The following is a 72089-nucleotide window of genomic DNA, read 5'->3' as shown; positions in this document are numbered from 1 at the left end:
CAAGAAGGGTTTAGGTCTTTACTTTCCTCCAGAGAATCTCATAAAGATAAGTGTATTGTGACAAAGGAGCTGGCATTGAGAAATAATGACGTTGTCGGACGTCATGAAAATAAACGGCGACAGCGCCGGGTTATTATATAATGCCGTTTTTATTTAATGTTAATTTGGCTAATTATCAACATAGCAAGCTGAAATTTTCAACACTTGTTAAACTTTTGTTGTTTTATGTTCCCTACAAATTTTTTAATCAACAACTACATAGTATTAATTTTATCGCATCAGTCCACGAACTTATTGATAACCCCTTGTATATCCTGTTCATTTTTTTCCCCAATCTCCCTCTCTAATTCATCAACTTTGTAATCTTGACACTTAATTATGTAGATTCATTGTTTTAACAAAAATCATTGCTCATGTGTAACCTTTCAATATTGTTAACGTACCTTTGCTATCATTATATTTTGCAAGTTATGTGGGCAAGAAAATCTGTACTTTTCATCTTCATGTCAATTAAAGCAATATGATCTGCATTTTTTGAGAATTTTATTTTGCTATTAAAATGTGCTACTCTGATTAATTTGCATGTAATTTAAACCCTTTTGATCAATAACACAGAACTAAAGTATCAAATTGTTTCAGAATAAAGGATTCTGTACAATGAAATATATTGTATTATATAAAAAGTCAATATTGTACAGGACAACAATAATGTAATTTTGCTTCAGTCAAAGCTTATAAATAGTTCTTCCATCGCAAATATGAACAACAGAAGTTTATAAACGTTCTTTTTTCTGTCATTGAAATAGTTAATTACAATTTTACAACAAAAATTTCTGACATCAAAGTTGCAGCTCATATTTCTTTCAGAAAATTGAAAATGTTCACGTATCAAGAACACGTGCATGGGGTTGAATTCACTTCAAGTTTGTCCTGTAGTCCAAAATATACATGTAATTGACAAGCACGGATGTCTGGAGAAGATCCAAGATCGACTTTAAAAAATTCCAAAAGAGCCCCAACTCCTTTTTAAAGGGTATTGCGCGCTTTCAGATGCCACATTGAGTATATCCGGAACCCGTGTAAATAACGTGACAAGACTATTACGCTTCCATAAATAGAAAAACAATTTATTAGATACAATGTAAATTGTCACACAAGTTTGGTTCATTCAGCTTGATGTATAATATGCGCTCAATCCTTTTTGAAAGTATTATTGTAAATCTTTATTTTTCGTAAAATGATGATAATAGACACAAATTCATTTGTATTCCTCTTGCATGTATATCATTTAGTCGCTGCCGATGTAGCGTAAAAGTCATTAAAATACTTATAAACATTTAAACAAAAACTTCATGTTATGTTCTTTGTTGTCCTGAAAAAGGATATATAAAAAGGAAAAACACAAATAGAGAAAAAGCGAAAGGAACAAAATTATCAAATATGATTAATACATGCATATCAAATTAATGTCTCCAATCCTTGCATCTTGTATTATAGTCATGAAAGAAATCAAAAATTTTAGGAAGATCAAGCCATGGTCGTCAATGTTTGATCTTTGTACCATCGGGAGCTTATTCACCTTACGATTAGGTAAATTAAGGGTCTAGGACCGTTTTGTGAATTACGTTAACTGTCGATCGTGCTTATTTTAAAATCATAATTCAAAGAATTCAGTTCGTGGGTTCACATGACCGGATTTGACATCGATTCCCATTCCGTCCATTTTATTTTCAGCTTTGATCTACGTAAAATAATATATTGCTTTAATTGTCTTGTATGTACTCTAATTTGAACATTATACATGTGGTCTAAGCATGGTCTGGTAATTTGGCATGCTACAGCTGTTGACTTTAAGTAAATTGTGACATGACTCAGCGAATTTTCATTTGAAGTCAACCGTATGATGCCATAAAGAACACTTTTTGTGGGCGTTTCTTACGCTAGTGAGCAGAAACTGTACATTCTGCAAAATATCAACGATACAGTACGGTTTAACTTTAGCGATGACGGAAAACTGAATCCGTATTTTAAATGATACAGACCTAAGAATCATTCAAATCGCATGATAGCGCTATTAGTATTTATTTAAAATTTGAGGTGAATTAAGTCTTTAAGAATAGAATTTTACAACGTAAAGTAACTAGTGGCGGATTCAGAAATTTTTCAAAGGAGGGAGTGGGCGCAGTATACAAATGTTGTTTTTTTTTCGAGAAAAAAATGCCCAAGCTGGAAAAAATCATCGTTTTTTATGTGTTGTACATATATATTGTGGGGGATAATAAGACAGTGGCACATTGACCGTTTTATGTTCACACCTAACAGTTAATTTCAATGAAGTGAGGGATATTTTATGACATCATGCCCTATTAATGGAGTCTACGTTAATGGTGATGCAAGTCAGGTGCGAGTATATGGTTTAAGGAATCAGACAATGTGCGGTAAGTGATTATACTTTAGAACCATCCAGTACAATATCTTTCGCCGGAAATGAAAGATTTAGAATTGTGTATTGATCGTGTTGATCACCATAATCAGTTGGGGATGCTTCGTCGCAGCATTTGCAATCCGGATGAATTCATGACCTGGTAGGATGTGCAAGAATAATGAATTTAAAAAGTCTCTTTTATACTGTATAAATGTTTACTGATGTAATTTTATATATATTTTTTGTGAAATAAAGGTGACGTTCTTTTGGTAAAAAATAATATCGTTTAATGCAAACACAAATTAAACTCATCAAATTGATCATCTGAAGCCATTTCAAGGGTTGATCACAATTAAGCGATGGATTTTGTTTGGGTGCACATTTTGACCTATGCTCGGCATTCAGGGCCATTTAGCAGTGAGGGATCTTTTTTGTGCGAACACCTACTGCGACACGGGACCTCGGCTTATACAGTCTAATCCGAAGGACTGATCACCACGTCCCGCAATGGATTCGAACCCGCGATGTAAGGATCAACTCCTTACTCTGCGCCTCTATAGCAGACGCTCTAACCACTGCGTCACGCGGGCGACAATTTAGCGATAGAAAAAATAAACCAGAGAACACTTGTTGAACAGACCAGAGACATTGAAACCGGCCAGAGCAGTAAGCAACTGATAGAGACAGAACATCCTCTGGTGGACAAGGCAGCATCACCAGTTATCACAAGAACAGGACAAATCGTGAAACCACGAGACATTTTAGATTTTTAATATGAGTTCTTTCCACTAAATTACCAGTAATAAAGAAAACTTAAGATTCCGTAAAATCGGGAATCTATAGATTGCTGCCCTGTTTACTTGTACATAATGTTTATACATGTATATTGAAATAATAACCTTTTTAACATGCATACTTGGAGCATGCAGTCATGCACCCCTTATTAATCATAACCACTGACATTAACTTATCTGTAGAAATGATGCTAACGATTTTTATTTACCTTGTAAATGTTTTTTGCATCTAGTTATAATCAGTAATTTGATTAAAAGAAAGGATAAAATGACAATATTGTCCTTTGAAACGCGTGTATTGTTTTAAAAAAAAATAAAAATGAATAAATTTTAAAAAATGTATTTTTTTAAGGACTTTTTTATCAACGAATGGAGTTCAACTATAATGAGTACCAGGAGGAGCCTACAGATTTTGAGAAGGGTCAACGACCTGTATTCCCTATTTCCGGGATAGCCTGTCTAGTGACATATTGTGCAAGGTAAAGTTTATACTCAGTATGGCCAGTTACTAGATCACTGAATTGATAAACACAAAGACAAAATACGTCTATTCAAGTGTAAATCATGTAAAAGATGCTTTAAAACAAAACCACAGGCAAGGCGTCACATCTTTATTACCCATCGGCCAGACCATCTAGAGGGCCTGCTGGTTGAGATTCACGTGAATAACCACAAGTTCCTGGACCCAAAAGATAAAGCTCTTCCATGACGAATGACCGTTGCAGAGGAGAGGGCATGCCAAAGCGAAGAGAAAAAGAAAAAAAAAGACTGGAACTGCGGGAACAATGCAAGCGACATCCTTTTCGATCCGAAACGTTTGATGCGGACAAATGCATCGGTCAATAGGGATGAGGTCATAACCTTTCATGGGCAAAGCAATGCGATCAGGATGCGACTCTCCTTGAAGAGAAAGAATACAGATTTTAAAAAAAAAAGGGGACATTGTGTTCAATTATTATTTTGTTATTAAGTAAAATTGTATGTTGTTATTATTGTCATTGTTACTTTTTGAATGAGCTTCACTTTTTGAATACTTTAAACCTATCAGATAACGTTTAAGATATAATGTTACCGAATTAAAGGCAGTATGGATGACAAGTGTAGACAAAATGTGCTGAAAAGCATGGGGCAGGTAAACAGGGTCACGGTCCACTGGTCCGAAGGTTCTCTGGTCCGACGGTCCACTAGTCCGAAGGTTCTCTAGTCCGACGGTCCAATAGTCCGAAGGTTCACTAGTCCGAAGGCCCACTAGTCCGAATGTCCACTTGTCAGAAAGCCCAATATAGTTCGTAGCTTAAAAGAGTTAAAAGTATCCAGCTCTGTGCAATTGTTTTATATTGTACATTAAGGTGTCCCTGTCTTTTGGGGTTGAAATTCGGACCACAAAATACTAAGACTGAAAATTATTAATAGAAATTTGAAACCTCCTTCCTATATTCACATTCCCGCATCTCAACCCTTTAGTCTCCACTGCTGGCGCTCGCTCCGTGATCGGGAGGTCGCGAGTTCGAATCTCGGCCGCGACAGACCTAAGTCGATAAAAAATAGGTAGCAACTGTTCCTTCGCCATGCGCTCGGCACTTTGGAGTGAAAGTTGCGGGTCTTTCGGATGAGACCTTAAAAACCGAGGCCCCGTGTCACGGCAGGCGTTGGCACGATAAAGATCCCTCACTGCTCAATGGCCCTGAGTGCCGAGTAAAGGTCAAAATTTGAAGCCCTTCACCGGTATATGGTGACGTCTCTATATGAGTGAAAAATTCTCGAATGGGACGTAAAACAATATACAATCAATCAATCAATCTCCACTGCTGGCCGGTCAAATTGGCCTTGTGGTAGGGTGCTCGCTTTCTGATCGGGAGGCCCGGGTTTGATTCTCGTGATGCGTCAATTCTAAGTCGTTAAAGTAGAGGAATTCGTTAACATAGATAGTGACTTTTTCCTAAGCAAAGTGGCTGGTATTAGAAGTCTTTCGAATGAGACCTTGAAAACCGAGGTACCGTGTCTCAGAAGGAAAAAAAACAAATGGTCATATCCAAAACCATCTGCGCATGCCTCGTAATTTATTCTAAATAAGCTGTTCTAATACATGTTAAACAATTAAAACATTTTTTAGTTAAAGCTACGCCGCGACGCACAAAGGGGAAAATTGACAAACGGAGAATTTTTGCTTGAACCGTGCAAATTCTGTTCAATTTCCAGAAAATTACAGGTTTCGAAACCTTAAAAATCTACTTTTAGGGAGGAGATAATAATTTTTCTATGACCCAAGATGAAAGTTTTGCTTTACTTCTTCCTTATTGTAGGCGTGCGCAGAAACGTTGAAAAAGTTAAATTGTTAGTGCCAAAAATGAATGTCGGTAGACCCAAGAATTTTGAAACAATCTTCAAAAAAGGTTATTATTACATATTTCTCACCTTTGCATCCCCAATTAAATCTTGTTTACAAGTTTATGATAGAAATAAAAGTAGCATGACCTTGACATACACGATAACAAAGAATCGGTAGATACCTTTGTTTTTGCAGCACTTATATTGTGCATTCTTTTCTTGCTTTACAGTGCTGTTTAGTTGGCATATCTTCGCTATACTCACACTTTTCAGATATCTTTCGCTTTACGATACAGATATCTTAAAAAAAAACTCAATTTTGACTCATTATGTAACTTAAAGGATGCATGTGCCACTAACAAAAATTTGATGCACGTAATTATATATTTTTTGACCAATATTGAATTGAATTGACTTTTCAAACCATACACAGAGACGTAAACGTAGTCATGGGCATCGCTATTACAATAAACCTTTAATACACGATATCTCTTTTGATTCGTTACTACCTTTTGTAAATCAGCAGTTAGGTCTTCATCACATTCGCACCAAACTTTACCCTGTCCCTTTGAATTTTTGAATAGTCTTCTTGTAAAGATCAAGGAAAGTCCATTTTTTGATTCCTCGACACCAGAATACATGCTCGGATCTGTGATTATGGATATTGCAAAAATCATAGGCGTTTTAAACAGCCACGTTTTACAGAAGAAAATGTAGCTAAGACAACCCGTTTTTTCCCTTAAACTTCAATATGCCAACAAAGGAATTGACGCGGTTAATATAAGTAATATTCTTAATTACAAAAGGGCCAGTATTGTTTTCCACCATATTTCAAGTTGAAGAGTACACTTTGTATTTCCTACATATATACATTGACTATTGCTTCCAAACTTTTTAATTACAAGAAAAATTTACAGGGCCTGGATATCGAATATCTGAAACATACATGTAATCCGCTTTCGTGTTCATGTTCTTCTTCTCCCTATAACTATAGTCCTGCTGGACACGTTATTACTGGTGACGTAAATATAGTTAATAATGACGACCTTAAATCACTAATTTTAAAAGGTCCTAAATGTAGGGAACCCTGATCCTTTAACTCGTAATTACATATATATTATAGATTCTGTAGAGGATTACGCCAGGCATTGTGTCAGATATGAAAAAGACCTTGACACTTTGTCAGAATGGATTAAATGTATCAGATACAGGGTGAGTTAACCATGCATCGGGCACATACCTTGCTTCGGACAACATTAAGCAATAAACTTTCATTGAACTTGAGTGTCCCCGTGTTTTTACTAGTTTCTGTCTTAAAGGTGAAGATTTAAACTTTTTAATGATGCCGATTTTTAGTTTCATGCTGTGATAAAAATACCATAAGAATGACCTTGAAATTACGTCATATTTTGCATCATCAAAGGAGATTAACCAGAATTTTACGATTTTGCAATTTTTAGAGTTGTCGTTCTTTTAAATAGACTTCAACGGAACGAGTCGGACCTAGGTAAAATTTATCAAAGATTGATAATTAATTGTAAAGATTTTTTTCTTTTAATTTAACTTCAATGTTTGTAGAATATATTTTAGAGTTGTTTTTCACTAGTATGTTTATTTCACCGTACATCGGACACAAATTAACCATGCATCGGACACTTTCCGATGCATGGGTAATCATTTCCATTTTCATATAAAACCCAAATGACAGCTATTTTTTGCGGAAATGGAAAATAAAAGCTCTAAATTTTCAGTGAAAATACAAGTTATCGATATATGACTACTAGAAGTGGACTCAATTTATTTTTTTTTAAACTGAATGGTGATAACCCACGAGAAAAAGGCGCGAAATGGCATATTACTAGCATTGTAACGCCTGTCTAAGGCGATGTGATGCACCTAAAATCTCTTCACGTTTGTGGATCGAAATAGTCATTCAAATTTAACTACAGGTAACTCTTGATGGCTGGAACTTCGATCTCTCGAAGTTCTTGATCGCTCGAAGTGAGTCTCCGGTCCCGAATTTTTCCCCTATATAACTAAGCGAATTTACTTTTTGATTTCTCGAACTCTTGATCTCTCGAAACCCTTGATCCCTCGAAGACAAAATGCAATCCCGCTATGCATATTCTATTAGAATTTACCCTCGATACGTATAAGGTTAATTTTTAAATAAAAGTTAAAAATGTTTCTACATTACTAATTTTAAAGCACTGAGATCAAGGTATGATATTTTTTTCGGTTCAATATACCGTATGTCCGATGCATGGTGAATATTGTCCGAACCATGGTGAATTTTGACTTATTTCGAAAAAATCGTTTTTAGTGATATTTTCTTAATAAATAACACACGTTTGTGTCAAAAATTTATATTTTAACCACATGCTACATGTTAAGCTCCATTTTGATAATATTCGGTGGATAGTGATATCGCTAGATCTTGTTGAAGTGCGAGGGTGTCCGATGCATGGTGAATTCACCCTATGTTAAAATCTCGCATTAAACGATTGAGGGGCAGTATGAAAACCGTCTATCCCTCTGTATTCAATAATTCAGAAGTGAAAAAAGAATTAGATTACAGGACCAGTACGTACTGGTCCCTGCTGACAAAACAGGTAACAACATTTTCTTTGTTAGTCAGTTCATTATATAAATTGTATTTTAGAGGAATTAGGATTTAATTCTAGAAGTGGTAATCCAACTTTTACACATAGCTCCCTTTCTAAGGAGGAAATTCTTCAAAATCATGTCAGTTTTGAATATTTTTAATATTCCCGACAACCAAAATGAATTTGAATTACCATATCTATAATGGATTCCGAAACTTCATAAAAATCCTTACAAACATACATAGCGGGTTCATGTAAATGTTCTACAAAGCCTCTTTCTTTACTCCTCACTAAGATATCAACAGTAGTGAAGGAGAGACTTTAAGAGTACTGTGCAACAATATATTCGAGAAGGGATGTAAATCAGATGTGGATACTAAAAAAATTCCAAGAAATACTGTTCGTTATCTCCACATATTTCATGACATCAGTAATAAATCCCTTAAGTATTAAGAAGTTGTAAGTTTCTTTGGTGCTTAGATATGCGGTTTTTTGTCCTTTTCTATGAAATTCTATACAAAATTTTGCACACATTTTTAATATCGTGATAGAATCTTAATACATATTTCTGCCATTTTACCTGGATAAACATTTTTCAGGCTACCTATTTAAATATAAATGTATAAGAAATTTTGCTGATTTCTGAAAAAAAGTTTGTGTTATTTATCCTTAAACCTATTTAGTGGAAAATTGGGGGTGGGGTTGGGGGTTGGGGGTAGAATTTTTGGAGAAACATTTTAAATCAGTCCTTATACTAAGAGCCAGAACATTTTTTGAGGACTAAATTGAGAGCATATATAAAAGTTGAACAAACAAACGGAAAAAAAGTCTCTAACGGGGAAAGGAACTGAATCCTCCTCTGGAATAAGATCTTGCTAAGAGGGGGTGAAAAACTTTATATCGCAAAGTTAAATGCTGTAAATAACTAAGTCTTACGTGTACGATTTATCTCAATGACTTTTTAATAAAAGAGATACATGTTCAACTGGGATGAATGCCTTTCACTCCTCGAAAAAAAAATGTCAAAATGTAAAAGTTGATTTGTGTCCAAATTTAAGAAAAAAGTCCTGAACTTGTTTGCAATTCAAATTAGAGTTCTCTAGTTTGTAAAATTATCATTAAAGCAAAACTTTATATGAGTGAAAGGAGAATTCCAAATAAAAAATAATTCGGGATATTTAATGCTGCGGGAAAATGAAGAAATATGTTGCATAAAATGAAATAGAATAGAATTCAATAGATTCTATTTTAAATTTATGATAATCTGTGCATTCATTATGCAGTGGAGACTTTGTCTATTCCCCAAATATCCATGACGTGTTTTGACCAAAATCTAAAATATATGACTTACAATACCATGATCTGATTAGATGAGATTTATAAATTCTATAGTGATTAAGACTTTGAGGAATTCATTGCAGCATTCCTGCTCTCATGTGCACAACGCAAAAGTTAGGTTTTTTCCAACACAATTCTTGTTGGTATAGCGAAAAAGGCACAAGATTATGTAACTCCCGGTCACTTTTAGAAAGCTTTAGTCTTTTTTTCGCTAAAGCATACGCTTGAAGTGTAATAAAACGTGTGTGAAAATTATTCACTGTATATTCAAATCGGAGTTAACGACAACTGAAAACCTACAAAAAATAGTAGAAAATTAACATATCGATATATAACTGGGCGAACTTCACCTGTAATCATATTCTATATTGATAATTAACAAACGTATATATGTTCCATAAAAGGATATAATTTTAAAGCAATATATATCGCTCCTTGCTATGATATGTAAACAAAAAGTTCTTAACCTTTTTTTTAATCGGACTAGTGAACCTTCGGACTTGCGGGCTTTCGGACTAGTGAACCTTCGGACTAGTGGGCCGTCGGACTGATGAACCTTCGGACTAGTGGGTAGACCCCGGGGAGAACACGTGGAAGATATAAAGTCTATTCCGCAGACAACTCTGTAGAGGTTCCTAGAGTTTCCTTGTGGCGTATGCGTCAAGTATATGACACTGGTAGAAGCAGTCCAACCGAACAAACAATACCGCAATCGGATGAGACAGATGATGAAATGACTCGCTCCTCTTCGGAGATCGAAGACTTTCACAAGAGAGTTATGAACTCGGTATGCATAATTTTTCAAGAAATAAAGAAAAAAATTAAAGTGATAAGCCCAATTAAAACCATATTTGCGTAATAAGAAAGGAATATTAATGTTTACGCATGTAATACAAGTGTTGTATGGAGATATTTATATTTTTATGTAAAAGAACAAAGTTGCGATCATTTCTCAATGTTATGCGTAAATATCATGTTCCTATATTTTATCAAATAACAATTTACATCATAGGTGTGGCCAAACCACGTGGAGGACCCTACTTTGTCAGATCCACCTACCAATCACTTGGACATGGCGGATGCAGACTTTGAAGATGACGATGTTGATGAAAACCAGAATGCAGATAGCAATGAAGGTACATGAAACTCTTTTATTGAACATTGAAATATTCTTTCACAACATTCTTTGTTTCCAGTCACCTCTTTATAAACTGGCTGGTATTGCTGTATATACATATAAACTGATTCATACCCAGAAGTCGAGATGTATATAAACACGATAAACTGAAAAAAAATCAAACTTTTTTTTTCTTATTTGATAACGAATCCCGCACCACCAAAAGTCAATTTAGATTATGATCGATAATGACCTTGCCCATGTGTGTTTTACCTGTAATCTGATCCTGTTAAAATCTGATTAGTTTTTGTGGAGTCATCAACTGTAGAATCATTTTTAATGTGTGGGGGTCATCAATGTATGTTGAAAAGCGAAATATTATCAATTTGTAGTGACCTACTTTCATGGGTAAGTCGTATATACAGAAGATTCAAAGTATAATATGTTGACTCAGTAATTGTTTGTGGGGATGTAAATTTGTGGATAAGGGTGATTCACAAAATCAGTGAACATTGATCCCCACGAACATTGATGAACATATAGAACATGAAAACAGAGTGATTTTTCCAACTCTGCAGTTGAAATGGCTTAAATTTGTCCCTTTATATGACAGAGGAAATTTCTTATTTAAGAAAATTGTTAAATGTCTGATATGAGTGTAATGATTCAGGGGCTTCTATATAGATTTTTTTAGGCATGGTCAAAATTCACATTGCCCCACCTGAATTCTTGCTTGCCCCACCATAAACTAATTAATACTGTATTTATATATCACACCAAAGAAGAGGCCTTTCACTGGCTTGCATCTCTACTTAAAAAACAAAAACAAACAATTAAAACAACAATTTGATTACAGTTTTCAATTTGTTTATTTACCAATAACATATTTGCATTGCCTATAATGTTTAAAGATGGATTAAAACAAGTTTATTATGGTCCTGAGTTTTTACTAATTGTTAGAACTGAATAAAAGTGAGAAAAATAAGAAAATTATAAGCGAAAACTTAATAGATTCATGAATATTGGGTAGGATGGGACCACTAAGGGCAAAAAATGTTTTAAATGTATATAGGAGAAATGTTAAAAAATCTTCTTGTTAACAGCAAAGCCATGATCAGACATTTTTATATGGAAGCATTCCGAGATAAAAATTTAAGTGTAGATTCAAGTTTGTTCAAATTATGATCGCCACCCCCACCCCCAACTCCACCATCAATAGATGATGAAGTTTTACATAGGATTATATAGGAAAAGGACTCTGTTTGTGAAAAACAAGAATGGCCATAGTTTCTTAGATGAGCAGTTTGTAACCCATTGGCCTGTTCTTCCTTCTCCTCATATTTAGAAGAAAAAAACAAAGCAATTTACAGTAGATTTATTGTTACATTTTTAGGTTATTCATCTGGTGCTAACCAGCCTTTGTACCCTGGAGCAAAGATAACATTGGCTGCCAGTATGATTCTTCTCATTTCCTTTGCAATGAGACATGCCCTCACTGGAGAAGCATTAGCCGATCTTCTTGTACTGATTGAGGTTCATTGCCTTACACCCAACTTATGCGAGACAATCTTCAAGACTTTCAAAGACTTTTTCCGGAACCTGAAGTCACCACTCCAGTTTCATTTTTATTGTGAAAAATGTTTCACATACCACGGCGAGGTGCAGCAGAACTCCTGTCCCAACTGTCATCATCCCACTAAGAAGAATTCAAGTTCCTACTTCCTGGTCATTCCAATCATCTTGCAACTGTCATCATTATTTGCAGGTATAGTATGATTATAAAGCATCAACTTTATTTGTACACACAATACATCATTCTATCAATCAATATTTCATTTCATAAGTATATTTATCCTAATAAAAACAAAATTTGAAGATTTTTCTTATCACTTAATGAAATGTTTTTTCACTTTTTATCAAAATAGTGGAAGAAGTATTTATGTTGTTGCCTGATGAAATTTAAATTCTATGAATTTCTTGTTTTTTTAGATGGAACATTCCAAGCAATTTTAGAGCAGAAAAGAAAACATCAGCGAATAGATAGAGAAATAACAGACATCATGGATGGCCAGTTGTACAAAGAGGGGTTTGACATGATGGCTTTTTCCATGGCAGCACAAAGGATGAAGGAAAGCTCCACATTTCCTTGCAGATAAATACTGATGGCGTCTCCCTGTTTCACTCCTCATCATTCAGCATCTGTCCTGTGTACTTCATCATTAACGAGCTTCCACCACACCTAAGGTAGGTATTTGCTCTTTTTTTTATGGTTCATTTATGTAAATGAGTGGTAAAATAGTAACCAAGACAATATTTATTAGGTCACCTGAGTCACTCAGGTGACCTATTGCTATCTCTTTTCGTCCGTCGTCGTGCGTCGTTCGTCGGTCGTAAACTTTTGAACATTTTCAGCTTCTTCTCTGGAACCAGCAAACCAATTTCAACCATTTTTGGGATATAGCATCTATGGGTGATGGGGAACAAAAATTGTGAATTTCATGGTCCCTGACCCCCTGGGGCCTGAGGGGTGGGGCCAAAACCATAAAAATTAATGCAATCTTTAAAAATCTTCTTCTTTACTCCTGGATATCAAGCAGTCAAACTGTTGGCATGACTGTAATAAGCATTGAGCCCTCTACCAAAATTGTGAAATTCATGGCCCCAGGGTCAGGGGTTCTGGTGCTAGGGCTGGGCTATATAGATCATATAGTGAAAGTGCATTATTTCTTTGAAAATCTTCTTCTCTACTCCTGGGTATTATTGAAACAAATTGAATACATAGTTATGATAAGCAAGGGTGACTCTACCAAAATTGTGAAATTCATGACCCCAGGGTCAGGGGTTCTGGTGCTAGGGTGGGGCTATATAGATCATATAGTGAAAGTGCATTATTTCTTTGAAAATCTTCTTCTCTACTCCTGGGTATTATTGAAACAAATTGAATACATAGTTATGATAAGCAAGGGTGACTCTACCAAAATTGTGAAATCCATAGCCCCAGGGTCAGGGGTTCTGGTGCTAGGGCGGGGCTATATATAACATATAGTGAAAGTGCATTATTTCTTTGAAAGTCTTCTTCTCTTCTCCTGGGTATTATTGAAACAAATTGAATACATAGTTATGATAAGCAAGGGTGACTCTACCAAAATTGTGAAATTCATGACCCCAGGGTCAGGGGTTCTGGTGCTAGGGTGGGGCTATATAGATCATATAGTGAAAGTGCATTATTTCTTTAAAAATCTTCTTCTCTGCTCCTGGGTATTATTGAAACAAATTGAATACATAGTTATGATAAGCAAGGGTGACTTTACCAAAATTGTGAAATTCATGACCCCATGGTCAGGGGTTCTGGTGCTAGGGCGGGGCTATATAGATCATATAGTGAAAGTGCATTATTTCTTTGAAAATCTTCTTATCTTCTCCTGGGTATTATTTAAACAAATACATGGTTATGATAAGCAAGAATGCCTCTTCCAAAATTGTGAAATTCATGACCCCTGGATCAGAGGTTCTGATGTTAGAGGTTCTGATGTTATGCTCCTGAGCATACATTGTATCAGAGGCAAAAAGAGTAAAAGTTTTAATAAGGAAGGGTATTTTTACCAGATTTTGAGCATCAGGGCCATTTGGTCAAATGTTCTGGTCCAGGCCAGGGCTCTTAATTTGTATTCTACTGAGAGGAGTTATTCCCCTTTTCCATTTACTTCTCATAATTAATCACTGTAAATAATGTACTTGAAAGGTAAATAGAACTAGATGCGTTTCTTGTTGCTAGGGCAACAAGTGGTCTTCCGACCGAACTTTTCTCCAGAACGCTATGCTATCTCACTTCATTTAATACTTTATTGCAAGTATTTTTCGTTTGCGTTTATGTAACACAGTCTTCAACATAGATCATAATTATTAAAGGATTTCTGTAAAATCTCTGTTAACAAAGCTTTTAAAAATAAGCAAAAACTATCATACATGTCTTCACGGGGAAAAATATTATTTATAACTGAAAAAAAAGAGAAACAATCTCCCGCTCCAGCAGGATTCGAACCCGCAACATACGAGAAAGTTTGGATCGGTCATATCTTTGCAATAAATGCATCAATCAGAATGATGAAAACATACATAGAATTCTTAGAAGATTCTCTATTAAACTTGTAAATTTCAAAGAAAAATATTGAAAAACAAAAAAGTTGCAAATTTAACATTTTTGAATTCACTTCCGTTCGCGACCGGAAGTACAAACGACGAAAAATAAAGGTCAATCAGCATATCTATATGTGATGCTCTGTCATGTCCGTGAGTTTCACTTTCATATCTTTAGCCGTTCTCGAGAAAATTAGGGGACAAAATTCCATTTAAAAAATACAAATTTCCCCAAAAATCGCGAACGGAAGTGAATTTTAAAAAAGTGAGGGACACCCCTGGAGATATTCTCATGATGCATCTTCCCTGAAAAAATCTTAAGAATTGAACCACGCACAGCTGAGATATCGCCTGTACTATGAAAAGTGGAATAATAATAATAATAATAGAAAACAGATGGAAAACAATAAGGTCTTCCGAAGGAAGTCGGAAGACCTTAATAAGAGAATTATGCAAGAATTTTTACTGTATAATACAAAAAGGACTTTTATAGTTTTAATGATCACGTAGGCTTGAAAGTAATAGATAAAAAATGAGACCAAAAAAAAACTTGTCTTATTAAATGTTTATCAAAGACCAAGAGAGGCCAATGTAAGAGTTATCAACAAGGAGTTAAAAGAGTACAAAAGCACTGATAGGTTGTTTATATACTGTTTGGTGAGCGTGATAAATGGGGAACAGCCTAGAACCTAATGTATGAAGTGTTAATGAAAACTAGACTAATTATTTTGTTGATCCTGATCACCCTATTTTTCTTGCTTTCGGGCAACAAAGCTTCACCTTTCAGTTCATTTTATACTCTATGGATCCTCTAAATTGTTGTATGATACTCAGGTGACCGTTAAGGCCCTTGGGCCTCTTGTTTATATCATAATAAGGATTTGTGTTTATTAATTCATAAATATAAATGCTAGAATTTGTAATATTATAATTTCTTTTGTAATATTATAATTTCTTATGTAATGAATTCTTTTTTTTTATTTTCTGACCTTTACCAGGGACTTCACTTTTATTCACTTTATTCTTCCAGATTTTCCAGGACCAACCGAATATTTGCAGGTTATGGTTTGGTTATTCCAAACCTGATTTCTGCACATTTCTTAAACCTTTTGCTGAGAGTCTTCATGAAATTTACAGTTCAGGTATGCCAGTAATTTAACTTCATTACATTGTGGCTATTTGTCTGATTGTCTGTGTCCATATGATCCAGACAACAAGTTAAATTATAATTTATAAAGCATTTTTTGAATTAAATATTTGGTAATTATGAACCAGGATATGACTTGACTGTCTTCGCCAATTTTTGCTCGAAGTTGTGACGTTTGAGATAATCTCGGGCATTATTTTTCACAAAATCAAAAACTATAAAACATTATATAAAAATTAGTAGAAAATGTCAGTCTTTAAACTAAGATGTCCACAAGATATAGCAAATGAAACCAGTATACATTTTATTTTTGATTTATTTTAGGATTTGATGTGAATGGTCAGCTGATCAGAGGAATTCTATTGAATGGAGTGTTTGACTCGCCAGCAAGATGCCTGTTTCAGAACATGGTTCAATTCAATGGATTTTTTGGCTGTCCATATTGCTATGCTCCAGGAAAATCTGTCCAAACCAGTGAGAGAGGTCACACGCTGTCATACCCGTTTAATATGGATAGTCCAAGTGGTCACCATGATCTAAGAAGCAACAATACTCATGTGCGAAATGGAGAAGAAGCAGAACGAAGCAAAGGGACAATTCAAGGTGTTAAGGGACTTACATGGTTTTCATACCTACCGTTCTTTGACAATATTCGAGGAATTGCTATAGATTACATGCATTGTATTCTGCTTGGAGTGGTTTAAATGCTTGCAACATTGTGGTTCGACAAATCTCACAAACAAGACATTTACAGTATTTCATCAAGAGTCACAGAAGTGGACCAGCGCTTATTATCAATAAAACCACCAAGTTTTATAGCGAGATTACCAAGATCCTTGAATGAAATTTCTCACTTTAAGGCTGCAGAGCTAAAAACTTTCTCCTGTTCTACAGCTTGCCATGTCTTTTTGGTATTCTGCCCAAGGACCAGTTTCACCATTTCTCACTCCTGGTGTATGCCACATACATTCTTCTTCAGGAGAAAATCACCACTGATGACATTCTTCAGTCCAAAAGAAAAGAATGCTTTTGGAATTTGTTTTAAACATTCCAGCCCTGTATGGAGACAGATATTCAACCTCCAACATTCATCTTCTCCTCCATTTGACGGACAGAGTTCTTGACCTGGGTCCCCTCTGGTCTTCATCATGTTTTTATTTCGAGGACTTCAATGGACAACTAAGACGACTTTTTCATGGAACTCAGCGAATTGAACAACAAATTGCGTTTGCAGTGTGTGTTCACCAAAGTCTCCCAAAGATGGCCCAAGTTTTACCTTATGGAAGCTGCGAGCAGGAGTTATTCCAAAAAATGATGGACAGGAAGCATCAATCAACACGTGACAGAATATGTGATAAGGTGTTTGTTGTTGGGGCATACCATTCTCGGCCTTTGACAACAGAAGAGCAACATGCAATTTTTCTAGTGTGTGGAAATGTGCATTCAGTTATGTTTTTTAAACGACTCTATGCTCACCAGCAGATTGTACATTGTGTTGAGTACAAGTCCACTTTCAGAAGGGACAATTCTGTGATTCATTTTAATGGACATGGTTTTGGACGAGTGCATTGTTTTGTGAAACTTACAACACTCTGTTCATCAGACTGTAATGAGAAGTGTTGTGGACCGTCCTTCTACGCCTTGGTGAGGATAATGGAAAGATCAGCTGAAGTGCAAGACCATGTCCCTCGCAGCACTTTTCACAGACACATGGTTACATTGAAACCAAGCTCAGGACAGCTTACAGCAATTAATGTAAAAGACATAACCGATGTTTGTGTTTGCGTTACAGTTAGTGACAGACTGTGTTGTTTCGGTAATCCCAAATAAAGTGGAGAAAGAGTAACTGAATTCAGAAGGACTGCATCTACCAACCAGTAAGAAAGTGAAATTTGTCTTAGGATACAAGTGATTAGTACTGTATGATACATCAACTATGTTTGATACTGTTTGACCATGCTTTAACCATGTTTACATTGATAATGTGAATTTCTCAGCTTAATTTTCAATAACTAAATATTCAGTGATATCTTTGAGGGTAATATATTATTTTATTGTAATGTTACATCAATCAAAATACACTAATATATCTGTATGGAATCTATATTTGTTTTGTTTTTCTTTCATAATAAAAATACTGAAGTTTTGTATGTTTAAAACATAAATACTTTGTTGGGAAAATAATTTAAGAGCTATGTTCTTCAAATTTTTGTTTAATGTGAGAAAAAAATGAGTTGGTTTAGAAGAAATTTAAAGTTCCCAGAAAAATAATATTTAGTAGAGTGGAAAAAGACTAAGTCCATATTAGGTACAAAAAAAAGTACACCCTTATTTTAATTATTTCTCCAAAAAAAGTTTAAGTCCCGGAGAAGTACATTTTTAGTACAGTGAAAAAAGACTAAGTCCAAATTAGCTACAGACAAAGTACAGAGGAAAAAAACTAAGTCCTAAAAAGTACAAAAAAAGTACTATGGAAAAAAAACTAAGTCCAAATAAAGTACAAAAATATGTCATCAGGTTTTAGAGGCTATCTGGCCCTGTACAAAAAAAGTATACTTTTTCTGACCCTTTTCTAAAAAGCACAAATTTATATAGCATAAAAGTAGCATTAAAGTATACTTTTTTGTACTTTATTTTAGTATGGGAGTTTTAACCTGTCGAAGGAAATTTTTTTACATGCAGATACTTCTGAATACGGATATATAATTATCTATACTTTTGAATATGGATATATAATTATCTCACCAACATGTCATTGTGCAACAAAGTCTTCAGCATTTTATTTGTCCTCTGAACAGGTGAAACATTTTGAATGGCACTCCTATTGACAATTTTTACCCTAAACCAAGCTGTGATGCTGCTATACACCCTACAGATCTACTCAATTTACCCACCATATTTATCTTTAATCGGAAGTACGAGTTCGTAAATTTGAAATCTCAATCCCAACTCAAATTCAACATCGCAAAGAAAAAGAATCCCATTTTTGTCAATTTTATTTTTTTTTCTGCAAATTCAAAAACTTCAGCAGAGGGTTTGTAAACCTAAAAGTAAAAAAAAAATGTTGGCCTTCCAGACTTATCATTATAAAAAACTTAAACATTCTAATTTTAATCTAGTTTTAAAGAAGCTCTTAAAGGAATATATTTTGACAAAATTTCATAAGTATTATCATGCTACTTTAATGTTCATTCATAATTTCTTCAACTTTTCAGACAAAAGATCAACCCTGCAAAGAAATCGAAAATGGACTAAATTTTTCAGCCATATTGTATTTGGTCCAGCCTGTCTTCCATCCCTCAGTTTTCCTGACCTTTTTATCTCTTTATGAATTCAGCTCTATTTAAAAGAAAGATATCAATTTATTTCTTTCAAACCCCATTTCCCAACATGTATGGGTAAAAGCTTTCAAGTGCACAAAATTTCTTTGACCAACTTCTTTGATAACCTTGCTTTTCTTAAATTTCTGGTAAGTGCACTTTCAAAAACAAAACTATTTCATTTACTTGATATTAATGAACCCTGCGTGCAACATTCAAGTCCTATGGACTTGTATTTAGTTTTAACTGTGTCAGATACAACTGACTCGTCCAACTAAAAGATCTGATATTTCATAAACTGAGTAACTTGATTTGCAAAATATCATGCTCATACATAATGCTCAAGTCTAACATTAACATTGTACAATGTAGACGCAGTTCTCAAATGCATCCTGTTTGTGCAGTTATGTGTACACTCTTGTTCATGACAAAAATCAATATATTTAGTTACCTATAATTTCTTTTGCTCTTGCAGACTTTGAAACATTTTTGTAAATCTAATGTGAACATTTTTGGTAATCCTTTCACAGAATGTTTTTAAAGAATGTACCCAGTTCTTATTTTGTTGTTTTTACACAATTCTCTTTAGGGCTATCCAGGAAAAAATGTATGGGGGGAGGGGGGCTGGAAGGCACTTCATATATTTTTTTTATGGGTAGTGGGGCTGAAGCAATTAAATTTGCATGGGTGGTTGTCCTAACGCGATATAGTTTTAGATGGCCGGTTATATATACCCTCACAAATAATCAACTCCAAAGTACTCCTGTCCTTTTCATTTTGTATATTAAATTATTAATCAATTTTTTAAATCATTTCTTTATCAAACAATCCTAAACAGTCTTAAAGCGTGTTTACATTGAAAGTGAAAGTTAAAATCAAATAAACCAGAAACAAGGGCAGATAACTATAAAAGTATGTGTTACTGTGACTGCAATGATAGTGAATACAAATATTTTCAATGTAAGATAATGCCCTAGATAACTTTAGTGTTTTTACAACCCCCCCCCCCCCTCCCCAAAAAAAAATCGGAAATTAAATTCATTTTGTAAATTCGGTTCTGAACAAGCTCAACAAGATTACATGAAAGATCCATACAGAGAAACTATAAATTGTATTTATACACCGAATGATTGTAAATAAAAGAAGAGCACAATCTAATTTTAATCAAATGTAAATATTAAGATTGCATGAAAAATTTCATACAAAGAAACTGGAAAAAAAATTGTTAAGTTTGTTATATTAATAATTAAAATAAAAAAATGTTGACAAAAGTATGTTATTTTTATTTTTACAGATAACCCAACTTTGTTTCCTACGACCGACGCTTTCGTCAAAACACCATCTAAGCATTCGCCAAAAACATCTCCATTTTCATTTCCATCTACATCAACAGGACCTACAAAAACTTCATCGACGAATCCATTAACCTAGGACATCTTCACGTCACTTACATATACTCCATCTACAAATACGCCACATCAACATTCTGTAGATTCATCATTAATTGAAGGTAATTTCTTCCTTTCATTTCTAAATTGGTTTCTTTGTTAAGAGTTAGAGTTATCAACGGTAATATATTTCATTTTTTTAAATGAAATTAGAAGATAATTTTATTTTAAAATAAATGTGAATATTATCGTTGATTCAACAGGTAGCATTAAATAATTCTGACAATGATAGTTTAAAATCTGAAAGAAAAAAAAAATGAAAAGAAGCATGCATGATATTATATATGTTTATAGAGGGTGTCTATTTAATCCTCATTGATTTTTAAAAAATATATATATATTTTTTTACAGATTGGATTTTAATTGCCCTAATCTTTTTTATTGTTATAGATGCAGTATCTGTAAAAATAAATATATTCATCAGGGCACGAAGACGTTCACAGTATCACCCACCCGGCATCCCTCTCTCCCCTCTTTATAGTCCAGACACCACAACAATCGATCCAAGGCATTCTACCCCGACGTCATCATCATCAGAAGAAGAATTTTTAATAACACTACGCTTACAACTATATCACATGCAACACAGATAGTAGATATCCTGAGAGATTAACTGGTGGGATTAAATTCATTCCTTTCCCCAAACCTGCGACTAATCTTGAGAAATGTAAACGGTGGATACGCATGTGTGGCAGACCAGCCTATCAACTGAACGAGGAAGTTCTTCGAGATAGAAATAAATCAAAACACTTTTATGTGTGTACCAAGGTAATTCATTAAGATCAGCTTGGATTACCCAAACTTCATGATTTGTTTGAATATTACTATTCTGTTAGTACATTTATAGAGTTTATCACATTATAGGAGTAAATCAGTGAAGATGGTATAAAGCATTGGTTTATGTCTGTTAAAGAGCTAGAGCCACGAAGTGCCAAAATCGGCCTAGTCACCAAAATAAACAAAACGTTCTCATATAATAGTCAAGAATTTGTAGGTCTTAAAAGAGTTTATTTTTTAACAACACCTTTTCTAGTTTTCTTTTTACGGTCTTTTAAATTGGGTATTGTTTTTTTTTTTCCAAATGAATACTATAACGTCATGACGTTGACGTTATATACAGCACTACATAATGATATTACGACGGTTGACCCAAAAGTAATATCACAACTTCTACCAAATCTTTAATACTCAAAGGTTATCAACAACATTTGACATTGTATTACCCTAATTTATTTGGATTTTTTGCTTTTAAATTCATTGAATTTTATTTAGTAATTTCTCAAATGTTATCATAAACACGACATTAGTTTTTTTTCCTATAGTCACAGCAAGAATGTACCGGAGTCTTCATATGACGTTTCTTCATTTTCATTTCATCCGTGTATCTTTTTAACTTCTCACTTGCTTCTTTTTTTATATATATTTGCTGCTATTTTGTCATAAACAATCTTGTTCTGAGTTGTAGTAATAAAATTATTTGAACTTTATCCAAAAGTTTTCTAAATTCATTCCTTTTTGTGTAACTCTTATGCTTCATCAGATTGAAAAAGAGAGCATGCCGAGAAGAAACGTCATAACGACGTTATTACATTCTTACCGTGCAGAGATAGAGAAGACCCAACGTTGTGTTTATTGTAAAATAATTGTATGAAGTAATTAAGGACAAAAATCTAAATAGGTAGAGGTATTAGCATAGAAAGGTTTGTTGAAAACCCGATAATTAATGATTTTACAGCAGTTGTAACATTACTTAAGGACAAACCCTCGTTACATTATTATAAAAAGGTTTCATAAATGAAATGGACTTCATAAACATATGCCTACTTTATTAAATTGGGCAAATTCTTGCATTTTTCTTCGAAACTCTAAAACATGGGATGAAAAAAATTTCAATTTTCTAATTGAAGCTATTTTTATGATCAGTTGAAGTGCTTAACTTTTCTTATAAGCATATATTAACTATACTATGACGCCGATACACTGCAGATTTGTACGAGACATGTAATGCATTACTCCCTTATATACATGTGCACTAGTAGCTAGGAGGGTAAATATGTATTAACTTAAAATTTCTCGCATACCTACGTATAATTAATTTAATCCAATAACACTGCTGTTTCATTTTATTTAGCAATATTTTTTTTACCAATCATAAACTCTTTAAAACAGCTGCACGGTGAATAAAAATGAAGTGGAACGACTTACACTTACATAGGGTGTCATACTGGGCAATTAAAAAAAATAATGGGTTACCATTAATTTTTTGAGAAACTTGAATCAACACTTCGTCGGGAAAATTTCACATAGTTTTTATCTATTTCGTCCTATGGTTCTCGGGAAAAAGTCGACAATGTGATAATATTAGTAGACATTATTGCATGTATATGTTTATAAATATACTATATAGGCAGACGGATAGAAAGAAAAAAATAGATCAGAAACGCTCACCTGGAAGGAACAGGTGAAATATAAAATATTTCAGGGAAATATGACTTTGAAAATAAGTAAAAATGCAGAAGTGAAACTGTATATGCTTTTTATTCTTCGCAAATACTGTCATCGCTGTCGGAAGTGTCTATCGTCTCTGGAATGTTGGCTGCATCTTCAACATAGGCGGCCCAATCCCTTATACCGATGTTGTCCATGCCCTGCATGTGCCTGGCATATCCAAGATACCAGAGTATGGATGCAACGTGTGCACACACACCGACCACTCTTGCGCCTGTCTTGCAAAGACAATACCACGCTGTTACCTGAATATGAAATTAAATACTTTTGTTGACAAAATTTTAAAAAGATTGAACTGATTTTATAATTCAACAGTGCTTTCTAGTTGCTTGAACATTTAATTTTTTTTTTACATTTGCCATGCAAATAATACAATTATAAATACCTCTGCTGCATTGTAAGATATCCACAAGACATGAGACTTGGATGAAACATGGCGACTTTGCATTTTCACCTTTAGTAGGTGGGGGTCCTCTTTGTGGACAAGGATGTCCTGATTTCCCTCTAGGTGCTCCTGGATGTAGAATTTTGAAAGTTTGAGTTGGTAGGTCCCACATGTTATTTCACGAAGCTGTTCCTCTGATAGCTTTGGAAAATCTTGAACAGAAGATGCATCTGTCCACATTGTTGTTTTTCTGCTATGTAGATTTTCTTTCTCGACACGTTCTTTCAATGTGTTTACTTGACAGCTGAGGTATAACATTTTTGCTGCCACAGCAAAATCGTCATCATGAGCTGAAATCAACGAATGATATATTTGAAAAATAATCACCGAATGACAAAATATATTTCTTTACAGCAGTCAAAATGAAGTTGTATAGAATACGTATTACATATAAGCTATGTAAAGTACATATATATAATTATACCTGATGAAAGTGGAGGAAGGAACTTGTTTGAAATGGCACAAATGATTCTTATATAATCTCCGATATGAGGAACTTGATTTGTTGGGAGAACCTTATCTAAGTACTTCCACCTCTTTATTCGGGCGTTAGCCGATTCCACTACCCAGCGGACCTTTCAGAAGAAAAAAAAAATCTTTATTAAGTACTCCATTTGTAATCAATTTAGTATCCTTAACATTTTAAAAAGGCCAAGATGAATTAACTGAACACTTTATTTGAAAGTATTTTCTCCACAAAAGTAAACAATAGTGATTTCTACATGTTAAGCTCCATTTTGATAATATTCGGTGGATAGTGATATCGCTAGATCTTGTTGAAGTGCGAGGGTGTCCGATGCATGGTGAATTCACCTTATGTTAAAATCTCGCATTAAACGATTGAGGGGCAGTATGAAAACCGTCTATCCCTCTGTATTCAATAATTCAGAAGTGAAAAAATAATTAGATTACAGGACCAGTACGTACTGGTCCCTGCTGACAAAACAGGTAACAACATTTTCTTTGTTAGTCAGTTCATTATATAAATTGTATTTTAGAGGAATTAGGATTTAATTCTAGAAGTGGTAATCCAACTTTTACACATAGCTCCCTTTCTAAGGAGGAAATTCTTCAAAATCATGTCAGTTTTGAATATTTTTAATATTCCCGACAACCAAAATGAATTTGAATTACCATATCTATAATGGATTCCGAAACTTCATAAAAATCCTTACAAACATACATAGCGGGTTCATGTAAATGTTCTACAAAGCCTCTTTCTTTACTCCTCACTAAGATATTAACAGTAGTGAAGGAGAGACTTTAAGAGTACTGTGCAACAATATATTCGAGAAGGGGTGTAAATCAGATGTGGATACTAAAAAAATTCCAAGAAATACTGTTCGTTATCTCCACATATTTCATGACATCAGTAATAAATCCCTTAAGTATTAAGAAGTTGTAAGTTTCTTTGGTGCTTAGATATGCGGTTTTTTGTCCTTTTCTATGAAATTCTATACAAAATTTTGCACACATTTTTAATATCGTGATAGAATCTTAATACATATTTCTGCCATTTTACCTGGATAAACATTTTTCAGGCTACCTATTTAAATATAAATGTATATGAGAAATTTTGCTGATTTCTGGAAAAAAGTTTGTGTTATTTATCCTTAAACCTATTTAGTGGAAAATTGGGGGTGGGGTTGGGGGTTGGGGGTAGAATTTTTGGAGAAACATTTTAAATCAGTCCTTATACTAAGAGCCAGAACATTATTTGAGGACTAAATTGAGAGCATATATAAAAGTTGAACAAACAAACGGAAAAAAAGTCTCTAACGGGGAAAGGAACTGAATCCTCCTCTGGAATAAGATCTTGCTAAGAGGGGGTGAAAAACGTTATATCGCAAAGTTAAATGCTGTAAATAACTAAGTCTTACGTGTACGATTTATCTCAATGACTTTTTAATAAAAGAGATACATGTTCAACTGGGATGAATGCCTTTCACTCCTCGAAAAAAAAAATGTCAAAATGTAAAAGTTGATTTGTGTCCAAATTTAAGAAAAAAGTCCTGAACTTGTTTGCAATTCAAATTAGAGTTCTCTAGTTTGTAAAATTATCATTAAAGCAAAACTTTATATGAGTGAAAGGAGAATTCCAAATAAAAAATAATTCGGGATATTTAATGCTGCGGGAAAATGAAGAAATATGTTGCATAAAATGAAATAGGATAGAATTCAATAGATTCTATTTTAAATTTATGATAATCTGTGCATTCATTATGCAGTGGAGACTTTGTCTATTCCCCAAATATCCATGACGTGTTTTGACCAAAATCTAAAATATATGACTTACAATACCATGATCTGATTAGATGAGATTTATAAATTCTATAGTGATTAAGACTTTGAGGAATTCATTGCAGCATTCCTGCTCTCATGTGCACAACGCAAAAGTTAGGTTTTTTCCAACACAATTCTTGTTGGTATAGCGTAAAGGGCACAAGATTATGTAACTCCCGGTCACTTTTAGAAAGCTTTAGTCTTTTTTTCGCTTAAGCATACGCTTGAAGTGTAATAAAACGTGTGTGAAAATTGTTCACTGTATATTCAAATCGGAGTTAACGACAACTGAAAACCTACAAAAAATAGTAGAAAATTAACATATCGATATATAACTGGGCGAACTTCACCTGTAATCATATCTATATTGATAATTAACAAACGTATATATGTTCCATAAAAGGATATAATTTTAAAGCAATATATATCGCTCCTTGCTATGATATGTAAACAAAAAGTTCTTAACCTTTTTTTTAATCGGACTAGTGAACCTTCGGACTTGCGGGCTTTCGGACTAGTGAACCTTCGGACTAGTGGGCCGTCGGACTGATGAACCTTCGGACTAGTAGGCCGTCGGACTAATGAACCTTCGGACTAGTGGGTAGACCCCGGGGAGAACACGTGGAAGATATAAAGTCTATTCCGCAGACAACTCTGTAGAGGTTCCTAGAGTTTCCTTATGGCGTATGCGTCAAGTATATGACACTGGTAGAAGCAGTCCAACCGAACAAACAATGCCGCAATCGGATGAGACAGATGATGAAATGACTCGCTCCTCTTCGGAGATCGAAGACTCTCACAAGAGAGTTATGAACTCGGTATGCATAATTTTTCAAGAAATAAAGAAAAAAATTAAAGTGATAAGCCCAATTAAAACCATATTTTCGTAATAAGAAAGGAATATTAATGTTTACGCATGTAATACAAGTGTTGTATGGAGATATTTATATTTTTATGTAAAAGAACAAAGTTGCGATCATTTCTCAATGTTATGCGTAAATATCATGTTCCTATGTTTTATCAAATAACAATTTACATCATAGGTATGGCCAAACCACGTGGAGGACCCTGCTTTGTCAGATCCACCTACCGATCACTTGGACATGGCGGATGCAGACTTTGAAGATGACGATGTTGATGAAAACCAAAATGCAGATAGCAATGAAGGTACATGAAACTCTTTTATTGAACATTGAAATATTCTTTCACAACATTCTTTGTTTCCAGTCACCTCTTTATAAACTGGCTGGTATTGCTGTATATACATATAAACTGATTCATACCCAGAAGTCGAGATGTATATAAACACGATAAACTTGAAAAAAAAAAATCAAACTTTTTTTTTCTTATTTGATAACGAATCCCGCACCACCAAAAGTCAATTTAGATTATGATCGATAATGACCTTGCCCATGTGTGTTTTACCTGTAATCTGATCCTATTAAAATCTGATTAGTTTTTGTGGAGTCATCAACTGTAGAATCATTTTTAATGTGTGGGGGTCATCAATGTATGTTGAAAAGCGAAATATTATCAATTTGTAGTGACCTACTTTCATGGGTAAGTCGTATATACAGAAGATTCAAAGTATAATATGTTGACTCAGTAATTGTTTGTGGGGATGTAAATTTGTGGATAAGGGTGATTCACAAAATCAGTGAACATTGATCCCCACGAACATTGATGAACATATAGAACATGAAAACAGAGTGATTTTTCCAACTCTGCAGTTGAAATGGCTTAAATTTGTCCCTTTATATGACAGAGGAAATTTCTTATTTAAAGAAAATTGTTAAATGTCTGATATGAGTGTAATGATTCAGGGGCTTCTATATAGATTTTTTTTAGGCATGGTCAAAATTCACATTGCCCCACCTGAATTCTTGCTTGCCCCACCATAAACTAATTAATACTGTATTTATATATCACACCAAAGAAGAGGCCTTTCACTGGCTTTCATCTCTACTTAAAAAACAAAAACAAACAATTAAAACAACAATTTGATTACAGTTTTCAATTTGTTTATTTACCAATAACATATTTGCATTGCCTATAATGTTTAAAGATGGATTAAAACAAGTTTATTATGGTCCTGAGTTTTTACTTATTGTTAGAACTGAATAAAAGTGAGAAAAATAAGAAAATTATAAGCGAAAACTTAATAGATTCATGATTATTGGTTAGGATGGGACCACTAAGGGCAAAAAATGTTTTAAATGTATATAGGAGAAATGTTAAAAAATCTTCTTGTTAACAGCAAAGCCATGATCAGACATTTTTATATGGAAGCATTCCGAGATAAAAATTTAAGTGTAGATTCAAGTTTGTTCAAATTATGATCGCCACCCCCACCCCCAACTCCACCATCAATAGATGATGAAGTTTTACATAGGATTATATAGAAAAAGGACTCTGTTTGTGAAAAACAAGAATGGCCATAGTTTCTTAGATGAGCAGTTTGTAACCCATTGGCCTATTCTTCCTTCTCCTCATATTTAGAAGAAAAAAAAACAAAGCAATTTACAGTAGATTTATTGTTACATTTTTAGGTTATTCATCTGGTGCTAACCAGCCTTTGTACCCTGGAGCAAAGATAACATTGGCTGCCAGTATGATTCTTCTCATTTCCTTTGCAATGAGACATGCCCTCACTGGAGAAGCATTAGCCGATCTTCTTGTACTGATTGAGGTTCATTGCCTTACACCCAACTTATGCGAGACAAACTTCAAGACTTTCAAAGACTTTTTCCGGAACCTGGAGTCACCACTCCAGTTTCATTTTTATTGTGAAAAATGTTTCACATAACACGGCGAGGTGCAGCAGAACTCCTGTCCCATCTGTCATCATCCCACTAAGAAGAATTCAAGTTCCTACTTCCTGGTCATTCCAATCATCTTGCAACTGTCATCATTATTTGCAGGTATAGTATGATTATAAAGCATCAACTTTATTTGTACACACAATACATCATTCTGTCAATCAATTTCATAAGTATATTTATCCTAATAAAAACAAAATTTGAAGATTTTTCTTATCACTTAATGAAATGTTTTTTTCACTTTTTATCAAAATAGTGGAGTGGAAGAAGTATTTATGTTGTTGCCTGATGAAATTTAAATACTATGAATTTCTTGTTTTTTTAGATGGAACATTAGCACAAGCAATTTTAGAGCAGAAAAGAAAACATCAGCGAATAGATGGAGAAATAACAGACATCATGGATGGCCAGTTGTACAAAGAGAGGTTTGACAATAATGGCTTTTTTCCATGGCAGCACAAAGGATGAAGGAAAGCTCCACATTTCCTTGCAGATAAATACTGATGGTGTCTCCCTGTTTCACTCCTCATCATTCAGCATCTGGCCTGTGTACTTCATCATTAACGAGCTTCCACCACACCTAAGGTAGGTATTTGCTCTTTTTTATGGTTCATTTATGTAAATGAGTGGTAAAATAGTAACCAAGACAATATTTATTAGGTCACCTGAGTCACTCAGGTGACTTTTTGCTATCTCTTTTCGTCAGTCGTCGTTCGTCGGTCGTAAACTTTTGAACATTTTCAGCTTCTTCTCTGGAACCAGCAAACCAATTTCAACCAATTTTGGGATATAGCATCTATGGGTGATGGGGAACAAAAATTGTGAATTTCATGGTCCCTGCCAGCCTGGGGCCTGAGGGGTGGGGCCAAAACCATAAAAATTAATGCAATCTTTAAAAATCTTCTTCTTTACTCCTGGATATCAAGCAGTCAAACTGTTGGCATGATTGTAATAAGCATTGAGCCCTCTACCAAAATTGTCAGGGGTTCTGGTGCTAGGGCTGGGCTATATAGATCATATAGTGAAAGTGCATTATTTCTTTGAAAATCTTCTTCTTTACTCCTGGGTATTATTGAAACAAATTGAATACATAGTTATGATAAGCAAGGGTGACTCTACCAAAATTGTGAAATTCATGACCCCAGGGTCAGGGGTTCTGGTGCTAGGGTGGGGCTATATATATCATATAGTGAAAGTGCATTATTTCTTTGAAAATCTTCTCTACTCCTGCGTATTATTGAAACAAATTGAATACATAGTTATGATAAGCAAGGGTGACTCTATCAAAATTGTGAAATCCATAGCCCCAGGGTCAGGGGTTCTGGAGCTAGGGCGGGGCTATATAGATCATATAGTGAAAGTGCATTATTTCTTTGAAAGTCTTCTTCTCTTCTCCTGGGTATTATTGAAACAAATTGAATACATAGTTATGATAAGCAAGGGTGACTCTACCAAAATTGTGAAATCCATAGCCCCAGGGTCAGGGGTTCTGGTGCTAGGGCGGGGCTATATAGATCATATAGTGAAAGTGCATTATTTCTTTGAAAATCTTCTCCTCTACTCCTGGGTATTATTGAAACAAATTGAATACATAGTTATGATAAGCAAGGGTGACTCTACCAAAATTGTGAAATCCATAGCCCCAGGGTCAGGGGTTCTGGTGCTAGGGCGGGGCTATATAGATCATATAGTGAAAGTGCATTATTTCTTTGAAAGTCTTATGATAAGCAAGGGTGACTCTACCAAAATTGTGAAATTCATGACCCCAGGGTCAGGGGTTCTGGTGCTAGGGCTGGGCTATATAGATCATATAGTGAAAGTGCATTATTTCTTTGAAAATCTTCTTCTCTACTCCTGAGTATTATTGAAACAAATTGAATACATAGTTATGATAAGCAAAGGTGACTCTACCAAAATTGTGAAATTCATGACCCCATGGTCAGGGGTTCTGGTGCTAGGGCGGGGCTATATAGATCATATAGTGAAAGTGCATTATTTCTTTGAAAATCTTATCTTCTCCTGGGTATTATTTAAACAAATACATGGTTATGATAAGCAAGAATGCCTCTTCCAAAATTGTGAAATTCATGACCCCTGGATCAGAGGTTCTGATGTTATGCTCCTGAGCATATCAGAGGCAAAAAGAGTAAAAGTTTTAATAAGGAAGGGTATTTTTACCAGATTTCGAACATCAGGACCATTTGGTCAAATGTTCTGGTCCAGGCCAGGGCTCTTAATTTGTATTCTACTGCGAGGAGTTATTCCCCTTTGCGATTTACTTGTGATAATTAATCACTGTAAATAATGTACTTGAAAGGGAAAGAGAATAAGAGAATTATGCAAGAATTTTTATTGTATAATACAAAAAGGACTTTTATAGTTTTAATGATCACGTAGGCTTGAAAGTAATAGATAAATAAAAATGAGACAAAAAAAACTTGTCTTATTAAATGTTTATCAAAGACCAAGAGAGGCCAATGTAAGAGTTATCAACAAGGAGTTAAAAGAGTACAAAAGCACTGATAGGTTGTTTATATACTGTTTGGTGAGCGTGATAAATGGGGAACAGCTTAGAACCTAATTTATGAAGTGTTAATGAAAACTAGACTAATTATTTTGTTGATCCTGATCACCCTATTTTTCTTGCTTTCGGGCAACAAAGCTTCACCTTTCAGTTCATTTTATACTCTATGGATCCTCTAAATTGTTGTATGATAGTCAGGTGACCGTTAAGGCCCTTGGGCCCCTTGTTTATATTATAATAAGGATTTTTGTTTAGTAATTCATAAATATAAATGCTAGAATTTGTAATATTATAATTTCTTTTGTAATATTATAATTTCTTATGTAATGAATTCTTTTTTTTATTTTCTGACCTTTACCAGGGACTTTTATTCACTGTATTCTTCCAGATTTTCCAGGACCAACCGAATATTTGCAAGGTTATGGTTTGGTTATTCCAAACCTGATTTCTGCACATTTCTTAAACCTTTTGCTGAGAGTCTTCATGAAATTTACAGTTCAGGTATGTCAGTAATGTAACTTCATTACATTGTGGCTATTTGTCTGATTGTCTGTGTCCATATGATCCAGACAACAAGCTAAATTATAATTTATAAAGCATTTTTTGAATTAAATATTTGGTAATTATGAACCAGGATATGACTTGACTGTCTAAGCCAATTTTTGCTCGAAGTTGTGACATTTGAGATAATCTCAGGCATTATTTTTTCATAAAATCAAAAACTATAAAACATTATATAAAAATTAGTAGAAAAATATCAGTCTTTAAACTATGATGTCCACAAGATATAGCAAATGAAACCAGTATACATTTTATTTTTGATTTATTTTAGGATTTGATGTAAATGGTCAGCTGATCAGAGGAATTCTATTGAATGGAGTGTTTGACTCGCCAGCAAGATGCCTGTTTCAGAACATGGTTCAATTCAATGGATTTTTTGGCTGTCCATATTGCTATGCTCCAGGAAAATATGTCCAAACCAGTGAGAGGGGTCACACGCTCTCATACCCGTTTAATATGGATAGTCCAAGTGGTCACCATGATCTAAGAAGCAACAATACTCATGTGCGAAATGGAGAAGAAGCAGAACGAAGCAAAGGGACAATTCAAGGTGTTAAGGGACTTACATGGTTTTCATACCTACCGTTCTTCGACAATATTCGAGGAATTGCTATAGATTACATGCATTGTATTCTGCTTGGAGTGGTTAAAATGCTTGCAACATTGTGGTTCGACAAATCTCACAAACGAGACATTTACAGTATTTCATCAAGAGTCACAGAAGTGGACCAGCGCTTATTATCAATAAAACTAGCGAGATTACTAAGATCCTTGAGTGAAATTTCTCACTTTAAGGCTGCAGAGCTGAAAAACTTTCTCCTGTTCTACAGCTTGCCATGTCTTTTTGGTATTCTGCCCAAGGACCAGTTTCACCATTTCTCACTCCTGGTGTATGCCACATACATTCTTCTTCAGGAGAAAATCACCACTGATGACATTCTTCAGTCCAAAAGAAAAGAATGCTCTTGGAATTTGTTTTAAACATTCCAGCCCTGTATGGAGACAGATATTCAACCTCCAACATTCATCTTCTCCTCCATTTGACGGACAGAGTTCTTGACCTGGGTCCCCTCTGGTCTTCATCATGTTTTTATTTCGAGGACTTCAATGGACAACTAAGACGACTTTTTCATGGAACTCAGCGAATTGAACAACAAATTGCGTTTGCAGTGTGTGTTCACCAAAGTCTCCCAAAGATGGCCCAAGTTTTACCTTATGGAAGCTGCGAGCAGGAGTTATTCCAAAAAATGATGGACAGGAAGCATCAATCAACACGTGACAGAATATGTGATAAGGTGTTTGTTGTTGGGGCATACCATTCTCGGCCTTTGACAACAGAAGAGCAACATGCAATTTTTCTAGTGTGTGGAAATGTGCATTCAGTTATGTTTTTTAAACGACTCTATGCTCATCAGCAGATTGTACATTGTGTTGAGTACAAGTCCACTTTCAGAAGGGACAATTCTGTGATTCACTTTAATGGACATGGTTTTGGACGAGTGCATTGTTTTGTGAAACTTACAACACTCTGTTCATCAGACTGTAATGAGAAGTGTTGTGGACCGTCCTTCTACGCCTTGGTGAGGGTAATGGAAAGATCAGCTGAAGTGCAAGACCATGTCCCTCGCAGCACTTTTCACAGACACATGGTTACATTGAAACCAAGCTCAGGACAGCTTACAGCAATTAATGTAAAAGACATAACCGATGTTTGTGTTTGCGTTACAGTTAGTGACAGACTGTGTTTTGTGTCGGTAATCCCAAATAAAGTGGAGAAAGAGTAACTGAATTCAGAAGGACTGCATCTACCAACCAGTAAGCCAGTGAAAATTGTCTTAGGATACAAGTGACTAGTACTGTATGATACATCAACTATGTTTGATACTGTTTGACCATGCTTTAACCATGTTTACATTGATAATGTGAATTTCTCAGTTTAATTTTCAATAACTAAATATTCATTGATATCTTTGAGGGTAATGTATTATTTTATTGTAATGTTACATCAATCAAAATACACTAATATATCTGTATGGAATCTATATTTGTTTTGTTTTTCTTTCATAATAAAAATACTGAAGTTTTGTATGTTTAAAACATCAATACTTTGTTCTTCAGATTCTGTTTAATGTGAGGAAAAAATGAGTTGGTTTAGAAGAAATTTAAAGTTCCCAGAAAAATAATATTTAGTAGAGTGAAAAAAGACTAAGTCCATATTAGGTACAAAAAAAGTACACCCTTATTTTAATTATTTCTCCAAAAAAGTTTAAGTCCCGGAGAAGTACATTTTTAGTACAGTGAAAAAAGTCCAAATTAGCTACAGACAAAGTACAGTGGAAAAAAACTAAGTCCTAAAAAGTACAAAAAAGTACTATGGAAAAAAACTAAGTCCAAATAAAGTACAAAAATATGTCATCAGGTTTTAGAGGCTATCTGGCCCAGTACAAAAAAGTATACTTTTTCTGACCTTTTTCTAAAAAGCACAAATTTATATAGCATAAAAGTAGCATTAAAGTATACTTTTTTGTACTTTATTTTAGTATGGGAGTTTTTAACCTGTCGAAGGAAATTTATTTACATGCAGATACTTCTGAATACGGATATATAATTATCTATACTTTGAATAAGGATATGTAATTATCTCACCAACATGTCATTGTGCAACAAAGTCTTCAGCATTTTATTTGTCCTCTGAACAGGTGAAACATTTTGAATGGCACTCCTATTAATAATTTTTACCCTACACCAAGCTGTGATGCTGCTATACACCCTACAGATCTACTCAATTTACCCACCATATTTATCTTTAATCGGAAGTACGAGTTCGTAAATTTGAAATCTCAATCCCAACTCAAATTCAACATCGCAAAGAAAAAGAATCCCATTTTTGTCAATTTTATTTTTTTTTTCTGCAAATTCAAAAACTTCAGCAGGGGGTTTGTAAACCTATAAGTAAAAAAAAAAATGTTGGCCTTCCAGACTTATCATTATAAAAAACTTAAACATTCTAATTTTAATCTAGTTTTAAAGAAGCTCTTAAAGGAATATATTTTGACAAAATTTCATAAGTATTATCATGGTACTTTAATGTTCATTCATAATTTCTTCAATTTTTCAGACAAAAGATCAACCCTGCAAAGAAATCAAAAATGGACTAAATTTTTCAGGCCATATTGTATTTGGTCCAGCCTGTCTTCCATCCCTCAGTTTTCCTGACCTTTTTATCTCTTTATGAATTCAGCTCTATTTAAAAGAAAGATATCAATTTATTTCTTTCAAACCCCATTTCCCAATATGTATGGGTAAAAGCTTTCAAGTGCACAAAATTTCTTTGACCAACTTCTCTGATAACCTTGCTTTTCTTAAATTTCTGGTAAGTGCACTTTCAAAAACAAAACTATTTCATTTACTTGATATTAATGAACCTTGCGTGCAACATTCATGTCCTATGGACTTGTATTTAGTTTTAACTGTGTCAGATACAACTGACTCGTCCAACTAAGAGATCTGATATTTCATAAACTCAGTAACTTGATTTGCAAAATATCATGCTCATACATAATGCTCAAGTCTAACATTAACATTGTACAATGAAGACGCAGTTCTCAAATGCATCCTGTTTGTGCAGTTATGTGAACACTCTTGTTCATGAAAAAAATCAATATGTTTAGTTACCTATAATTTCTTTTGCTCTTGCAGACTTTGAAACATTTTTTGTAAATCTAATGTGAACATTTTTGGTAATCCTTTCACAGAATGTTTTTGAAGAATGTACCCAGTTCTTATTTGGTTGTTTTTACACAATTCTCTTTAGGGCTATCCAGGAAAAAATGTATGGGGGGCGGGGGGCTGGAAGGCACTTCATATATTTTTTTTATGGGTAGTGGGGCTGAAGCAATTAAATTTGCATGGGTGGTTGTCCTTACGCGATATAGTTTTAGATGACCGCTTATATATACCCTCACAAATAATCAACTCCAAAGTACTCCTGTCCTTTTCATTTTGTATATTAAATTATTAATCAATTTTTTAAATCATTTCTTTATCAAACAATCCTAAACAGTCTTAAAGCGTGTTTACATTGAAAGTGAAAGTTAAAATCAAATAAACCAGAAACAAGGGCAGATAACTATAAAAGTATCTGTTACTGTGACTGCAATGACAGTGAATACAAATATTTTCAATGTAAGATAATACCCTAGATAACTTTAGTGTTTTTACAACAACCACCCCCCCCCCCCCCCCCTCCTCCAAAAAAAAAAAAAAAAAAAAAAAAAAAAAAATCGGAAATTAAATTCATTTTGTAAATTCGGTTCTGAACAAGCTCAACAAGATTACATGAAAGATCCATACAGAGAAACTTTAAATTGTATTGATACACCGAATGATTGTAAATAAAAGAAGAGCACAATCTAATTTTAATCAAATGTAAATATAAAGATTGCATGAAAAATTTCATACAAAGAAACTTGAAAAAAAAAATTGTTAAGTTTGTTATATTTACAATTAAAATAAAAAAATGTTGACAAAAGTATGTTATTTTTATTTTTACAGATAACCCAACTTTGTTTCCTACGACCGACGCTTTCGTCAAAACACCATCTAAGCATTCGCCAAAAACATCTCCATCTACATTTCCATCTACACCAAAAGGACCTACAAAAACTTCATCGACGAATCCATTAACCCAGGACATCTTCACGTCACTTACATATACTCCATCTACAAATACGCCACATCAACATTCTGTAGATTCATCATTAATTGAAGGTAATTTCTTCCTTTCATTTCTAAATTGGTTTCTTTGTTAAGAGTTAGAGTTATCAACGGTAATATATTTCAATTTTTTTAATAAAATTAGAAGATAATTTTATTTTAAAATAAATGTGAATATTATCGTTGATTCAACAGGTAGCATTAAATAATTCTGACAATGATAGTTTAAAATCTGAAAGAAAAAAAAAAAACTGAAAAGAAGCATGCATGGTATTATATATGTTTATACAGGGTGACTATTTAATCCTCATTGATTTTTAAAAAATATATATATTTTTTTTTTACAGATTGGATTTTCATTGCCCTAATCTTTTTTATTGTTATAGATGCAGTATCTGTAACAATAAATATATTCATCAGGGCACGAAGACGTTCACAGTATCACCCACCCGGCATCCCTCTCTCCCCTCTTTATAGTCCAGACACCACAACAATCGATCCAAGGCATTCTACCCCGACGTCATCATCAGAAGAAGAATTTTTAATAACACTATATACGCTTACAACTATATCACATGCAACACAGATAGTAGATATCCTGAGAGATTAACTGGTGGGATTAAATTCATTCCTTTCCCCAAACCTGCGACTAATCTTGAGAAATGTAAACGGTGGATACGCATGTGTGGCAGACCGGCCTATCAACTGAACGAGGAAGTTCTTCGAGATAGAAATAAATCAAAACACTTTTATGTGTGTACCAAGGTAATTCATTAAGATCAGCTTGGATTACCCAAACTTCATGATTTGTTTGAATATTACTATTCTGTTAGTACATTTATAGAGTTTATCACATTATAGGAGTAAATCAGTGAAGATGGTATAAAGCATTGGTTTATGTCTGTTAAATTTAAATCAATTTATTTCTAATTATCAATTCATTTTTAAATTTTACCTTTATCAGTAATGTGCAATCAGCTATAATACCCTATAAATATTTCATAATAATGTGCAGCATTTCATTAATGGTGAACCATCTGAAAAATTCCCAGACCCTATATTAGCATTACCCCATGATAATACTACTACGCCAAGCCATCCAGCACCGGAACGATGACTTGCATCACACAGAATTACCACACTAGTGTCAGAGAAAAAAGCAAGAGTGTTAAGGTATGTTAAACTTTATATTTCATGTAAAAGTAATAAGAATCATCAGTCTACAGACAAAATCTTGAACATTATCAAAATATTGATTATTTTGATCAAACAGATAGGCCTTGGTAAATAAATAGATTAATTATTTAAATTCAATTTTATCACAGGGTTTCAGCTGATAGTAATCATCAAGAGGATGCAGAGTACACTTTGTCTGAAAATGATGTAAACGTAGACATTGAAACAACTACCTGTGACAGTGATACCCAGCAAAGTTCTGTTGGATTTCAAGGTAACAATATTAATCTTGATTCTTAGATTCAAAGTAAGGCTTTACATTATTGACATAAACATCACTCATTTTCTTTAACAACATATTCATTGTATCTATACATGGGTGAATTCGTTCAATATTTAATTCTTGTCTTGTAAAAGTAATAAAGTCACAGAATGGAGCACCAGTGATCATAAGCTGACCTTGCATTTGATACCAATGACAATGATTTCTTTCGAGGGTGTATTTTGAACGTGATTTTTCAAGAAAAAAAATCTTGCTTTTCACAAGCCTCATCCATGCTCATATCTCTCACTGAATATGGGCATTTGATTTCAACAATACCTGTTATAGAATTCTCACAAAACTTTGCATTCGGTGTTGCACCCAAAAAAGGAAAAAGTGGATTTATGACCAATCCGATATCATGTTTATGATTCCCTGAGCTTTTTATATACATTTGTTTAGCTGTTTTTTCATTTGCTTGTCCATATGAAGTTGGAGCTGATGTGAAGGATTTTTTATCAAAGGTGTTTTTTAGAAATGCATCAGTTATTTCTTTTTTCCTGTTCATAATCAGACCAAAATTTGACGCCGTAATTCTTCCTCTCTTTGGGTAAACCATGCTGGACTTGCTGTCTGTCCTCTTGTTTCCTTTTCAATCTCCATCGCTCTTTCTTGGGAAATTGCTAGGTCTTTCCAATGATCATTGCTTCTGATGGTGTCATAATTCAAGTTGGAATAGGGCTTCGGAAACTCAGTGTTTCCACAGACATCTGCCCCCTCTGGTCTAGGTTCAAATAGGGGTTTGATTAAAGGTGCCTAAAAATAAATATATTGCTTGAAAATATACTTCATGCTTTTAACTTTCTATTTTCAGAGACCAACAGTTTGGAATTTTTGGCACTTGTAGCAGAGAATAGAGAGCTAAACGAGAAAGTTGCTTCTCTCTTAAATGATAAAAGAGACCTTATTAGGAAGAACAGAGATCTTGAAGAAAAGGTGCAGAGTCAGTCATATATAAGATGTCATAATCTCAAATGCAATAACAAAACAGATGAGTTCAAGTATTATACTGGTTTTCCTGCCCGGGTTTTTAATGTTATTTTTGAATTTTTATGCCCTGTTGATGAACCATTTCAATATTCAAGTAGCTTGAAAAATGTTCCACTTAAAGATCAATTTTTACTGATTCTAATAAAATTAAGACAAAACTTTGACTTTAAACACATATCACGACTCTTTGGAATTCCACCTCAGGACTGCAGCACTGTCTTTACTAAATGGATAAATTTCTTGTTTTATCGTTTCGGTTCTGTACCCATTTGGCCAAATAGGGAAGTTATCATTCAAAACATGCCCCCAAAATTTAAAGAAGAATTTCCAAATACACTTGTCATTATTGATGACACTGAGTTGAAAATTCAGAGACATAGTTCTTTAAGTAAGCAAAGCCAGTGTTACTCAGATTATAAATCTAGTACAACGTTGAAAGGGCTTGTTGGTATTGATCCTAGAGGATCTATCATTTTTGCTTCAATGTTATTCACTGGTTCAGTGTCAGATAATGATATCACAATTCAAAGTGGATTTTTAAATTTACTGCTGGTAAAATCAATGAGGGGGATGGAGTAATGGCTGATAAGGGTTTAGAATTGAAAAAGATATAGAAAAATTGGGTTTACAGTCTAATTGTCCACCTTTTGCTCCTACTTCTGGTCAGATGAAACCATCAGATGTAAAATGACAGAGAAAGTGGCTACTCATCGAGTTCATGTAGAAAGAGCTATAGCCAGAGTGAACAAATTTAAAATTTTGGATAAAAGAGTAGACCTTAGTTTATTCAGTTCAATCAATCAAATTTGGTTTGTATGTTGCTTTTTGACGAATTTTATCCCTTTTTTAATTCAGGACTAACAGAATATATTATGATTAGTTAAATGTGACATATTATGTAATTTTTTTCTGCAGTAGCTTCAATGTAAATTTTAATTTTAGTAAAGAAAGAAAGACATTTCATTGTTTATATTTATATCTGTACAAATAATCATCTAAAGTACGATGAAGTACAGTACCGACCAGACACAACCTAACAGAAAGCGAACCCAGAGCGCACCCCGGGTTCGCTTCGGGTTCGCTTGAGGTCCGCTAGTGCTGACCCCGAGCGAACCCGGAGCGCACCCATAGCGAACCCGCAGCGAACCCAGAGCGGACCCAGAGCGAACGCTGAAAGCGAACCCCAAATTCAGTAGCGGTCCCAGAAAGCGAACGCGCGTTCGGTATTGCGTAACAGAGCTGTCAATCAGGATTATCGATTAATTCATCAGCGCTTCGACCAATCAACATGCTGAACAGGTCTGTCAATCAGGATAAGTGATAAAATGTGTTGACCATCAGCGCATCGACCAGTCAACATGCCAGTTTATAATCTAAACATGTACAAACAAAGCGTGTGAATATACAGTGTAAAAATATTATTAATATGATTTTTAAACATGATTTTACATTTATATACTCTAATTCTCCAGACAACATGCAATATTTACACATCTATTTTCATTATTTCTTATTTTTAAAATCTATTGATACATTATATATTTTTATTATCCAGGTAGCATATTACATGTATAGGTAAAAATTTATTTTCTTTATATTTTTATAATCCATTAATATATAAATATACATTGCGTCAACTTTTCAGACAATAAGTACTTTAATTTATAATAGAAAAAAAGAAGCTAATAATGGTTATAACATATGTTACTTAAAAAACAAAGAAAAAAATGGTCTTCGATAAATTATAGAATTTTGTTATCTCAAGATACAGTATAAGAACTTTAATTTAATTATTTTTTATTAATTATTAATTATTTCAATTTACATGCACGTTTTAATTTATCCAGATCAACTTCAAAATTATCGATCTTAATAATTGATCATGAAAAAAAATTAAATGTACACTGTACAGGATAAGTGTGCATTATGTCAATACGTAAATTGGAGAAAGAAAATCTCATTTAGCTACTATGATATTTTTTTTAATTAATCTTTTACCAAAATTTGATAAATAGCTTGATTTAAATACATGTATACAGGGAAAAATTATTTTGTCAATTTTAATTATCCTACATGTAGACCTTACATTGTATGTTCTTGAATTTTTGTAACTACTTGCAAGTCAGTCAAAAAAAAAAATGCTTATCACTTTCCTTCGCGTCGATATATATAATTATACAGGTTTTACATGTTCATGAACCTCTTACAAGTACTACATGTAATTTTCGAAATACTTTATATGAACATAAAAAATATACTAGACGGGTACGTTTTGTACTTGTGCATGAAAAGTACACGTAATTCCAACATTAGTAAATTGAACTTGCAAAGATACCTTCATACATATATTTTTTCATTACATAGGTACCTGTATTTGTACTTTGTAATTGTCATAATTATTTAATTTCAACACTTTAATAATTGTAGTTTCAAAGTGAAGCCAAGGTCATCACGTATCGGTAATCATCCACCTGTTTCGAAAATATTGCGGGTATTAAGAGCAATTGCGGTGGGTTTTTTTAAATTGTTTGTTAACATGCCGCTCCAGTATGTACATGTACGTAGTGGGGCGATTGGGGGGGGGGGGGTTCATGAACCAGTAAGGAACACAAACTATTCAAGTGATCATTTACATGTATTTGAAAACAAAAAAAAATAATATATTCTTATCAGTGGACCAGTTATTAGTTTTTGTTTGTTTGTTTTGGTTTTTTTTGATTGTTGTTGTTGTTGTTTTTTTTTTATAGGTCTTCAGTTAAACTCGCCTTATAAAACAATGATTTATAGCATGGAAGTAAATTATAAATGATCTGTATTATAACGAAACTCAAGTTACACTGTATGAGAATTTTTAGTGATTATTACGACCTACATATACATGTAATGGACGACAACCTAGCTTAAATATAAACTGCTAAATATGAAAACTTAGCATTTTACGTGTACAGTATGTCACAGCTATTTTATAGATAAGATCGTAATTCAGTTGTTTGTCTTTCAAACATTTCAATTACGATTTAGCAATTGCAATTACAATTGGAAGTTCCAACTTATTTAAAAACGCATGAATAATATAAAAAAATGAATTTGAAAGCTTTTTTTATTAAGATACTCTTATCAATTTCACTCCATCCGATATATTGAAAATAAATTTAACACCTTTTCTTTTTTTTTCTTTCGAGATATACTTAGCTTGTAAGTTAAGAAAATAAAATGATAATTCTACGTCGAATGTACGGTGGAATTCTTGAAAAATTATCAACGTTCTCCATATTGTCACTTGCATGTACATATTTCGATCGCCATAAAAACAGTGATGATCGATTTCACTACTATATTTGGAATATACAAGGGGCGGGGCTTACTGGCGGCAAGATTAAAGCGGGGTCCGCTTCACGCATGAGTGCGTAAAGCGAACCCAGAAAGCGAACGCCGGGTTCGCTCTAGCGGACCCAGAGCTGACCCCGAGCGAACCCGAAGCGCACCCAGAGCGGTCCCAAATTTTCTGAAAGCGAACCCGCAGCGGACCCCGAGCGAACCCAGGAAGCGAACCCGGGGTTCGCTTTGGGTTCGCTCTGGTGTTAGGTTGTGTCCGGTCGGTACTGTAGATTCAATATTGTATTAATGATATGTACGGTCAGTGTATGTTTCAATGATGGAAGAGCCACTGCTCAAGAAATCTATACAGGTGATATGCTTTGCAATCTTTACTGATTGATATTTCTTAAGAAATAAAGGAGAAAATATTCAGTGGATGTAAATATTATTTCAATTTTAATTGTCCATGTACATACGTGATAAGATAGCCAAGATCCAAGGGGTTGTTTTGAAGGACCAGCATCAACCATTGAACATGATCTTGGTGTTGTGACAAGATAGGAGATAGGAGCAGACACTTTGTCTCTTTAATAAAAGAATGTGATCGACTTCTACCTATATTTTTCTGTTGAAAAATTTTAATATTATTGTTTGTTTATTTTTTAGTATTTCTTAAAGGCGTGTAATGAAAATAGCTTATTGCTTTGTTTTAGAATTTAAAAAAACATAAATAAATGACATTTGATGTGTACCTTTGTCATTATATTTTGCTATAATAGGCTTTCTTTTTGTGTTGATATTCCCTGGTCTTGAAATAATCATCTGAGACACAGGCTCAGGTAAAACTTTGGGTCCTCTGGGTTTGTCCCACTGCTGTGGTAGACTAGTTGATGATGGTTCAGCTGGTATCTCTTTATATCCATTAATTTTCCAAGACTCGATCATCATTATAAGTGCAAGCACATGTGCACACTTGCCACTGGAACTACATTTTAAGAGTATTTAATGAGTCATCCCTTGGGAGTTCATATTAGATAGAGCTAAAGATTAAATTGGGTTAAATGTGAAAATAATGGTCAGTCATAAAATAATTACATTACCCTGCTTTACAATCGCAGTGTGCCTCTATGACCTGTTTCTTGTCTGTGTCTATGTCCAGGCTGACATCTCACCTGACCCTGGAAAAGTTTCAGCGATTCGAGAAACACAGCGGCCGTCAAACGTAACTGAAATTAGGAGTTTCTTGGGAATGACTGCCTAATGTTCGAGATTCATTCCTGACTATTCCACCGTGAGTGAACCTTTGCGCCGTCTTACTCGCTCGGATACTGACTGGCAATAGACGTCTGAACAAGAGAGTGCTTTTGAAAAACTTAAAACTTTGTTGTCTAGTGACCTTGTGATTGCTTACTAAAACCGAATAAACCCATCGAAGTTGTGGTTGACGCCAGCCCTGTTGGCCTAGGGGCTATACTTACACAAGAGGACAATGTAGTTGCTTTCGCAAGCCGATCACTGAGTGGACAAGAGTCGCGCTACAGTCAGACGGAGAGGGAGGCGTTGGCCATCATCTGGGCTTGTGAACATTTTGATATGTACCTGAGAGGTGCACCACACAAACCTCTGCTAACTATTTGGAAACGCCCTAAACCTCCACTAAGAATTGAACATTGGGGACTTAGACTTCAACCGTACAAGCTAGAAATTACTTACCGACCTGGCAAGGACAACCCAGCTGACTACATGTCACGTCATCCTGTTGAGAACCACACTACGTCCAGAGAGGAGGATATGGTAGAAAAATACCGGCACTTCGTGGCACATGAAGCAACACTTAGGTCAATGAGCTTAAATGAAGTAAAGCTAGCAAACAGTACAGATAAAACCATTTTGAAGGCAATAGATTTGGTTTGCACGGGTAGATGGAAGGAAATCAAATCCCTGAATGATAGAGAGATCGATATACTGGAAATGCAGTCTCTACGTAACGTCCGTGATGAATTGGTCGTTTACTCGGACAACGTTCTTTTACGAAATGGATGTATCGTTCTACCGAAGTCACTGAGAGCACGTGTAGTCAATATTGCTCAAGAGGGACACCAAGGTGGAAGTCGTACCAAGGCATTTTTTGCGGTCCAAAACATGGTTTCCAGGCCTGCACGATGCTGTGGAGAATGCGCTGAAACACTGTCTAGCATGTCAAAGTATAACAGACAAGCAGATTCGTTTTGAACCCCTGCAGGTGTCAGACATGCCGTCTGGACCCTGGAAGAACCTTAGTGCCGACTTTTGTGGCCCGCTTCCCACAGGTGAATATTTGTTTGTTGTGATTGATGAATACTCGCGATTCCCTGTCGTTGAAATCGTGAAATCTACTTCAGCCAATGAAACCATCCCAATAGTGGACAAATTGATCTCTATATTTGGCTTACCAAAAGTCATAAAAACGGATAATGGAAGCCCGTTTAACTCCCATGCATTTAAGGAGTTCGCCGAGAACACTGGTTTCCATCATCGACGTATCACTCCAAGATGGCCGAAAACTAATTCCCAGGCTGAATCGTTTAATAAGCCAATGATGAAAGCTGTTCTTGCCGCACGCATTGAAAGAAGGAACTGGCAGCAAGAGCCATTCAAATTCTTTCGCCAGTATAGAGGAACACCTCACCCATCGACCGGATTTGCTCCATTCTCACTTCTGTTCAATCGTGAAACTAGGACCAAACTTCCTCAAGTTCCGACATACAAACCGAATGCTGTTGACGAGTGTGCCAGACAGAACGATGAAGTTGCGAAACGGAAGATGAAACAGAATGCAACATTTAACAACTCGCCTAATGATATCCATTGTGGTGATGTAGTCCTTATGAAAAACGAGCAGAAGAACAACAAACTCGCCCCAAATCTTGATCCTAAACCTTATAATGTCGTGGCCAAGAAGGGAGGTATGGTGACCGTCTCTTCCACATCTGGAATGGAGAAAAACGTTACTCGAAACACATCATGCTTCAAGAGAATTCCTAACACTCTCGCACCTGGTTCCGTGGAACCAGAAGTCGCTGAAGGGGAAGAGCTGATCCTCGAGCGCAAGGATGAACAAGTACCAATCAGTGACTCAAAATCGATGCCTATGCAGAACGCCGCTCCGACTTTGGCACCTGAAACTATACCGAAATCGAAACCAACAGTTCAGTTCTCAGACAAACGTACGACTCCTGCCAGCAATGTAACTGAACCGTACATTACACGATCGGGTCGAATCGTGAGGAAGCCTGCAGTTTTTTGACTTTGTAAAATAAACTGTCATACTGTCTGTGATGTGTGTAAAGATACTAGTCAATTTGCAGAGACTTTCAATTTGCAATTTTAGTCAGTATTCAAAGTTGTAAAAGAAAACATTTTCTAGTTGTGTTAAATTTTGTTTAACTTTATATGAAAAATCTGTTTGCTGTTAATTTTAATCTATTTCAATTGTTAAATTTTATTTCTGAGAAAAGGAGGAATGTAATAACTGCATATTATTCATTTACATGATTGTTACTATTTTAATGGAACTATTTTTTAATTGTGTAATGTTCAACCCAAGTATTCAATAATTTCCCGCGGTTATCCCACATGCTTTGTCTAAGCGGATAAATACGATTACAGAATAAAAATGTCAGCATCAGGATGCACACGTGTTTGTTGGATTCTTTAGTGTTTCCCAAATATTACACAATATTTTGTAGTTTGTAGATTATTAGATATTTTACAACATTACCTATTGATTATTATTTTTTTTTTTTCAATCTCAATTTATCATTTTTTAACAATGTAACAAATTATTGTTATTTATAGTTTCAATTATTGTTTAGATTCTGAAAGAATTTATACTGTACATATCCGATACATATGGCATATATGCCAGATATAGACATATCTGATTTAAGTCATACATTTTTTTTCTTTGGTCAGTAAGATTTTTCTAATATAGTGCAATGATCGATCAATTATTAATTAATAAAATATAACTGAGAATTTGGGTATTAAATGATTGAGAGATGTGACTTTGCTCTCATTAAGTGATAAGACGTTAGTCTTATATTCATATAGGTCAAGGAGAACTGTAATATAAAGTGTAAATTTAAGATCTCTCTCTCTCTCTCTCTCTATATATATATATATAAACACTGTGGTGTTTTTAAGCCCAACAGTGAACTCAGGTGTTGAATTTGATAATACGCTACAATTTAAGATAATAACCATGATGATAACATGGTATTCTTGAAAATATGTAGATCAACGAAAACTATAGTCTAAAATGTACTGAAAACAAAGATGCGATTTTTTTTGTATATCAACGTTTTAGATGGACCCACGGCAAGCAAAGTACACCTGTCATAGATGTTTAAAGAGATTCCCTAATTATTCGTCTTTTCGTGCCCATGAGAGAGTACAAAAGGTTAGATCAGCTGGAGCAAGAAATACCATCCAAGAGGAGAAGAAGATAACAATGAGAAAGACATTACAGATCAAGCACGTCTGCAGATGGTGCTTAAATTCTTTTCCCGGTAATCAAGTAGAGTTATTCAGCTTTCATCAGAATATGCATAGAAATGTAGAAACAAACCAGAAAGGCGGCGGAGACTTGATGTCCTACAACAATAACAACATTAAGAAAATAAACCAGAAAACTCTGAAAAAGAATTCTGCAATTGATAGACATTTCGTAGTAAAATTTAATGGAGAACGTAGGCAAAAAATCAAAGACATTACGCAACAGCTACAGAATATGTTTGGGGATATTATAAGGGATACCACAAGCGATCTTAGTCCTAGCGATTTAATTAGATTTCGAATCAATCATGATCAATTAGACAATGCCATCTATGTCCCTCACAGGCCCATTGGAGACGTTTCATCAGAGTTGGTCATGAATCATATAGAAAATGTGCTGACGAGCCACGAAGATCTCCCCCTTGATCACAGTTTATACATAGATGTCGGAACGATACAAATTCCTTCGGGTATGATTTATATTTTTTTTTCAAAGAAATTAAATAAACATATAGAGACATTCATATACCAAAAAAAAAACAGTTGTAAATGTTTGATATTGCTTTTACACATAACTGGCTAGATGTATTTATATGTATTTTCACAAGAGGCTAAGGCAATGCAATACATGCTATTACGGGTCCTGATAGTTCCATCCGTTCCAAGAGATCAATTGTAGAGATAATCAACGATGACTACACGTGTATGGCCCTTGTCATAATCTTGGGGTTTGTCGCAGCAAACCAAGTCTCTACAGAGGTATAGAGGCAATTGATAAATGATAAAAGTAATCAGAAAATGGAGGGAGGAAAATGTTGTGCAACGTGTAAAAATGTCCTGTGTGGCATAATTCAAAGCTAAAGCGAAGGGATCAAACGGGAAATTGGCAGACTAAATTGACACATGCCCTCTGTCATCGAGGTAACATACCCATCAATCGCAAGTTAGGTCTTACAGATGTTCCGGCTTTCGAGAATTTATTAGGGGTAGACATCTTGGTTGCGGGGGAAAATAGGTTTACACGTACTCCTCCCGGAGAAAGCACAAAACAGAGGCTATTTCTGTATCTTGTGGAAGATGAAGGATCGTATTCCCATTTTCACGCCATTGTCAATATTTGCGGATTTTTCGAAAATACAAAATTTTGTCATAATTGTCTTAAGCCATACAAAAATAACCACCAGTGTCAAAAATCATGTATTGTCTGTAAACGTAAAAGCCCTTGTCAGATTTCAGGTTGTGAGATGAGCTGCATTCATTGTCACATGACATGCAGATCTTTGGATTGTTTTAAGAGTCATTTACAAATACATGGAAAGCAAAAAGAACCCTCATGTGAACGTTGGTGGAAATGCACAAAATGTTTTACAACACTCGATAGAAAACAGCGTGACCCACATCTTCATGTTTGTGGGGAACGGTTATGTAAAAGTTGTGACAGATATGTCGACAATAACCATAAATGTTACATACGTGCAAAAGAATGTAAAGAAGTTGACCCTAGATTCATCTTCTTTGATTTTGAATGTACTCAAGAAGATTCGATGCAACAGTGCTCAGAAGGTTATGTTTCAAAATATAACCCAGACTGTCCAGATTGCAAGGAAAATGATATGAAATGTGTCGCGTGTACTTTATGTGTAAACTGCTCACAATCATGGTGCGGTAAATGCGAGCATCTTCTCAACTTAGTCGTTGCGCGTAAAGTCTGCTAAATGTGTATTGAAGACGTGAACATCACTTTGAAATGTGATTCTTGTGGCACACGATGCAATAATTGTAACAAGTACGATTCGAAAGAAAAATGCTATGAAAAGGCACCTTGTCACAAGACCTGCGGTTTTAGAGAAAAAGTTTTCAACGGCGTAAAAACAAAAACAGAATTTGGTAGATGGTTATATTCAAAACAACACAAAAATTTTAATACAGATTAGCTCGCAAGCAGTCAACGGTTCTCCCTGCAGTCTGGGTAGCCCTAGCAAAGCAGCCGGTGCAAATTACAAGGAGAGGTTACTGGAGAAGTTTGAAACCTTGCTGACCAGCTTGGGTGGCTCTAATGCACCGGTTGCGCAAGCAGCCAATACATAAATGATGATAGGGCGTATCCTGGATCTGATAGTTCAAACTAGCGGCGACACAGCACTCTTACCCACAACTATGCCATTTCATGTCGCTACGGGATAAGGGTAAAGTCTCCGACAAGCCAAAAGAACGGTACGATCTTAGCTCGGTACCGTAGCCTATGCAGCCATTAAATTTAAATTTTCTTTGGTCATGACTGGAAGCTAGTTAGACCTTGGATAACAATAGGGGACTTTTTGCAGTTAAGCACGTACGTCCACAGGGTTCATTCAAACCTTGCAAAACAACTGCGTGCCAGTGCCCCTGAAGAACGGCCACGTACTGTGACCGAGGAAGACATCCCACAAGCCCTTCATGTCAAAGGCTATTTCCGTCCCCAAACCTATAGGGAAGTCGCTGAAGTATTGAACTTTAAACGGGCTTACGAATTGGACTCTTACAACAGGATCCGCAGTTTCCTGATTCTGGAGATTTGGTTCTCCAATGCCAAGATGGCTGGTGACTTATGTAACCTCACAGAAAACGAATTTTCAAAGGCTAAAAATCATAACGAGGTTTACATTCCAAGAGTTTCGAACCACAAGGTTAAAAACAAAGCTTGCCTTATAGCATTCACTTCTCAACATCTGTGGATGCTTAGATTTTTTATTCAGGCCACATTGCGACCTCCAAAACGCATTTCTTTAATATGAAAGGACGGAAGTTAACACCTGATGTGGTCCGGCATATAAATCATCAGTGGAGTTTGCCACTGAAATCCGGGAGAAACTACCATGGTTGGGCACAATCTGCAAGGCAGTGGTTTCTATCATCGTCAGGGCAGGCACACCTATGAAGAGGAAGCAGACCTTGCTGTGCATATGGCCCATGACATATCTACGGCCGATTAATATTATGACCTGGAGAGAGGGCGAGAACGAGTAGCTGCCTCCACAAGGTCTTATATTCAATAAGGAAGAGATATTCAAATGAAACCGAGGTCCTGTGTCGCAGTAGGTGCTCACTTCTCGGCATGGGGTGGCGTCTCCACTGGAATGAAAACTTCTCGAGAGGTACGTTACGCAACAAACTTCACACTGAAGGTTGAGCAGTGAAAACTGATGATCTACAAATGAAAGGAGGACTGACTGATGATAAATTTGCATATCCCAGACCAGTTTAATGCGGGAACAATAATGGATTTTCTGCTAGAACTACAACTGGTGTTTAATTACTGTTCCATTACATCAGAAAATGTGACCATTCGATATCTACTATCCGAAGCATATGTGCATGTACATTCATTACAATATCACTTTTTATTTTTTACTCAATTAACATATCATTACATAGCTCCATTTTTTAGCTCCATAAAACATTTACCATTAAAAAATAAGATATTTTGTTTTGTTTTATAGACAGCTACATTAGATCAGAATTACCTCGAAAAGCTTTACATTGGCTAGTGGATAGACATTTGTAAGTAAGTAATTTACTCATTACTTAAAATGGCTTTGTTTTTATTTCAATGAAAGTGTTGAACTCAATGATGTCTGAAGTTTTATTTGCTGTCATTAAAATCATATTGTCTGAAATTGTGTTCATGGCTCAATAAGTTATAGAAAGAGAGGCAGCTGCAATTGAAGAGAAAAAAGAGGCCAGTCATAGTCAAACCCCTCCCTCGATGAGCGTAAGTGGCGGATTACTTCTAGATTTGGCGTCATCTGTTAAGCCACTCCTAGGAGAAACACAAGACTTTATTATGTCAATCACTTGTTAGAAACGCAGTAGTTTCTTTTCGTAATGAGGCCAGCTCACATGTTCCAGTTAACGATAGTAAAGCTATTAGTGGGTTTGAAACTAACACTGGCCTAAAGGTAAACTGTTGTGGTTTATTTGTGTGTGTACAATGCCTTATTTAGGTGCTTCACCTGGCGGTTTAATATTAGTTAGAATAATCTAACTGTGTCTCGGGACAAGCCCTCACCACAGTTAGAATACGCCCCATATACTTGCAATGTAGCAAATCGGAGTGGATCCACTCCGAAATGATTTTGAAGAATACAAAAGGAGTTGCACTGAAAATAACTACCAAATTAATCATAACAAACCTTTTTGAGATTGTATATGACTTTTAACCTAAAAAAATAATCCATATAAATACGAAAATTCAATTCATTTTCTCATCGTTTTTTCCTCGCTTCAAATTTAACGCCATGTTGACATTCGGATCTCTCTGGATTGTTCATAGAAAATGCATAGAGTACGAGTTATCGCCCGTGTTTATTTTGCAATATTGCCAATACACGGAACGAATTCTATCGTTAAACCGGGTCCGTAGGACAATATCATTTTAACGAAAGAACGTTCTATCTAGTTTAATATCAGATGATTCTTAAATTGAGGTAAAGTGTCCATATAGTGGTAGACATGAAAAGATTTTTTTTTAGTTTTCTCGAATTTAATTCAAAGGGTGATATTGTTCTGAATACAGCGTGGATTCATGTTGTTTACATCATGGCTCTTGGGTGGGGTCACAAGAGGGGATCAAAATTTAACATCGAAAATATAAAGAAAAAATCTTTAGAAATATTACTGGCCAGAAAATATGGGAAATCATTTTTTGTTTCCTAAGGTAAAATAAATTTTAAATTGTTCAAAGGTTGAATAGAGCCACAATTGGTGGATCAAAGTTTTGCATTAAAATATGTTGAAAAAAATTATTGTAAGATCTTCTAAAGAACTACAGGACCAGAAAAAAATGATAATTAAATCCAAGCTTCCTGGGGTACTATTCTAAATAATACTTTCCAATGCCCTCCACCCACAAAATAGTCTCTAAAAGTCTTCAAGAACAACTGCACATGAAAAGACAAAACTTATTCAAAAGCTTCCTAAGTTGTAGATTTTAAATTGTTCAAATTATGACCCCAAGGGTAGGGCGGGGTCACAACAGAAGATCAAAGTTTTAATTGAAATATAAAGAAAGAAATTGTTAAAATGACAGCTTCCTGAGGAGAAATTAAACCCATCGTGAATGCTATCATTAGTTTTAAGAAACGTTTAAATGCTTATACAAAATTTAAAATTTTTTGCAGCGTGAAATTAAAACCATCGCGATTTTTTCCTTTCTGAGAAATCGTGAAATTTTAACACCGTTGAATTAAAACCATGTAACCATGACAACACTGTTCATTGAAATCAGAAACCGATAAACAGAATAATGTATCTTAGTGTAGTCTACTTGTGTTCCAAGTTACAATGAAATCAGACCAAAACTGTAAGAAGAGTAACATCTCGAAAGTATTTCAAAGAGATTTCTATTTTTAGTAACCATGGCAACACCGTTCATCGAAATCAAAAACCGATACACAGAATAATGTATCTTAGAGTCGTCTACTTGTGTGTCAAGTTATAGTGAAATCAGACCAAAACTGTAGGAGGGGTAGCATTTTGAATGTATTTCACAGAAATTTCTATTTTTATTAACCATGGCAACACCGTTCATCGAAATCAAAACCCGATAAACAGATTTTTGTTTCTTAGTGTAGTCTACTTGTGTGCCAAGTTATATTGAAATCAGACCAAAACTGTAGGAGGAGTAACATTTTAAAAAATTGTTTACAGACAGACAGACGGACGACGGACACCTTACTATCGCATAAGCTCTTCTGGTCTCTGACCAGTAGAGCTAAAAACTAATTAATGGATTTAGAATAGTTGTGTTCAAGGTGATTTTTTTCTGACCTCGGGTTCGAGATTCGGCTAGCACCATATTCTTCTTATGTTTAACTTCTTCCTGATGTTTCTCGTAAGTTTGTACATTTTTTTTTTGCGTTTAACAACCCTTTTTGTTTTGTAGGACTGAGATTTTTGATATGATTTATTTAACTCATAATCTTTTTGTATCTTATCTAGGGTTTGGAATGGGGGCACCAACACCTGCACAGAGACCTCGGAGGGAGCTGCCCGTACCGACCTGCAAAGTTTCTCGTGAAAGTAACATTACGAGGCAGGGATCGTCGCAGAGTTCTGTTGAAGCTTTCGACCTTTTGTGAACTGCTGTTTTTAATAGTCCTGTCCAGTACAGCTGCATACAACCTCTTTGAGATACAGGCATGGAGCCTTGCTTCGTTCTCGGCAGAAGATGGTACTGTAAAATCTTGACCTAAACAAGAACTCTTGCTAACCCAATTGTTACTAACTCTCCCTTTGCACACCAAAGAGTGTTTTCTGCATAATGCATGATCCCCCATGTAACGCCTCACTATTGCATGTTTGGCGTAAGAGATCTTTTTCATTTTATCTGCATCCCCGGCATGTGCTGCTTGGGCTTGATTTATCTCTGCCGTGCATCTGTCAACAGCATAAAGGGCAAAGTTATGCAAAAGTTTGGTTTTTTCTGCCTTTGTTCTTTTTGGCATGACCTCTAAGAGTTTTTGATCTTTTTAATTGACTTTCTAATAGTCTCATACGAGTGTCGATATAATGAACTGGTTTATTTTGTAGCAGACCGTCCTTTCAGAGGGAATTTGCAGCTCGACCAGCGGAGCTGTCCAGGTCAGTGGTTACCTCCCTTACCTCGAGGACATCTTTACAGAGGAGTTCCCCCATCCCCTCCCTAGCCCACGTGAACTCATCCCCTATACCTCGGACATCTTTACAGAGGAGTTCCGCCATCCCCTTCCTAGCCCACGTGAACTCATCCCCTATGGTATGCTGCATGGGTAGGTTTGCCCAACACGCCCCAGGACTGCAGTGGTGGTTAGCAATGCCCTCCTCCAGTAAGTGGCCATGTTTGGAACAGATTTTATTTTTTGTAACCATTTTAACTATTTGATGTTTTGATGTGACATTTTCAGCGAATGAGTACACAGTCTGTGTCGCCGGCTGAAAGGGTGTCTCACCCACCCCTGAGTACAGGCGGTTATTGCACATGCCATCACACTGAACAGGGATGGCATGTGGGGAGTCACTTCCCCTGAAGGTGTTCACATCCACCAGCTGGCGACACCTGTTACTCATGTCAGCTTCAATTAGGGTCTCAATTATGGCCATAACTTTATTAGGCTTTTTTGTAGGGACGTAGGAGAAGGAAGGGGGTGTTAGTGGAAAGAAAAAATTTCCTCATCCCATCATTGCCTTCAGGGGTTTGGCTAAGGCCCACCTGAATCCTGTAATTAACAGTGGCAGTTTTTCCTACCCCGGGATTTGTACTCTATCTCCTCATACAAATTGTACCGCCTAGACACGTATCCGCACTTGGTACAGCAGAGGCCCATTCTGCTTCCCAGGCCTGGTCTCTCTTCGGGAGTCAAGTCCCATGTTAGTGGTTCATCACAGCTTGGTTTTTCATGCTGGTGGAGTCAAATGACCTCATTCCACATCTCTGCTGTTTTTCTTAGATGTAGCAGTCTGTGGGAATTTTGGTTAGCCAGCCTAGTTAAATATGCAATGTTTCATTTGCTCATTACAGATGACAGTGTGCAGAGCATTTGAATAGATATTAGAGTTACTTCCCTTAGACTATCTGACAAGACATAGAAAATTTAAACTTTTCAGATGGAATTAATGCTTTTTAATTTTTTTCTGAAATACTGATAAGGCTTTTAATTGCATGTATTAAATTTGACACTGCATGTATTTACATGTAATAGTGTGTAATATGTACCCCACCCTTATTAGGTCATTTTTTATTTATATATTTAGCCATGCAATAGATAAGTAATAATTAATTTTTAAGAATATTTAATAAATAATGATTTATTGTCATTACTTTATTCAAAATGTGACTTGCTGTTCTGATGCATTCTCATTTAGGCCATCCTGAAGACTTTCATTCTTTGGCTCCCTTGGCCTGAGTAGGCGGTGACACCTAGGCCGCACAAGCATTTCCCTTCTTTCTGCAGCTGACGGAGTCTCCGACACCACCCGATGCATGTCCTCAGACCATCTGCTGTACGTTACAGGTAAATTTTCCATTTGATTACTTTCCACCCCCTTATTGTGAGGCACACTTTTGGATTTGAATCCATACTCGTTACTTTTTTGGAATTTTGGCATAGTTTTTAATTCCATGCCATTTACTGCCGATCACGATTAGTTGTAAACAACTGCAAATTTGACCTACAAACGCCACAGTACGGTATGTTTTTTCACTGTTTTTAATAAGTGCTTAGAATGAAGTTTCAAATGATACTAGGGATTTGTTGGAAAGCGAATTAGTAAATTACTGGGAGGGTATAAGATTTGTATAGAGGAAATTGATTGGTACTCTTTTCCCAGCTAGCTGCAGCCCTCTGTTTGAGAAAAATTCGAACGGATATTATTAATTCCCTCAGGATTCTGCCAGCATTTTTTCAAATCTTTCGATTAATTAAACAAGAGGCCCAAGGGCCTTATCGTTCACCTGAGTATAATACAACACTGTAAAGGATCCATAGAAGTATAAAACAAAATTAACTGATAGATGAAGCAATGTGTCCCAAGTGTGATGCGATTGGATTTAATAAAATTATAGCTTTTATAACTGTTATTAAAATTTGCATTAATAATCGATGGCAAAGTTAAAGTATTGAATTTTTTTGTAATATTTACCATGATCTCTTCCCCCCCCCCCCTTCTGTATCAAACACATTGTAGTTTCAGTTCAGAGCGTTGCTGCAACAAAATCTTTAATTGGTTTAATCTTTATTTTACATTCGGAAACTTTCTTGTTTTACAGTATGATTTGAGAAACGTCCTTGTCTGAGTTTTACATGGAATGCAGTTTTTGATCGGATAAGAGAGACACACCTTTAGACTGCGGTGTATTTAAACAAAATGCGTGTCATTTAAGGAGTTAATTTTGAGAATGAATAAGGTATTTTCATACGATCATTTTCGCTACACTGGTATCGTGTAATTTTCTAATTGTATAGGTACCGTGTAGCGAAACCCGGTTACACAAGAATTTCAAAAATCTGTTAAAAATACCCACTTCCATCCCCAAAATATCTCACATTTTTGGCATTATTTGGATATTAGAAATCTACAAAATAAGTGGAGCTGTAACGAAAATTGAAATAATAAGCTTTAACCAATACAATAACGGGAAAATATGGGTATATTTATAACATGTTGACTTGAAAAGTTAATATGTAGAGTCTTCCTGGTACAATTTATATAACGACAGGGTCGAAGTAATGAATTAGCTTACACGTATTCGATTCGGACAGGGCAAACTAATGTTACGTTCAGTACATAAATCATTAAAACGCATGCAGAAGTTATATTTTGAAAGCACTAGTGCCTGAAATTGCAAGAGTTGAGGTATACAGTGGCGTTGATTTACCCAAAAGGAACACTAAGGAAGCAAAATAGTAGTGTAGTAAGGAAGAGCGTTTCATGCCCCTGCAAGCCAGATAAATAATATATTATATTATAATATAATAATATATAAAATGTATGACCGTGCTAGATTGCCTATAAGCTTTGCGCAGTAGCAATGATTCTTTCACATATCACAGTCATTCCTATCACTGGATGTGCATATGACAGAGATGAACAACATAAGTCGGATTTTCCACTCCTGCTGGACTTATGAGGGTAAACTCTTTGCCAAAATAACTGAAAAGGGGAGGGTATTCCACATTCAACATGAAAATGACATTACCAAACTTGTAAGTACAATTCCGTCTCATGACCTCACTCATACCGTTACTGACACTATCAGCCAGGGGTTAGACACTTCAACGCCTCTTACTTGATATGATATAAACATTTTATACCATCTGTTCAACAGCTGATTTCCAGCTGTAAATCATGCTCAATTAGACGCTTGTCATATATGTCCAGTAAATCTGATATTTGTGCCACCAAAATATTTATACTAGTATATATTCATACCTATTTATATATAGATATATATTCATATCTATTTATTCTATATAAGCTGTTAGACCTAAAGCATTGTTTTTTTTCCTTCTTATGAGGAGGCAATTCTTTCTTATTTGTATATACGTTATCTACAGTACTTTTGTTTACTCTTTGTGTTTTCTTAATCCGGAATTCGGATTTCTATATCAATACCGGTTTGGCAATTATATTGCTCTTGTTTTTTTCCGATTCAAGAGTTACATGTGCAGTGTTGGATTAAGAATGTCCGAGGCCTGTTGTTTTTTTCTATCAGTCTTATTTTATCTTTGATACTTGGGATTAAGCAAACGTGCTTATTAAGTTGGCCACGGACTTTTATATTTAATAGGTATGTACTCAATTACTTATGTAATTTATGTTTTATGAAAAATACTGACTTTTTGATATTTGTCATAGAAATTTTGCTTATCAGGTCTGGTTTTGAATTAAACCCTGGACCAAATATATTGAAACGAAACTTACGTATTGCGCATAATAATGTATGTAGTTTACTTCCAAAGCTTTATGTTGTATCAGCTGAGTTATCTGATTTTGATATAATTGCTCTTTCTGAAACCCACTTAGATAACTCTATTACGGATGATGATATCTTACTTACCGGGTATCATACACCTCTTCGAAAAGATAGAAATCGCTTCGGAGGAGGCATAGCTTTATATATCTCTAAAAACATTCAGTTTTCAGTAAGGAAAGACCTTGACACTAGATTTATGGAGATTCTGTGGTCTGAAGTGATAGTAAATAATAATAAATTACTTGTAGGTGTCATTTATAGGCCACCCAACTCTAGGGTAGAATATTGGGATCATTTTTTATACAACTTACAGCAAGCTCTAGACTTAAATATTCCAATAATATACTAGGCGATTTTAATGTTAACATGATGTCAAACCAAAGTAGACAATTTAAATTTTTGTTACAACGACTCAACTTAATAAATCTTATAAATGATGCTACTAACTTTACTATGAGTACTGGGACATGTATTGATTTAATTATAACTAACAATACCAGCCTGGTTGAAAATCATGACATAACAGCACCATTCTGCAGTTCTCATTGTGTTGTTAGTGTTGAACTCAAATTCTCTGTCTACAAACAGTATGCTTATAGAAGGGTGGTAAGAAACTATGAAAATGCAAATTTTAATGCATTAAACGAGGAATTATCAAAAGTTGATTGGAACAACATTATGTTTAATTCTGATAACATAAATGAAATATATTCCAACTTTGTCTCAACTCTGAATAGCTGCATCAATAAACATATCCCAACAAAAACCATTACCATCAGACCTAGAGATAAGGCATTCATGAATAATACTATACGTAAACTAATGAGGAAACGAAATAGGACTCACTACAGAGCAAAGCAAAACATACAGACAATCCTCTACACTGGCAGTCATATAGAGAACTTAGAAATAGAGTAATTGATGAAATTCGAAAATCTCGTGAAAAGTATAACAAAAAAATGTCTTCAATGATTGATAAATCAATCCCTCCTGGAAAATGGTGGAGAATTGTTAAGTCGATATCAAAACTGAATAAAAATTATGAACCATTACCACCTCTAAAATCAAAAGGTAAACTTATCTTCCATCCAGTTGAGAAGGCTACAGTCCTTAATAAATATTTTGCACAAGTTTCTTCTATTAATGATGAACCAGACATTCCTCTTCATGGCCCTGGTCCACCACCACAGAATAATGACATTCTATCTGAAATACTTATCACTGAAAATGAAGTCTATGATCAATTAAGTATCATTGATAACACTAAACCACCTGGTCCTGATGGTATTTCCCCAAGAGTGTTGAAAGAAATAGCCACTACAATTAAAAACCCTCTGACTAAATTCTTTAACTTGTCATTAAGGGGGAAAAAATTGCCAGATATTTGGAAACTATATCAGATCACACCCGTCTTCAAAAATAAAGGCAGTGCTCAAGAAGTACCAAATTATAGACCAATATCCCTTACAAGTGTCTTGTGTAAAATAATGGAAAAATTATTGTTTAAACATTTACATAATTTTATGAATGACAATAACGTAATTTACAAGTATCAGTCAGGCTTTCAACCGGGGGACTCAACTGTTAATCAACTTGTAGAAATATATAACACTATAATTTCCAGTCTTGACAAAGGAAAAGATGTAAGATTTATTTTTTGTGATATCTCAAAGGCATTTGATAAAGTTTGGCATAAAGGACTTTTATCTAAACTGAAAAATTATGGTATTAGTGGTAACATATAAGTTGGATTGAAAATTATTTGTGTGATAGACAACAAAAAGTTGTAATTGATGGTTTTTCATCAAACCATGAAACAGTAAATGCTGGTGTTCCTCAAGGTTCCGTTCTGGGACCATTTCTCTTCCTTTTGTACATAAATGATATTTGTGATGATTTAGTTAATAATATACGACTTTTTGCTGATGATACTTCCTTATATGCCATTGTGGACAATGGAGCCACAAATGTAACACAATCCCTTACTAGTGATCTCGAACTTATTGATAAATGGTCGAAAAAATGGCTAGTTGATTTTAATCCAAACAAAACTGTTAACGTGGACTTTAGTCGTAAAAACATGGTATATCCCCCTATCAAATTCGGGGAACATGGTCCAAACATAATTCAGAATATATCTCATACCCATTTAGGTCTACACTTTCAAACAGATGCTACGTGGACATTGCATATACAATCAATTCATGAAAAAGCTACAAAAAGACTAAATATCCTCAGAATGCTTAAGTATAAGGTTAGGCGGAAAACACTTGTTAAGATATATTTTGCATTTATTAGACCTGTTTTAGAATATTCCGATGTTGTTTGGGACAATTGCTCTGAAAAAGACTCAAAACTTTTAGAAGATATTCAAGTTGAAGCAGGTAGAATTATCACTGGGTTAAGATGTAACTCCTCTCATTCAAAACTGTATGATGAATTAGGGTGGGATCTTTTACAAACAAGAAGGAAGGTTCATAAATTGATATTGTTTTATAAAATTATAAATGGCTATTCACCTCAATATTTGCATGATTTGATTGAGCCTTATCGCCCATCAAATCATTCCTATAATCTTAGAACCAGTGATGCACAATTTAAAATTCCTCATATTAGAACTACATCATACATGGAAAGTTTCCTTCCATCAACAGTTAAACTATGGAATAACTTGCCAGATCTTATTAGAAATGCTTCTGGATTATCATCATTCAAAAGTCTTTTGAATTCTTATTTTTGTAAAAAAAGTAATGAACTATTTCAAATTGGAATAAGAAAATACAATATAATACATTGTCAGTTAAGGAACAATGCAAGTAATTTAAAGGCAGACTTATATAGCCAATGTTTATCAGAAACACCAATGTGTGAACACTGTATTGATTCTGTTGAAGATGCTTATCATTACTTTTTCGCTTGTTCAACATATACATCTTATAGAGATATACTTTTTCAAAGAATTCAAAATATTATTGACTGTAATCAGGTTTCTGAACTTGAATTATTATTATATGGTAGTCCTGATCATGGACTCAATATTAATATACAAATTTTTGAAGCAGTACATGCATAAATAGCAGCAACAAAACGTTTTACTTGAACACTGTCATGTAAATGTGTATATTACTTTTGTCAATTTTTCCAAACCGGTACTTCATTGTATTTTTTTTCCCCGTTTTTTTCCTCACATTTTTTTTTTAAATGTTTGTTTAATTAATGTCATACAGTGTATTTACCTTGACCTTGCTGTAGGGAGAGGGCTAAAATAGGCTATGCCTGCTGCCTAATCCCATTCACTTCATGTGAATAAAATTATGTATAAATAAATAAGTCAGATTTTAAATTTTAGTATAACGTGGATACTCGCGAAAATCCAACAGGACATGTATTTACTAGCGAGAACTATGTACATGCGTGCAGTGGAATGTCCAAATGTAAAAAAGAAAAGGTTTCTACTTGACATATATAAACACTGTACATGTCACTGTTGGTATCTAAGTAAACAGGGTGAGTATTCCAAGGTAGGGGGTTCTAAATAGATGTTTTAAACTGCTCTAACGATGGTGAAAATATGGCTGATTCTGGTAGAGTGTTCCAGTTATAGATTGTTCTTGGAAAAAAAATGAATGCTGGTAAACGTTAATTCGGCAGTGGTATGGTACAAATTTCAAGCAGTGACTGTTCCTAGTTCCTCGTACCGGCGCGGGGGGGGGGGGGGGGTTATGATACAGTCCAGTCCATTACGAAATATCGTAATATTACGAATTTCGTAATATTACAGATTTCTATTTATCTATAACGGTTGCAGAACAGAGAAAAGAAATTCAACTTGTCTGAAATTTTGAAAAAAAGTCCTAATTTGAGGGGGGTGGGCTAGTTTCCAACCTCTTTCAATATCAAATTATTTTACACATACACACTACATGTACATAACCCTTATTTGTATGCTGCAGCAAAAAAATGGGGGGGGGGGGTCAATTAACATTTGCTATAGTAAAGTTATGTCTGGAAAAAAGGGGGGCTCCCCCGAGGCTTTGTGTCTGGATTTCTCTGTTTTCTAACTTTAGTTTGTTCATATTCAACCCCGATACCTTAGAAAATCAATTTAGTAAGAAGATCCATAGGATGAAAACTCATTAATTTTTAATTTGCTTGGAGGTAATTAATATGCTTAACGCACTCTTTTTACACGTGAAATGAGCTATGGCTCTAGTGTGTACCAATGAAAATAACAGGTTAAAAAGAATAACAATTAACATTTTTTAGCATGTATTAGAGACCTATATTTCTGAACAAACTACAGTATTCTTCATTTGCGCTTGAATGTAAAATATAGAAAACAAAATCCATAAAAATCATGCACACAAACATTAATATGTACAAAAATTGAAATTTCACATTTTATATTCAGCAAATAAAAAGACATGTATTCATATATAATCAATAAGAATTACAATATTGCGGAGAAAAACGCAATGGCACTAATAAATAATATTGGCCTCTTCAACAACAAAAATAATTAAATACAAGTTACATTTCAAAAATAGTAAATATCACAAGCAAAGTAAAAGCTGAATGAAAGAGACATGATCAATTAATTGATTAACCCTTGGGGGAAAAAAAAACAAACAAAAAAACTTAAATAGTCTATCTCAAATGACCATTATTTGTGGCAATGTCAATGTCAGTTAAAAACCAAATTGAAAAAAAGAAATTAAGCACATACTTTTAAAAAAAAATTATAGTTATGTTCAAGATTTGAAATTACACTAATATTATATTGTACATCTACTAAAAAATTGCAAGAATCCGATTTACACAAAGCTAATAAATTAAAGATGAATTTAGCTACAGTTTCATGTTCAATTGTCATATTTGAGTCAACAGTAGTTTTTGCGGGATATCGATTTCACATGTTGCCTTTTTAAAAAACGCAATATTTCTATAATACATGTGTAAAAAGGTATGCTTTAAAAATGAAATTGGGAAAATTTATACATGTTTTGGTTGAAACGAACAATAATGTGCTTAATTTACTCAGCGACACCATGATCAAACAGATCTTGAATGGCCTGAGGGTTTGCTACTGTCCATAACCTTCCAGTTGGATTTGGTACAACATCTGTTTCACATAAAACAGTCTTAATGTTCACATCAATTATGTCATCCTTTGACGGCCACTTGAAAGCTTTTCCTGCTGGGTGCAGAAATTTCATAGCGGCAGTGTTTTCGTCCTTGATTTCGAGGACTAACCCAGGGTACCATCGGTCCTCAAAACCAACAGCATAGTACTTTCCAATTCCCCAACATAAATTTTCTACACAATATATATATAAAAAAAATTAAATGATTAAATATATAAATATTATTCTCAATATCTAAAAATTATCAATAACGCATTGGGTTTTGGTCATGGTACGTAAATGTACGAGGGCTGTTCGGAAATTATTGAGACATTGTGTATATTTTTCTTTCTAATGAACGTTCCAAATGAAATTTGCATTTACGTTTGACAAACACTTAAAATTGATAAAAGCAAGAAATGTCTTGCTTATATTAAATTTCTTCTCTACAATGGTATATAAATGTGCCAATGGTAGGGGGTACCCGGCGCAGTCACGAAATCAGATATTGAAAATATGTAACACCAACGTTCAAACTGCCCGTGGACCCAAAATAAAAGCTAAAATAATTCAATTTATAAATATTATTTTTTCATTTTTTTTTTTTACTTCAGTTTGTTAGAATTTTGTTCAGAAATACGGAGATCATTGTCGATTGATATGTGCATGTTTATTATTTCACCGGAACTTATCTGATTATCCTGGAAATTAGAAATTTTGCATAACTGTTTTATTCGTTCTTTATAAAATGTTGATGAATTTTCGTGAATTTATCTCTGTCTTTTATGGAGTAAAAGTAAATGTCTCACTTATTTCCGAACAGCCCTCGTACATTTAGGTTCGTTTAGGTACGCGAATTCCGTCATAAAATTAGATGTGGATTATTGTATTGGTGTACTTGAAGTGTGTTTCTCTGTAAAAATTTTCACGAAAAGTCATGAAGAGTTACAAATTTTATTCCTATATGATAATACGAGGGCTGTTCGGAAATTATTGAGACATTGTGGATATTCTTCTTTCTAATGAACGTCTTTCGGTAAAAATTTGCATATATGTTTGACAGACACTTAGAATTAATAAAAGCAAGAAACATATTACAAATATTTTATTTCTTCTTTTTAATGGTATATTAATGTGTCACTGGTAGGGGTACCCGGCGCAGTCACGAAATCAGTTACTGAAAATATGTAACACCAACGTTAAAACTCCCGGTGGGCCCATAGTAAGAGCGAAAATAATTCAAATTATGTATATAATTTTTCAATTTAATTTTGTCTTCATTTTGTGCAAATTTGTTAGAATTTCGATCAGAAATACGGAGACCATTAAAAAATTTCAGCACGGTATAGAAATCTGACAACGACGACAAACTGGATTTTGACGTCAAGGCGGCGCAGCAAGCTACCTAAAATTTTGTGTCGAGCTATGGAGAACTCTTGTCCAGACTAAACGGCCTGCTAAAACAATAACAATGCCATAAAACATGTCTAAAGGTTTGTTTTTTCATTGGTATATATTTTTTTCTTACAAATAATTCAACCAGAGTAAAAACAAAAGCTCCGTACGACCATCAATTATTATGGACTAAATAACGTTGACCCGCGTTGCATAAATCGGTACTGCGTGAGGCTAAGTCAACCTGTATATGACACTTCATTTATATTTTACACTGGGATATCAACAGCACACCTTTTATTTTATGTTTATAAAGAATCGTTAAAGAAAGAGACAGTTTGATTTTTGGAATGTTATATGTGATAACATAGAAGGAAAGGATAAACGCTTCCCGGTCGTTTCACATGAGAAAACATCTCCGGCTGACGTGACGTTAAAATGACGTAGCGATGCTGCTCCAGGTCAATAGACATATGCATGTTTATAAATTCACCAAACCTTATTTAATTATCCTATAAATTAGAAATTTTGCACATTTGTTTCATTTGTTCTTTATAAAATGTTGACGAATTTTCATGAATTTATCTCTGTCCTCTGTGGAGTAAAAGTAAATGTCTCAATAATTTCCGAACAGCCCTCGTACATCAAACTTTCATTAATACTCTTGCTGAATAATTTTATTCAAGATATGCACATACGCCAGCTTATAAGCGGGTTACATGTTTAACGGCACAAAAACGATTATGATCTGTAGAACTGTTCTGCGTGATTGTGTGTGATCTTGCATGAGTGTGTCGTGGTTTTCTGATATAGGTAGACGATAAAGAACACTTCAAAAATCAGAGTAAAATGGGGAAAAAACTTCTTTTTTGTTTGCACCAGAAGAGAATCATAGATTATATAAATCTGGACTGCTTTCTTTTATTTAGTTTCAAGTCTTCAAGTTCTCTCTATCTCTTGAACAAAGACTTGTTTCATTGTTTTTTTTTACTCTCTATCTCTGGAAATTTTGATTGCTCATTCACGCCAATAAAACGTAAAATTATTTTTTATGCAGCTTGAATTTACCTGGATTTAACAGCTAGAGAATGCCTAGGGCTGGCAGAGATGGGTTAATTGTGTGTTTACATAATTAACACTACACCTGTGAGTCGTCTGAGTGTTGTGATATAATTCATCATGATTGGTCAATTATTAACAAATCGTTTTACAATTTTTTTTGTCTTGACAGCAAGATGATAAATTTGAGAAAATAATTTACAGATGTGTCAATAATCTTTAAATTACAAATTTTTATTCAGATCTACACAATGCCAATATGGCAACCATTGCACAAAAAGTCCTTTTCCAAGAACTGAATAGCGATACCGAACAATCTGGTGAAGTAACTTTCAACCTTGGGGGGATACACAGATTGAGGATTACAACGCCTAACACTGATTCTGCATTAGAAGGCAAAGCTGTCAAACGGAAAATGAATGTAAAAACCAATGAAATGAAAACAAATAAATATTAAATATTGAAAAATTAAGAAATCTTTATATTTATTCAAAATATGATCTTCGTGGTTGAAACCATGTATATTACCAGTAAAATAAGAATGAAAACGTGCAATTACAAATCCGGAATATTATCAACTTATACTTCCGATATCTAAAATAGTAGAACAATAATGATTAGAACTAAAAATTCCGTATATTTCTTGAACCCCTCAATCCTTTGAACTTGGAGACATCAAGAATCACCTGAATCTCAATGCATGAAAACATAATAAATTGCAAATAAATGGTGAAATTTCTTCATTGCTACCACACTTCCTGCTTAAAAACAGCAGTCAAGGGAAAAGTTCTAAAAAAAAATTTACAACTCAGATGCTGGTTTTTTTTTCCATTCAGGTAACAGATATATGACACTCCTTGAACATATGGACCAAAATAATTTTGTCATTCACTGACAGCCAAAGATTCTTTGCACCAAGATCTGTTTTAATTAGGGATGTCAACAAATAGTTGACTATTCGACTATCAGTCAAATGGGTCAACGATCGAATAATGAAACAACATTCCAATAATATATATATATATATATATATATATATATATATATATATATATATATATATATATCTATCTATACTACTATATTAAAATAATAGACTCGAATTTTTGGCCTTTAATACCGATAAATCGGAAGAGTACTGTCTATTGTTTTATATATTTTAAACATCATTGGTACTTGAAGATTACCAATTTGTTTTTATTTTTTCTCAATTAAGCTTCGCTAATTAATAATCAACGAAAATTCCTCAAAAAATTCCGGAAATCATCTGGATTTTTTGGATTTTACAATCTTGCGCGTGCGCATCACATTCACGCTAAATCACGGTGTTCAAATCAGAGAAGACAAAAGTACTAAGTAGATATATATTTGTTATTTTATAATTTCTCTAATAAGAAATCTTAAATATATATGAACAGAATATATAGCAAATTTCCAATGAAAATTTACACGTATTTGTATTATCGTTTCTGAGTTTATCCATGCAAATGTGATACTGTGGCCACGTGGGTTAACATTCGCCATCTCGGAGACACATTTATTATATGTTATTTACGTCTCTGGCCATCTCAACGGAGGCAAAAACCTCATGATACCCGATTTTATTTTATCCTTCCTTTCCTTTATGCTCTTTTGAGGGGAAGGGGAGGGGGCGTTTACAACTCCAGCTAGAATCACATTTTAGTGAAGTAGGCATTCTTTTCCGCCAAAAATTACAATAACATTATTTTCATTTCTTAACTTTGAAATAAATCGAAATAATCAAATAACGTCAATGTAACCGATATTATCAATTTGAAATGTGTCTAAATGATTGCAACTTGAATTTGTTCGCCATGTTTACTATTACCTTCACTGCTGAGATTTATAACGCGGTAAATATGAAACATAAACTAAGGGGAAAGAAATATTTGATTCCATGCAAAAAAAATTCACATTATATTTCTTACGAGAGTGTAGTGAAATTAATAGCATTATTGTAGGCTTATGGCTTTGTTATGTAAATGCATGACCTCTGACCCTGACGTTATATGGAAGGGACAGCCTGCTCTTCTAAATATGTAAAGGTTGTCGTGGTAACTACGCTTAATAGGTAGTTTGAAATCAGCCCTTGCGGCCCGTACAGTTCATTCTATCAATGCTGCTAAAATATCGATCATTTCAGCAAAGGCGTCGGAAGCAAATTGAAAGTGGGGTGGCTAAATGAAAGTGGAGGGGCTAAACCAACGAAAAAAGGTAAGCCCCAATTTTCAATACCTATACTATGTCTATCTTTGCAAAAAAAGTGTTGAGGGGGGGGGGGCTTAGCCCCCCTCCCCCCGGTTCCGACGCCTATGATTTGTAAAATATAATCCATGCATAGTAAATCTCAAAACTATGAGCTGTGACAAAATTAAGATCATAAAGAATATTTATTCATTGATGAAATGAATTTTATTTAATCGTAGCAAACAAACTAACGTTTAATTAAATCGCCAAAGAAAAAATACACCAGCGTGAAAACAAGTTGTCTTCTTCAGCAGCCATGACAGTTCTCATGTGATATAATGACTTTTGATTGAAAAAGTTTAATACTGCAGAAGATTAACTTTTGTTATCACTAAACAGATATATAAATATTTATGAGGTATGTATTTTATTTTTGCTGCATTATTTACGTATGAAGTAAGAAAAATTCCCATATTCAGTTCAAGATCCGCTCCCAAATTCTCATTGGCTGTCCCAAGATAAAATCGGTCAAGGTCAGTAAACTTTAAAGTTTGGTAAACTCAGACTTTACTAAATGTTTTGAAAAAAAATATGCTTTGAATAATTACATCAAAAACATTAATTTTAAAATGTTTCTGATTACATTATATGATTTCAATTAAAAAATGGAAATGATATTGTATGATCCAAAAAGAGTTGTAACCCCCCCCCCCCATCCCCCCCCCCCCTATGAAAAGGCTTCAATATTGCAGCAAGAAGTACTTTCAAGTTCCTACTTTCCTACTTAGGATACCCTTGGTAAATGTCCGATATGCACATGGATGCACTCATAACAATGTCAACCCGTGCACGCACGGGTCAAAGTCTAGTATATATATATATATATATATATATATATATATATATATATATATATATACAAGAGTGAAAACGAGATGGAATTCTCATCTCAGAATTGAGAATCTGTCTTTCCAAAGACACAGTGGATAAGAAATTTCCTCAAGAAAAACTGTTGACTATTTATGTACATGTAGAAAGTACAGTAATTATATAAATGCTTCATTACAGCGAGACTTATTTGTCAATTATATACTAATCATTTTTCCTTTCAATATAAATTATGTAACACTTTCCTGGACTTTCTTTGTAAATTTATTAATTGGACTTCATTGACCTCATACCCATTACCAATTATATTTTGTTATTTTAAGAATGTTCAAATGCAGGGAACACCCTGTAGCCATGACATGATTTGACATTTCAATAATACTTAAAACAATAACAATTGAAAAAGCAGTATTAAAATGTTTAAAAATATCACAGACACCTGACATGTGGATAGTGTTACACCCCCACCCCCCCTCCTTTATTTTGTAGGCTTAAAAAATATCGTGCTGACAAAACCGATTTAGGAATGTCACTAAAGGGGAAATCATACATTTTGGAGAAATAAATGGTTTTAATTTATTTCATGTAAAACAAGCCCTAGCTAACATCACTTTAGGTGCCTGTAAACATCATGCTAGGTATTTTATTTTCCATTTTCCGTATAAATATATTAGGTAAACAGATTTTCAAGAACCTGTGAAGTTTATATTAAAATTAATTTTTAGAAAATGTTGCAAATATATTCAACTGTCGTTCAAATAATGCTATCGAATAGTCGACTAAGGAAAGTAAACATTTTGACATTTCTAGTTTTAATTGGCCCTTTAGATTTAGACAAGCAGAAAAAAAATATTTTAAGCTGATAAATGGACAACAGACAAAATGTGTTCAGAACAGTTAACTTGAATTTACAGGTAAACTAAAAAATTAAGAATTTTGAACAGAAGTACAACTTTTATCATGTCTTCATTTACCCTCTGAATCATCCCCTTGACTGACACCCTTTCACCCTTGACTTTAGTTTTAATAGTGGCAATGTCCTCTGGATCTGGCTTTAGGAATTGGTTGGCAGTTCTGGTATGACTTCTTCATCATATGTATCCATTATCTATTGCAAAATTTGCAAAATGAAAAAATATATATATGCAATTCTCATTCCAATACGTGTGTATAAAAATATACATGTACATTTTATTACAAAATCGATTAATCAATTACTAGCAAAAATATTATCATTCTTTGTAGTTTTGATGGTTTACCTTGGTAGATTCTGTAAGATGTATCCCTTAAGTATGACTGAATGCCTTACTGATGCATTCAATTTGTCAATGAACTTTTCTGGAAAATACAGATCATGCACCTTCTCATAATTTGTTGCTTTGCTCAGCACTGTTGTAATACTAAATGAAGACCCATTTGTATTCGTTCTTGCCTCTGCCCGCTCCAAAACATACACTTTCTGCTGTGCTCCCTGCATTTTATTTAAAATAGGTTTCTAAATTAAAAAAAGTGATTTTCCATATCGGAAATAAAATTTCTCTGATTCAACATGACTTCAAATACATACAATAGCCTGACACTCAGGGCTAGTCATTTTAAATTTAATGACAGTTCATCAGACTAGAACAGAAAAGAAATACTCGTCAGTTTACCTTTGCTTTTTTGTAGATGGTTTCTTTTGACAAATACATGTAACTAACATGTGATATTGGGACTGCTATGAGTTGGTTGACTATTTTGTACATGAGTGTTGCATCAGTCCAAATATTTCTCTTATAGAGTGTTCCATTTGAGTTCCCGCATCATAGATGTTTTCCATTTATATAACAAATATGTTATTTGTTTATATAACAAAAATGATTCTGATGAGTGAAGGTGATAACAAAAATGATAGCAAGATGAAATTAGAAAAAAATGAGGGAAAAATGAATAATGAACATGAAATTGAGAAGAGAAAAATCTCAGAAAGGAAAAATTAAATAATATATGAAATATTTATATACAAACATTCTCAAAATATGAATACTTTATCAAAAAGCACCAAAATAAATTGAAAAATGTGAATATTTTCCAGATATAAATTGTAAAAAAAAAATAATAATAATTTCTCGGCTCTCCTTAAGTCATGTTTTAGTGGAAAAATGTTCCAAAAATTTCTAATAAATTATTTTAGAAGAATTATACTTCAAAAATATTTATTTCAAATAAGAAATATAAAAAAAACTACACTTTTTAGGAAACGAATTCCGAATGAGCCAGCGACTCAGTTATCAAAAATACACTGTAAAGTAAAAGTTGCAGAGAAAGAGTTCGGTGCTGAATCAGTACCTGTATGGAATGTCCTGCCGGACAACTCTGATGAGAAATGGACAAACTGCCCTTTTATACTTCATTGAATATAGAAAATCAATGAATCGATAAGTTAATATGAAACATGTCTATTGGATTCACATAATGCCGATTAGCCAGTCAGAGCGGATTATACAAAGGTATGTGAATACGCAAAACAGGAAGTTACATCGATTGTTTACAAATGGAGAACCGGGCAACATGTGCTTAACTTCGTGTTATGTTTAAGTTGCATATGTTGAAATAGTACCAAAACAATGAGGTATAAACTTTTAGCAATCAAGTTTAATGATGCAAAGATGAAAAGGTAAGCAATTTGGCTGTAAACAAAACCAGTTTTTCTACACACTTCCCTCCTTGGGGAACAGTGTAAACATTTGTGTGTTAAATAATCATCAGAGGGAAACTGGATAATACAATTCATGATACATGTATAATGACCGATAAAAATATAAGGACATTTACATATTAGTCAAACAAAAATATTGCATCAAATTGATATCATGAATCAGTCGGGTAGTTATTTACAACAAAAAGAATCAGAGTACTCAGAAGTACAGAGAGCCGGGCTCACTTACATAGTAGTGAACAAAGACCGATTGAATTAAGTCAACTAATCAGTTATCCAGATTTATTTTTAGTTGTTTGTTTTCTTTACATCTGAGTAATTTTCACTCACAGTTACACTCCACCTAGCACCTATGCCAGCACCTACTGAACATTTCGTACAAACTATTAAATCATTGCCAAATAGCCATGGCATCATTGATTATAGTTATATTTATGGTATTCACTGCAATTCACACAGCCAATGAAAACTAACAATTAACAAATTAACAAATTTCCTTTCATTTGAGTTTGCTATGTACTGCCGGACGTTGTATTGTGCTCAAAATAAATGTCACTACGATACCACACTCCACAGAGAAAAACAAAATCACAAAAATATCTCTCTATAACAAATAGTATAAATTAAAAAAAATGTTTAAAAAACTAAATAAAATGTAACTAGAATTTAACAGCGTAAAGAATTTATCACATGTATCGTTTCGGGGTCTTATATACCACTTACAGAAGTAAATAAACATTGATGCAGCAAGATTAAGGTCAAACGTTTATGCACAGATGGATCCTCAGCGGGAAGTTTTGCATCAAAGTGTACATCAGGTCACATGCTCCCCACATTAGTGTTTGCCTGCTAACACAACCTTCAATTATTTACAGAATGTGACGCAGACAGGGGGACATGATAAAAACCCTTCGCATATCTCAAATAAATAATTAATCGTCGAAGAGGGGAGAAAGCATTGTTACAATATTTTTTTTTTTTGAGAATGTCATATTACTTTGTTTAATTTAGTGATTGTATTGCCTCAAAGGTGATTGAGCATACGTTCTATATTCTTACTCGCAAATTTGGCGGTAAGGAAGCAGCATTTCCGGTTGAACACCGTAACAAAAGCCGGCTATTGCTCTACAAACAATGAGCCCGGCTAAAAATGAGTGATCATCATCATCATTAAACTTGCATTGGTGTATATTGATTGTTTGTTGTTTTACGCCCCATTCGAGAATTTTTCACTCGTACCGGGGAAGGGCTTCAAATTTAGACCTTTACTCGGCACTCAGGGCCATTGAGCAGTGAGGGTTCTTTATCGTGCCAACGCTTACCGTGACACGGGACCTCGGTTTTTAAGGTCTCATCCTAAGGACCCAC

The 72089-nt window shown here is 34.5% G+C and overlaps 3 protein-coding genes and 1 pseudogene across 3 annotated transcripts; 2 read left to right on the top strand and 2 right to left on the bottom strand.

Annotated features, from left to right (window-relative positions):
* Nucleotides 1-23197: 23197 nt before the first annotated feature.
* LOC133198237 (uncharacterized) lies at nucleotides 23198-25147 on the bottom strand. The gene is made up of 4 exons (XM_061334361.1): nucleotides 25136-25147; nucleotides 24038-24188; nucleotides 23554-23903; nucleotides 23198-23413 (listed from the first exon to the last, which is right to left on the bottom strand). The coding sequence occupies exons 1-4, from the start codon at nucleotides 25145-25147 to the stop codon at nucleotides 23198-23200; spliced, it is 729 nt and encodes a 242-aa protein (XP_061190345.1).
* A 7849-nt stretch (nucleotides 25148-32996) lies between these two features.
* On the top strand, nucleotides 32997-39910 carry LOC133198236 (uncharacterized). Its single transcript, XM_061334360.1, has 4 exons — nucleotides 32997-33580; nucleotides 37648-37689; nucleotides 37842-37966; nucleotides 38829-39910. Exons 1-4 carry the CDS (start codon nucleotides 32997-32999, stop codon nucleotides 39581-39583), a joined length of 1506 nt encoding a protein of 501 aa, XP_061190344.1. The 3' UTR covers nucleotides 39584-39910.
* Nucleotides 39911-44573: 4663 nt separating this feature from the next.
* LOC133198235 (uncharacterized protein K02A2.6-like) lies at nucleotides 44574-45608 on the top strand. Its single transcript, XM_061334358.1, has one exon. The coding sequence runs from the start codon at nucleotides 44574-44576 to the stop codon at nucleotides 45606-45608; it is 1035 nt and encodes a 344-aa protein (XP_061190342.1).
* Nucleotides 45609-52833: 7225 nt separating this feature from the next.
* LOC133198234 (uncharacterized) lies at nucleotides 52834-54982 on the bottom strand (annotated as a pseudogene).
* Nucleotides 54983-72089: the final 17107 nt, after the last annotated feature.

The sequence above is a fragment of the Saccostrea echinata genome, unplaced genomic scaffold (assembly GCF_033153115.1).
Source record: "Saccostrea echinata isolate AGI-Se365-2 ecotype Australia unplaced genomic scaffold, CSIRO_AGI_Sech_v1 ptg000033l, whole genome shotgun sequence".
Taxonomy (NCBI): domain Eukaryota; kingdom Metazoa; phylum Mollusca; class Bivalvia; order Ostreida; family Ostreidae; genus Saccostrea; species Saccostrea echinata.
Note: the sequence above shows the minus strand (reverse complement) of the source record. Positions and strands in the feature narration are given on the sequence as shown.

What these genes read in the sequence shown, in the direction of transcription:
- LOC133198237 (XM_061334361.1), bottom strand. An exon ending in CCTTCCTCCACTTTCATCAG is followed by an intron (nt 23,904 to 24,037) that starts GTATAATTATAT and finishes CGTTGATTTCAG; the next exon opens with CTCATGATGACGATTTTGCT. An exon ending in TATCTTACAATGCAGCAGAG is followed by an intron (nt 23,414 to 23,553) that starts GTATTTATAATT and finishes TTTCATATTCAG; the next exon opens with GTAACAGCGTGGTATTGTCT.
- LOC133198235 (XM_061334358.1), top strand. Translation starts at nt 44,574, where the DNA reads ATGCCGTCTGGACCCTGGAAGAACCTTAGTGCCGACTTTTGTGGCCCG.
- LOC133198236 (XM_061334360.1), top strand. Translation starts at nt 32,997, where the DNA reads ATGGCCCAAGTTTTACCTTATGGAAGCTGCGAGCAGGAGTTATTCCAA. An exon ending in CCAAATAAAGTGGAGAAAGA is followed by an intron (nt 33,581 to 37,647) that starts GTAACTGAATTC and finishes TGCATCACACAG; the next exon opens with AATTACCACACTAGTGTCAG. An exon ending in AAAAAAGCAAGAGTGTTAAG is followed by an intron (nt 37,690 to 37,841) that starts GTATGTTAAACT and finishes ATTTTATCACAG; the next exon opens with GGTTTCAGCTGATAGTAATC.